The 72,089-nt window shown below is 45.8% G+C and overlaps 1 protein-coding gene across 1 annotated transcript; it reads left to right on the plus strand.

Annotated features, from left to right (window-relative positions):
* Positions 1-24,670: 24,670 nt before the first annotated feature.
* On the plus strand, positions 24,671-53,845 carry LOC146041511 (phospholipase A2 inhibitor gamma subunit B-like). The gene is made up of 7 exons (XM_083161475.1): positions 24,671-24,737; positions 28,180-28,296; positions 30,483-30,638; positions 33,911-34,054; positions 34,829-34,993; positions 38,409-38,471; positions 53,769-53,845. Exons 1-7 carry the CDS (start codon positions 24,671-24,673, stop codon positions 53,843-53,845), a joined length of 789 nt encoding a protein of 262 aa, XP_083017601.1.
* The last annotated feature ends 18,244 nt before the right edge of the window (positions 53,846-72,089 follow it).

The raw sequence follows: 72,089 nt of genomic DNA on the forward strand, positions 1-72,089 counted from the left end.
TTTCAGGTTATACATAAACGCTTCAGAGGCATATTCACAACGAGATGCAGTCAGCATCCCGGTGGTCAGGATGCCAACATTCAATATACTGACGTCAGTATCCCGACTGCCTTCTACAGGCTGGTACCAGAAAGGAATATAGGAGACAAGAAAAAGATGTCCTGTGTCGGTGCACCAAATTCGGGGTAGAAATAAAATCTAACTTTTATTAGTACATTTAAGAACTGCGAGATAAAAACAACATACAATAACAGACAGGGTGGGATATAACACTCTTAAAACTAAGGTGGCAGGCTGATGATTGTAGTGGAATATAATATATGTATTGTTTTCACTTGGAACCATGTGCTGGTGGTCCGTACAGGGGATAACCTGTGCGGGCCAATTGCTGGTATCGTTGGCACGGGAGGGTTAAATGACCTCTTTATTATGTGCTCTGTACCAGTTTTATCGCAAAATAGAAATTAATTGAAAAGCAAAATATTGGAACGTGGTGCCACGGCTGGTGGAGGTTGATAGGTCACTATAGGTATATAAGCCAAGGTTGAGCCAGTGAAACTACCTCCCGTGACCACCGTCTTTGAGTGCTGGACGCCCCCTGTGAGCACACTCTGTCAGATCGCACCTATTGCTCCCATTCGGCTATAACTTTGCCTATTACGGGAGTCTATGTGCTGTTCTGGAGTGCCTCAGGGTTGATCCACTATGCCAGTCCTATGGAGTCGCCTCCAGGGGGACCTAGCTCTAATCTGCCAGTCCTGTGGAGTCGCCTCCAGGGGGACCTAGCTGGTAGCAATGAAAGCCCTTACAAGGGCTAAAGCGATAACGCACAGGTTCAACAAAATTTTTACATTAGTATGAAAATAAACAAACAGCTACAATCATCTGCCCACGCACCGCTAGCCGGCACGAGCCAGCACGCGCTTCGCAGATTTTCAGCTTCCTCAGGGCTGAAATCTGCGAAGCGCGTGCCGGCTAGCGGTGCGCGGGCAGATGATTGTAGCTGTTTGTTTATTTTCATACTAATGTAAAAATTTTGTTGAACCTGTGCGTTATCGCTTTAGCCCTTGTAAGGGCTTTCATTGCTACCAGCTAGGTCCCCCTGGAGGCGACTCCACAGGACTGGCAGATTAGAGCTAGGTCCCCCTGGAGGCGACTCATAGGACTGGCATAGTGGATCAACCCTGAGGCACTCCAGAACAGCACATAGACTCCCGTAATAGGCAAAGTTATAGCCGAATGGGAGCAATAGGTGCGATCTGACAGAGTGTGCTCACAGGGGGCGTCCAGCACTCAAAGACGGTGGTCACGGGGAGGTAGTTTCACTGGCTCAACCTTGGCTTATATACCTATAGTGACTATCAACCTCCACCAGCCGTGGCACCACGTTCCAATATTTTGCTTTTCAATTAATTTCTATTTTGCGATAAAACTGGTACAGAGCACATAATAAAGAGGTCATTTAACCCTCCCGTGCCACGATACCAGCAATTGGGCCCGCACAGGTTATCCCCTGTACGGACCACCAGCACATGGTTCCAAGTGAAAACAATACATATATTATATTCCACTACAATCATCAGCCTGCCACCTTAGTTTTAAGAGTGTTATATCCCACCCCTGTCTGTTATTGTATGTTGTTTTTATCTCGCAGTTCTTAAATTTACTAATAAAAGTTAGATTTTATTTCTACCCCGAATTTGGTGCACCGACACAGGACATCTTTTCTTGTCTCCTATATTCGTCTCAACCTATGTCCGAGGTAGCACACCCCCATATTTAATACCAATTGGTCTTGAACATTGGAATAAAGGGGTGCTCTCTGTTTATTATTGTGTCTTGTGCGACCCACAAAAAAACCCTATTTCCCCCCTGGTACCAGAAAGGATCAGATTGTTGACACCTGAATGACGACAGCTGGCATCCTGATCGGTGAGAGTTAGGATCAGCCCAGGGATGGGGGGTTAGGTTTAGGCACTAGTGGGGGGATTTAGGATTAGGCTGTAGGGAAGGGTATTTTGGGATTATGCTACAGTTAGGATAGGTTAAGGCACTTAGAATGGAGGGGGTCAGGATACACTACGCACTGGGGGGATGAGGTTTGGGTAGTGGGGTATGGTGTTATGCACTAGCAGGGGGTAGGGACAGGTTGTGGGGGGGGGGGGGTTTGGGAGTTAAGGTTAGGCTGCAGGGTATGAGGGTTAGTTTAAGGCACTAGCAGGGTGTTAGGGTCAGGCTGTGGGGAGAGTTAGGGTTGGGCTGTAGGGTGAGGAGGTTAGGCTAATGCACTAGCAGGGGGTTAGGGTCAGGCTGAGGGGGAGTTAGAAACAGGCCCTGGGGGTGGGGGGGTGTTTGGGTTAGGCTGCAGGGTAGGAAGGTTATATTAAGGCACTAGCAGGGGGGTTAGGTTCAGGCTGCGGGGGGGAGTTCGTTAGGTAGCAGGGTATGGGGGTTAGGTTAAGGCACTAGCAGAGGGTTAGGGTCAGGCTGCGGGGGGAGTTAGAATGCAGGGAGGGGAGGTTAAGGTTGGGCTGCAGGGGAATGGGGGTTAGGGTTAGGCACTAGAAGGGGGTTAGGGTCAGGCTGCGGGGGGGAGTAAGAGTTAAAATGCAGGGGGGGTTAAGGTTGGGCTGCAGAGAATGGGGGTTAGGGTTAGGCACTAGAATGAAGAGTTATGGACAGGCTGTGGAGGGGGGTAGGCTGCTGGATGTGAGTGAAAGGCAGTAGCGGAACTACTATTGGTGCAGCAGGTGCATTGCACCAGGGCCCCTGAGGACTAAGGGTCCCACTGCTGACACCCACTGCTGTGTGGCTTATTGTGAAATTGGGTTAAAGTCAAGAAGAGGGGCCTGGATTATATTTTTGCACCTGTGCCAGCCACTCATAAATTCAGACACTGGTGAAAGGCTTAGGAGAGGCAGGAGGTGGGTAAGTATACTTATCTGACCCCTGTTAGGATTGCCTCCAGATGCAAGCATCTGTATTCAGACCACCAGCATCCTGACCACAACCTCCTGCATTAAGTAGCAAAGCAGGAGCAGGATGCATCTGTAGACAGGTAAAACCAGGGTTGCCTACTTCTGGCAGCTAGATCCGTGAGGCAGTGGGTGGGGCTAATGGCGAGACAAAAAAGGGGTGGGACTGGGACGGAGCTATGAGGGAAATATGTTGTTTGGGGGCGTTGCCAGAGCAATCTCGTCATCATTGCCACGTCCCCCGCCATGCAATTCTGGCATTACAGGCATTGCACAGCGGCTGATCCCGTGGACCCCCCTGGGGGGTGACGGGACACTGGCGGGGGACTTGCCCCTGTTTCCGGGGGAAAGTCCCATTCACATATCGCTGTATGCAGGCCGGTGCTTGTACTGCTGCAGGTGTACGTGGCAGTACTGAGATGACATTACACACATGCACTAAATGAGAATAAAACAGTGTGAGATATGTTGGCATTAGTGCTGTAACGTGGCCTCCTCAGTGTTTGCAGAGAGCAGGAATCCTGTAATTATGACTTAATAAAGATGGTGACTGGCTACATGCACATAATGACTGTAATTATATTTGCTATTTATTTTAGCACAAAACACGTCCACAGTACATTGCAATATTAACTTAAAGCATTTCTGACCTTGCCCTATAAATTTGCCGGAATGGGATTATTCGTCAGACTGCATTTAGGTCTACAGTCATTAGGTCGACCCCACTAGGTCGACTGGCAGGAAGGTCGACCTGACTTAAGGTCGACATGGGCCAAGGTCGACATGACTTAAGGTCGAATTTGCATAAAGGTCGACATGAGGAAGGTCGACTGGTCATAAGGTCGACATGGGTTTTTCACTGTTTTTTGATCCGAATGTCCGACACAGTCGACATGGACACAGTTGGCAATGAGAATCGGACGCTCGCAATGCTTCGGGCACGGGTGCCTCGCTGCGCTCGGCACACTATTTTATTCTCCCACCACGCCCTAGTGGATGGTAGGGCATGAAATACCGCCTGTCGGCACATGTCGGCTCAAAAAACAGTGAAAAACCCATGTCGACCTTATGACCAGTCGACCTTCCTCATGTCGACCTTTATGCAAAATTTGACCTTAAGTCATGTCGACCTTGGCCCATGTCGACCTTAAAGTCAGGTCGACCTTCCTGCCAGTCGACCTAGTGGGGTCGACCTAATGACTGTAGACCTAAGTTCATTCTAATAGATGACTGCATCTCAAATTTGCCTATTTAGTTTGAATCTCATGTCGACCAGGATCTCATTTCGACCGTTTCCACATAAACCTATTGCTTGTGTCGACCTTTTGACCATGTTGGCCTAAGGTATGTCGACCCTTTTTCATGTGTCGACCAATAGTGATCAACCTATTGACTATCAAAATTGGAGTGGAGTGGCATCGTGGAGAGTAGTGTGCGGTCAGGAATTGGGTCCCTCTGTGTACTGTCTCCGGGGTTCCCACTAATGCCGGTAGGATTAATGCCGCTGCTTCCTCCACCTGTGACAGTGTGGGGCAGATGATTGCTAATGTCTGAGGGCGGCGCTGGTAGCTCCAGTGGATTGAAGCACTAGGAGACGTTGATGACACTGCAGAAGGGTAAGGAAGTGACGCAACATGGATCATCTCCACGGCAACGGGAGCCTTCTTCCTCTTCTTCTGCTATTACCAATATTTATTTTTCAAGTACCCCCAACCGGACTGCAGTCTACCCCTAGGGGAACACGTATCATCCCAGGTTGGGAAACACTGGTCTTTGTGGATGGGTAAATTTTGAAAAAGTCTCCAAAATTTTGTAAAAAATCCTAATGTTGAGCTGTTCATATATCAACCATTGCCATATTGGCTTTTTGCTTGTGTTGACTGTCAACAGGGACTCTTTTGTAGCTCCCTCCCCACCAACAGTACTCACTCACTGGGGTGCCGCCAGCTTTGCCAGGCCACGACACAGTGAGGGGGTGTGGCCAATGGATGGGAAGGTGTGGCCAGGCCCCTCAAGAAATGTAAAATTTAAAAGATCCATTTGGGCGGAATTGCTTCCCCACGCAGGGAGAGATGGACTGCTGCTGCCTCTCTCCGCAGCTCAGCACACAGCAGCATGTGATGGGGAAAGAGGCTGCTACAGCAGCAGAAGTTATTCTCTCTCTCCTGTTCACGAAGTACCGGATCACCATTGTGACCATCATCATGGCGTTAGCAGCATTGGTCACCGGAGTAGGCTGAAGCCTACCACCGGAACTGCACAGCCAAGGCTAGGGAATTTGTATCAGAAGATGATGATTTTGGCCTAGGCACTCCCAGAAAACAGGGATGACATGCCCCTGTTTTTAGGAATGCTGGCCTGCTCTGCCCTTATCCCGCCCCCCTGCAGACAGTCTGTCAATTAGACTGCAGCTTTGTGGGCCATGCCCGTATTCATGCAGGATCCGTTTGGCACATGAGCAGCCCACCCACCATTGGAGATGTATGCAAATCATCAGGTTATTGCACATTTCTGTATCAGACCCTGGAGCATCAAATCATTCTCTGCCTTTGGAACGGGTGCCGGATGCGGTCCCAACAGTCGGGATCCCGACTGTCAAAACGCTGATAGACAGGTGCCCGACGGCAACCCGCTATTTTCCCTCATTGGGGTCCATGACCCCATAGAGGGAGAATAGAATAGGTGGCAAGCGTAGCGAGCTACTGTGCCCGCAAGTGAGGCACGGGCCTAGGGGCGGCACATTTTATGGGCGGCAGCAGGCAGCCAGGCTGCTTGTGTGTTACTCACAGTCAGACAGGGTGACCTGAGGTGGCAGCACTGGGATCAGATGGCTCAGCGGAGCGATCAGATGGCCGAATGGAGCGGGCAGCGGCGCCGATGTCAGCAGCAGCGCCGCTTGTCAGTCACTTGCCGCTGAGCACTAGGAGTCGCACATACTGTAAATGACTGCTACGGTCCCCCTGCGGCAGCATCCCGTACGGCTCCTGATTCTCCACTCGGCTCACTGGCTTACAGGCTGAGCTTAGCCACTGCCCAGCGCCTATTGAAATATACACAGCCTACTGGCTGCTGTGTCAATGGGACTGGGAGTGCAGGGACGCAAAGTGCGCCTCTGCTTCCAAACACAGCCCTGCTTCAGCCTCCTCCGAGTCTGTCCTCACCTCCTCCAGCCCACGGCTGCAGTATTCCTCTTCCCCACATTACTCCACGGCCCGCGGTGGCAGTCTCCCTGGCCCAGGGCAGCAGTCTCTCCCCCCCCCCCCCCACACTCCTTTCTGGTCCGCAGGCGCAGTCTCTCCCCAACCCTTGCTCACAGCTCTAATGTGGGTGAGAGCCGGCCCCAGGATCCCCCGGTGTTATATGTATGTATATTATTAAGAGTGTAAGCTCCTCTGGGGCGGGGACTGATGTGAATGTTCAAATAGTCTCTGTAAAGCGCTGCGGAATTTGTGTGCGCTATATAAATGACTGATAATACATCTTTAAATATTTTGCTTAATGAATGATAAATAAAGGATGTATGCATTGTTTGAAGCACAACATTTTCTAGACCCGATAACACACAGAGGGGACAATTTTATAAGATACCAGTTTTATTGAGATGGGATGTTGCCCATAGCAACCAATTAGATTCTTATTATTATTTAACACCTTCTAGAAGATAGTAGATAGCATCTGATTGGTTGATATGGGCATACCTCCCAACTTTGAAAGTCACCACAGTGGGACCACAGTGTAAAAGCAGTGGGACCCCAGCCAGAGGGAATTGGGCCAGAGTGCCGCATCCCCCATTCGATAATTTCAGTAGAGTGCCCAGCACTCCCTAAACAGCTGGGCATCCCCGGCTCCCTACCCTCACTGACTTCAACAGCTCCGACTCCCAAAACCTGACACCCCACCCCCAGCCACGTGACACTGCGACCAATGGGAGGGGTCTGCACAGCACTGTAATTGGGACAGTTGGGAGGTATGGCTGAATTGAGTGATTTTTCTACCTACCAGTCCTAGGGTGGGTTACAGTAACATCTGCCAACCCCACTTTGCCCCCCTCCACCGAATATAGTAGAGCTTCCCTTTGTGAAGCTGCAAGCAAAGAGTGAGCGGGTCCTCCCTGCTCTTGGAAGGGGATGTACAGTGCAGAGAGGAAGGGGTCATTGGTCTAGAAACAGGTGAGGGGGGGGGGGGTCGGCAGGGGTCCATGCGGGGCGGCGGCGGGTCGCAGTAAGAAGCCCATAGACTTCTATGGGGTATTGTCAGCTTTTGCGACGTGCGGGTTTTCCTGCATACCAAAATGTGGTAAAAACCCTGATAATGGCTAGTGCATGATATAGTACTGTAGATACTGAGGATGCTAGGAAATTATCTCTTATTTGTTGCAATTGCGACACAGGGGTAGATTTATTAAGCTCGGTGAAGTGATAAAGGGTCTGGTTTTTATCACCGGCCAATCAGCTCCTGTCATTTTTCAAACCAAGCCTGTAACTTTACAGGAGGAGCTGATTGGCCTGTGATAAAAACCAGACAGTTTATCACTTCACCGAGCTTAATAAATCTCCCCTTCAAAGAGTAACGCCTATGTGTACAAAGCCACTATACTGTAAGTAAATATGTATTGTACAAAAATAGACCATTACCAATATATGCAATCAGAATGACGTGGTAACACACCTTACTAGGTGTGACTGTACCTTTCTATTATCTGTTATAGTCAGATGTGCAGACTCACATCTGGGTCACATGTTGTGATGTCAGAGGCAGAGGCAGTATCTATAATGAGTGTACCCATTTCTTGAATACTTACACCTCAGGAATCCCACATTGGTGGAAGCAGCTCTGCACAAATCACTAGGAAAATAGCACTGTGGCCAGGGGCGTAACTAGATATTCATAGGCCCCATAGCAAAAGTTTGTAAGGACCCCCTATTTAGCAACTGATGGTGATAAATATATCTAAAACATATAACTTAAACAGCAAAGATGGGCCCCCTGCAGCTCTGGGCCCCATAGCCGCTGCACCCCTTGCACCCAGGCCCAGCAATAGGGGGAGTGTCAAGGGTACAGCTGACCCCGGCCCCGATGATCAGAGGGGCCCCAAGTTCAGCCCCTGCTTGGCCGCTGGGCCACTCATCCTCTGACTGTTTGCGTGGACATGGTGCCGCTGAGACAGAAATGAGCCTGCAATACACGGGGACTGTCTGGGGACATTCGCCGGGACACGCAGCCTGTGGATGGTCCGCTGGGACACGCAGCTTCCCTTTGCGAAGCTGCAAGCAAAGGGTGAGCGGGTCCCCAGCGGCTCCAGGCGGACCGTCCACAGCCTGCTCGCGCGGCAGCCAAGAGCTGCGTGTCCAGGCGAATGTCCCCAGGTAGCCCCAATTTACTTCTCTACAGGCTCATTTCTGTCTCAGCGGCACCACGGCCACGCAAATTTTTCTTAAGGGAGGGGGAACAATAAGTGCTGAATTCAGAGGATGAGTGGCCCGGTGGCCAAGCGGGGGCTGAACTTGGGGCCTCTCTGATCATCGGAGCCGTGGTCAGCTGTATCCTTTGACCCCCCCTGTCGCCGGGCCTGGCCCCCGTGTATTTATCTGCAGGCTCATTTCTGTCTCAGCGGCACCAAGGAGCTCCTACCATCGTAGTCGGGCAGTTGCCCATTCTACCCCTGGGCAACAAACATGTAAATTCCCCCTGGCAATGAACATTTAACATCCCATGGCAACTAGCATGTTATCCCCTGCATGGCGTTTAATATCCCATGGCAACTAACATGTCCACTGGGAACAAACATTTAACCCCCTGGCAACAAGTATGTTATCCCCCTGGCCAACGAGAATTTAACTTCCCTGGCAACAAGCATGTTATCCTTCCTGGCATTGAGCAGGTAATCCCCACTGGGCAACAAACTTGTACTCCCCCGTGGCAAGGAGCATAAAACCCTGGCATGGAGCATGTAACCCCATGGCAAGGAGCATGTAACCCCCTGGCACCAAGCATGTAACCCCTGACATTGCACAAGAAACCTATGGCAATCACCATGTAACCCCTGACAATGAGCATGTAGGTAAGTGGCATTTATGTGGCATAACATGTAATGGGCATTATGGTGTGTGGCCTAATGTGTCATGGGCATTATGGTGTGTGGCATAATATGTAATGACCATCATGGTGTGTGGCATAATATGTGATGGGGGTACTTATGTAGTAACTGGGCTGCCGATTTTGAAATCGGGTCCATCGCATCGCATCGCACCCGACCAAATCGCATGCGATGCGATGCGATGCGATGCGATGGACCCGATTTTTCCATAGGATTCAATGTTAAAATGGACTGAGTCCATTTTAACATGGAATTCAATGGGAAAAAGGGGTCCTTTTCATACCCCTACTATCCAAGTGGGCATGGAGTTGGATATAAACCTGTGGCGAGCGTAGCGAGCCACCGAGCCCGAAGCGTGGCGAGCGTAGCGAGCCCCGCGAGGGGACACAGAATACCGTCCCCTCGCGGGGCTCGCTTCGCTCGCCACGCTTCGGGCTCGGTGGCTCGCTACGCTCGCCACAGGTTTATATCCAACTCCATGCCCACTTGGATAGTAGGGGTATGAAAAGGACCCCTTTTTCCCATTGAATTCCATGTTAAAATGGACTCAGTCCATTTTAACATTGAATCCTATGGAAAAATCGGGTCATCGCATCGCATCGCATCGTATGCGATGCGATGCGATATCGCATCGCATCGCATCTGATTGTATGCCTTAACTTAAGGCATACAATCAAAAAATCGGCAGCCCAGATACTACATAAGTACCGTGATGGGCATCGCGGCGTGTGGTATATTGTCTAATGGGCATTACAGTGTGTGGCATAATGTGTAGTAGGCATCACAATTTGTGGCATAATGTGTATTAGTTGTCAGTTCAGAAGTGAGACTATCTGCACTGGGGGCAGCCATTATATGGGACTTCTTGCCACCAATATGCCTACCATTCCTCCCTGCTCCACACAACTACTAGTGCTTGAGGGGGTGGGGGCCCCCCAGAAATATCAGTGTATGGGGCCCCAAGATTTCTATTGCCGGCCCTGCTTGCACCTATGGTAGTTACGCCTTTGACTGTGGCTATTTTGCCATCACAGTAGGAAAATCACCGAAAAAATGGCCATCATGCCATTTTCCAGAAGACTATGCACACTAGACTCGCGTACAGTGCTAGAGTCTTCTGTGATAAAGAGGAGGGGCCCAGACGGAGATTGCACACAGCTCGCGGTTAGGTCTAAATTGAAGTAGACTAAAGGACCTCCTGACGTCACAGGGGAGGAGAGGGGGTGGAGAGAGGAGGAGCAAGGTCGGTAGAAGGGTCGCACACGGACACTCACGGGCTTGCTTCGGGCACGGTGGATCGCTTCGCTCGCCACCTGGTTACTAAAGGCATCCAGTGGTGGCGTGGATAGTGAAGGAGCAAGCCCCCTGGCCTCGTTCCTCCATCTGGGCGTGGAAGGTCTACAATTTAGCATCTACCCACAGCTCACTCCTCTATTAATGTGCCCGTGGTCATAGGGCATTGCACTTAAATGTACAGCTACTGTAAGTGTAAAGTGTGGTACCTGAGTAACAAGTATTGTACCCTTCATTGCATAAATTCAGGTTCTGCAATAGCTATACGCTATCTAGGAGAGGGGGAGAGTGTCTGCTAGAGGCTCCCAGATATAAGTGGGAGCCAGTATTACTAATATCCTACAACTGATTTAATATTGGTGATGTATCAAAGCTCAAAGAGTGGAGAAATGGATACGATGAGAAATGGCCCCTTCCATCCAATCAGCTTCTAGATAGAATTTGTAACTTTCATTCTATGAAATACGTAGCAGCTTATTGGTTGGTATGGACAACGTCTCCACTCTAGAAGTTTTATCTCTTCCAATGTTTCATACTGTATGTTCTGTGTAATGTCATCAGTGCAATAATTATACCCTTTGTTTTGGGATTGTGCATAATCCATGATGTCATCAGACAATTCTTTTGGGGGCAGAACCACTTAATATTGCTCTTAAATTTAACAGGTCACATTTGTAGATAGTACTTACAAATGTAACTCTTGTGACAACAGGTGCCCTATAAGTTTTGGTGATCAGGCGTGAGCTGGGAGTCACCTGACTGTTATGTAAATACCGTATTGGATGGTTCTGTTTTGAGTTTGTGGGGAAGAATGACTCTTTAATGCATATAGGGACAGTAGGGGGTATTCAATCCCTGGCGCTATTTCCAATGCGGAAATAGCGGTGAGCGCCTAGTCAATGCTCTCTTGACCGACAGCATTGAAGAGGCAGATCGACAGAACGGGCCCTACTATAAAAGCTGTCTGCCCGTTTTGCCGAACGGCTGGGAATTGTCGCAATCACTGCTGGATTTCAACAATCAATGGCCGTTTACGTGGACACGCCCTCTTATCGCCGATCGGCAGGCGGGACATTGAATCCCGCCTGGCGATTTGCGGTCGAGCAAAACAAAAATGGGCCATTTTGATGGGCTTTAACTACCATGTTTCCCCGATAATAAAACACTTTCTTATATATTTTTTTTCCAACAAAAAACACCATAAGGCTTATTTTTTGGGGCCCCCAGTCCTGCTTTTACAGCCACCATGCCCCTAGTCTTGCTTTTGCAGCCCCCATGCCCCCAGTCCTGCTCCTTACCTACAGCACTTTCCAGTTTTTCAGGCTTTCCGCCGGCGCCGCTGCTGACTAATCTGCTCCTGCCGTGTACAGAAGCTGCATGGATGTGCGCAGTGACGTCATGTGCAATGCGCAATGCATCCCTGGGACTGGGAGCTGGAGTCTTCAATGGTACAAGGGCTGATACAGTACTGTACAGCATCCCCCCAGCAGGGCGGCGGTGAGGGGGATAGCGGGGTTGGAGCTGGGGGCATTGAATTTAGTGCACAGACTCGGGTAATGGGAATTTTGATAGGGCTTATTTTCGGGGTAGGGCAAACATGGTAGTATAGTAATAAATGTTAAATAAAAACCCATAGCACAGTGGTTCCCAAACTGTGTGCCTAGGCACCTTGGGGTAGCATAGTGCATGGGTGCCTCAGGTTGGTGATAAAGAAACCACCAACCACCACCCCTCAGTGCAGGGGTGCCTCAGGTTGGTGATAAAGAAACCACCAACCACCACCCCTCAGTGCAGGGGTGCCTCGGGTTGGTGGTAAAGAAACAATTAATTATGGTCAAAATAATAGGCAAAATAATCAGTGCTGGTGGCTGCCAATCATAAATATATAAATAAATGAATCCTAAACTATGTGGTCAAACAGAAGCGAATCCTGTCCCTCACCACATAATTATTAATATATATGATATAAACACAATCAACACAATATTTTTTTTTTACACCAGGAACAATGCTACTCACCTGGCAGATAACTGCTTTAGTACTTATGTAGCTTTTTCTAGAAGAAGGTTCTGTTAGCTTAGAGAAGGACAGTTATGGTTGACTGCTGGTCCATGCTTGGTGTCTTTTTGCTGTCTTCTCTGAATTCAACAGTGAAGCACCACTCATAGCCACACAGAAATGCTATGACTACTTTACCATTGGCGACTGATAATGCTTCCGTCATACAGTAGCCACACCTCCCCCCCTCCCCCCATCAGTCTACAGTTGTCATTCCAAAACCTTAAAATTCAAGCGTTCCTCACTTCCCCTTAGATTGTAAACTCATCTGGTCAAGACTGTCTTTACTTTTGTGCTACAAGTCTTTGTAATATTTAAAAGCTTAACCCCTTCCCGACATTTGACGTACATTTACGTCATGGTCGGGATGTACTTCCCGACACATGGCATAAATGTACGTCATGCCATTAAACTGTCACCGCGTCTATAGACGCGGTGACAGAGGGATGATGTCTGCTGTCCCTGACAGCAGACATCTTCCCTCATTGCCCAGGGGGGGCAGCGATGCCCCCCCATCGGCGATCGTTGCGATTGGCTGTTCAAATGTGAACAGCCAATTGCAGCGTTTTATGAGTTATGTGTATAATTTTGACTCTGCTGCCCCCTAGTGTCCCAAAAAAATAAAAGGAGGTTGAAATAATGATTAAAACATAAAGTATACATATGGTCTATGTTAGTTATTAACTATTTTGAGTGGTATGATTATTTGTCTCACAAGCAGAAAATTTAACATTTTGCAAATTGCAAAATGTTCAATTTTTTTACGACATTTTGGTATTTTTCACAAAAAAAAAAGACTGTATCGACCAAATTTACCACTAACTTAAAGTACAATGTGTCACGAGAAAACAATCTCAAAATCACTGGGATAAGTAAAAGCAATAAAAAGTTATCCCCACATAAAGTGATACATGTCAGATTTGAAAAAAAGGGCTCTGTCAGGAAGGCAAAAACAGGCTGCGGCGGTAAGGGGTTAAAACCACCAGGAGTTATCTTCCTGGTGTAGACAAACAATATTTAAAGGATATGCATGGTTTCAGCACCCAACAGTTAGGTAATTAATTACCGTTCCAAACAAGTGTATACACAGACTAGAGATATAAAAAAGACCCCCCGATCGAAACGCGTTGGTGCGGTGTTGTAAATTGGTATCCAGACTTTGAGGGAAGACTTGGACCACCCCTACTGGTGAGCATCCCGGGCCTTTGTGATTCCATCTTCTCCCAGTTAAGGTGTCCTTGTTATACCTCTAGTCTGTGTATACACTTGTTTGGAACGGTTATATATTTTGTGCACATATCTTTACGAATAAAGGACATTGGTTTTATCTAACTTCCATGTTTGGAGACTTCTTACCCAAAGAAACCGTGATAGGAGCAGTCATACGTGTTTCCAAGTAAGCATACAAGTAAGCACACCGAGTTTTAAAAGAAACCCTGATGTGCTTGTTTCCACTTTCTGACATGTAAGCACACATGTACGCATACTCTTATTCAGGGTGACACGTGGTGAACCTATAAGAATAACTTTGACAGACACAGGAAAAAGAATAGGAGGGAAGAATATCAAGGGCAGATACCTTGGGACCCCCGATTTCACATTGTGTATTTTATTGTTTTTTTTTCCATATACACATCCACCACGGAGAAAATTGTAACCACATAAGGGATCTCAGCAAGTTCTAAAAGAAACCCTGATGTGTTTACTCCTATTTACTCGCATGTACGCATACTCTACTTTGTGTCGACACGTGGTGAACCAATAAGAATAATTTTGACAGACACCTTAAGGGAAGAAGAATAGAAGGGAAGAATATCAGGGGCAGATACCTTGGGACCCCCCATGAACTTTTAGGACTGTTAAAATTGGACTTCACAGTGTATATATATTAAACATTGTAATGGCTGATGTGTAACCTTTGCATGTGCACCTTTGATTACCACAATACTTAAAACACTCTAAATGAAATAAAGACTCGGAGACGTGGATTGGCAGAAACTGTTAGCTGAATTTATTTATAAATCTTTAAGCTAATTTTGTTGTTTGTTTATTAATTATTTAATTTTAATTGAATTAATGGTGGCCCAGAAAGAACGGCTACTTAACTAAACTCCACCCCAAACTAGCATACGTAAATTGGACTAACTCAAAGGCGGTATCCACTCCTCCTACACATTGACTACCCCACCCATCCGAGTGGGGACGCTGTCCCCGAGCGGGTAATCCAGCGAAGGCCTAAGCCAATGAGAGGCGAGCGCACCGAAACAAACCAACTACGCAGCAAACATAACTTGGTGAAAAATCTTACAATCTATCAACTAGCCGTTCTTTCCCGCCTATCAGCTAACGCGCTTAGATCGAAAACACCCCCCAAGGAACCATTGAAAGAAGGGGAAGGGAGGGCGGGAGAATTTTCTGGAAAGAGAGGCTGACTCCTCCCTTTCCAGATGTGATATTCCCAGCCAACAGGCCAATCCACAGATCCAATAGGGTCCCCGAGTCACATGACCCAAGGTGTCACACACAGCCTATCATGTTTAAACTACTCCCTGTCTATGCAGCCACTACGTTGTTCTAAACATTGTAATGGCTGATGTGTAACCTTTGCATGTGCACCTTTGATTACCACAATACTTAAAACACTCTAAATGAAATAAAGACTCGGAGACGTGGATTGGCAGAAACTGTTAGCTGAATTTATTTATAAATATTTAAGCTAATTTTGTTGTTTGTTTATTAATTATTTAATTTTAATTGAATTAATGGTGGCCCAGAAAGAACGGCTACTTAACTAAACTCCACCCCAAACTAGCATACGTAAATTGGACTAACTCAAAGGCGGTATCCACTCCTCCTACACATTGACTACCCCACCCATCCGAGTGGGGACGCTGTCCCCGAGCGGGTAATCCAGCGAAGGCCTAAGCCAATGAGAGGCGAGCGCACCAAAACAAACCAACTACGCAGCAAACATAACTTGGGGCCTTATTCTAGTTCACTCTTTCTGACAAAATCCTTCTTAGATGGACAAAACCATGTGCACTGCAGGGGGGCAGATGTAACTTGTGCAGAGAGAATTAGATTTGGGTGGGGTTTTACTTCAAAGTGAGATCTATATTGCAGTATAAAAATAAAGCAGTCAGTATTTACCCTGCACAGAAACAAAATAACTCACCCAAATCTAATTCTCTCTGCACATTTTACATCTGCCCCCCTTCAGTGCACATGGTTTTGTCCATCTAAGAAGGAATTTGCCAGAAGGAGTGAACTAGAATAACCCCCTTGGTGAAAAATCTTACAATCTATCAACTAGCCGTTCTTTCCCGCCAACGCGAGGCCTCGGTCCTGAGGCCCCGCCCGCCACCAACCTAAAGCACCGACACAATTGCCAATAACAGATCCTCCACAAATATCCAGAGACCTTCCTTGACTAAGTGAATCCCGTCAGGCCTATAGAGCTGATGATAGCGGAATCTAATCCTCTCATGCCGAACCACTGCACCACCCGACTCCAGCACCCAACGAGCCACTGCCGAATTTAACTTCTTCCTGGCCTCATCAATAGCTCGACAATCCAACGCCCCTTTCCAACTCAGGCGGGGCAGTACAAATGACCAAATCAGTTTGCATCTAGGCCATGCGTTCTTGATTGCGTCCAGATCTTCCAGGATCATGGACTGCAGCATTAACTGGGACATTTTCCCAAGGTCATTTCCTCCGAGATGAATCACCAACACCTCGGGTAAGCCAAACCTCCTCACTTTATCCAGAAGGAAAGCCCTTAGCTCGCGCCAGGACATTCCCCTCACTCCCAACCAACGCACCAGGTGACAATACTCCAACACAGGTCCTTCGCCTGAAGCCATTAGCCTAGATGCCCAGTGCACGTAAGAATGGCCTACAACCCAAACTTTAAGGTTATCGTAGCCCACACCTATATGGAGAAAAATGCGTAGATAGGAGTTAGAATTATTTGTTCGAGGGCAGGTAACGTATTTATTAGGAGGATCTGCCAAAAGAAAAATTTGGTTGTGCACAAATTTGGTGCGATAGAACTGCTTCAATGCTAAATGAAGCCACTCCAAGACACAGAAGGGAAATAACAAACGAGGGAGGCAAAGGTATTGGAAAGGTTGAGGAAAAAAGGGGGATTACTCGGCCGGAGAAAAAACGTCTGAACCTGCTGAGGGACTCTTAATTGGTGCCGAATTAGCCGAATCTATATAGCCAAATTCAGTCCGTCAGTCAGGCAAAAAAGCGTGAAAACTCCGGACGCTGGCCCAACAACAGAGCGTAGCTAATCCCCGAGTAGGAAGGCCTAAGGGAAGGGGTTACACAGGAGTTCATCCACTCAAACGGAAACCAGACATGCACAGACCATCTGGGCAGGAGGTGTGGACGTATGTACTTTCTATAGGTCGCTGAGCGCCATCTTCCTAAGCTTTTGATGTCGCTTGCGTGCCAGCCGGCCCTAGCTGCGGAAGTAGCCGCCCCTATGCGGAAGGAATGGTTGCCAAATTCTCCCGGAGCAAAACCCAGCTCGCCCAAACAGCGACGCAGCATCCAGCTGAACTGATACCTCGTTAGAGGGGACTCATCATAATGCAGCAGCCAAGACCCTGCGGCTTCCGGCCGGACCGCAGCATATTGGTTCGCTAAGGCAACTGGACAAACTAAAACCGGCAAAACCGGGTACATTGGCACCCACGCCCCCCTTGCTGCCTGATCGGTTTTAGAGCGCCTAATCCTACACCAGAGGGCTCGCTTGTCTATGCGTATGTCTGACCACAGTAGTGTGGACTCCCTATTTTTAGAAGGGGCAACTAGCTCCATAACTCTCAAAGCCCCATGAAAAGCCATAGCAAAGGCTAACCTAAACAGTAAGGTTTCAAACGCTGAATCTGCAACTATGCTTACTTTCTCAGATAATAATTTGAGCATGGTGAAGTCAATGGGACGCCTCTTGTCCGGTGCGACTGGAGCCACGCGAGACCAACCCTTCATCGCTCTCCTAACCAAAAAGCATTTAGTAAAATCTGCGAAACCCTTCAGCTGCGCGAAGAAGGATATACCCGCTAGGTGACGAGACACTGCTGCCCTGGACAAGCCTGCGTTGTACAATTTCCAGATAAAAGAAAGCAGGAGCTTTTGCCCGCGCCTACCTTGCCCCGCAGACCCTCCAGCAAAGCTCTCCCATTCCGACCAAGCCCGGCGATACGTTCTAAGAGTAGCAGGCGCCACCGACATCTCTGCTAGCCCCTCCAGTCTGGCTCGATGACCTGCCAAACATAAAGCGGGCACGAGACCCCAACAGCATCAGCACCTGGAGCCAACTGCCTAAAACGTTCCCATTGAAAGCGCGACAACGCGTCAGCCACCTCGTTACGAACGCCAGGGACATGCTTGGCCCTGAACAGGATGTTGAAGCGTAAGCATTGCAAAGACAGCTGCGCCAAGACCCTCAAAACCTGGAGTGACTTTGCCTTCTGGTTGTTGATCGCGTGGACCGCGCTAAAATTGTCACACCAGAACAGGACACTGCGATTGGCCAGCTGAGAGGCCCAAATCTCCATTGCGACCATGATGGGAAAAAGCTCAAGAAGTAACATATCCCTGACGAGCCCGCTCTCCGTCCAAGAAGCCGACCAGGCTTGCGCACACCAGCTGCCGTCTAAGAAACAGCCGAAACCGGAGGAGCCAGCAGCATCAGTATAGAGTTGAAGCATAGCATTGTCCATAACAGGGGACAGCCAAATGCGAACGCCATTAAACTCCTCCAAGAAGGAGGACCAAACCGCGAGATCACGCCTAATCTCGGCGGACAGGCGTACTAGATGATGCTGTCTGGCTACCCCGGCAGTGGCCCTCTCCATCTTGCGGCAGAAAAGCTTACCCATCGGGATCACCCGACATGGAAAATTCAGTTGGCCTAGCAGGGATTGAGCTTGCCTAAGTGTTATTTTGCGCGATGATTTGCACAGCTCGATCGTGCTCCTGAGCTTGTCTATTTTGTCCTGAGGCAGTAGGCAAAGGCCAAGATTTGTGTCAATTTGGATCCCCAAAAATGACAGACACGTCACTGGACCCTCCGTCTTCTCCTCGGCTATTGGGACGCCCAATTCACCGAAAAGAGAACGGATAGCAGACAAGAGGCGCATGCATTGGTCGGAATGCTGTGGCCCTACACATAGGAAGTTGTCCAGGTAGTGAGCGATCCCGCTCACACCTTCCGACCTCTCAACACACCAATGCAGGAAAGTACTGAACCTCTCAAAATAAGCACAAGACACTGAGTACCCCATCGGCAAGCATTTGTCGATGAAGTACTCGCACCCTATGCGGAAGCCCATGTACCTGAATGCCGTTGGATGTAGAGGAAGTAGTCGGAATGCTGACTCAATGTCGATCTTGGCCATGAGCGCCCCCTGCCCGTAGGACCTGACCATCTCAAGAGCATCCTCGAAAGACTGATAGAAAACCGAGCAACAATCCTGTGGAATGGCGTCGTTGACGGAGAAACCATCCGGATATGATAGGTGTTGTATCAGCCTGTATTTGCCAGGAACCTTTTTTGGAACCACACCCACCGGGGATAATATCAAGTTTTCCAATAGGGGATCCAAAAAAGGCCCGGCCATACGCCCCAGTTGCAGCTCCTTGTCAACTTTCTCCCTGAGGATAGCAGATAGCGATAGCGCAGATTGTAGGTTCCTAAATGATCCGCCTCGAACCTCGCCTTGTATGGGCAACTTGAAGCCAACTGAAAAACCATTAAACAAGAATTTTGCCATATCTAAGTCAGGGTACTGTCGCAGCCAAGGGGCCATGCGCTCGACCAGTACCGGCGTAGGCGCTCTAGCGAGATGGTCCTGCCGCCGAAGGCTTGGGTGCGGCCTGGGCGCCCGCCCCTCTAGAGGGGCGGCCTCCCCAAAAGCAGGTGGATGCCGGATGGTTGCCCGAGCAATTGATGCACACATGTTTATATTTGCAACGCTGCCCAAGCTGGCAAAAAGAGTTATTGAAGGCGTAGCATTTACGTTTCGCAGAACCTGGGGTGAATGTCCTACCCCCAGGCGTGAAACGCTTAACAGCGGGGGGCTCCCCCGTCTGCCGTTGCAGCCCATATGATTGCGCCTGCGCGGCTGGTTGAGGTTGAGCTTCTACGCCGACCTCTGTATGGACTCTGGCTATCTCCATCCATACCTCTACGTCCTTGCAGCCAAAGTCCATAACATGCAAGCAGTCCTGCTTGCGCCTAAAACGCTCGTCATACGTCCTCCATGCCATCCCGCCATAACGCATGTGCATATCATGGACCATATGAATGTATCTGATAACATTCATATGCTCCTCAGGGCGGTCTTCTAGGTAGCAGGCTGCGAAGACACAAAAACCGGCTAGCCAGTTATCGTACGAGCGATAGGCTTCGGCACCTATTCCTCCCTTGGATTTAGCTGCTTTGTAAGCCTTCTTTGACTCGTCAGTTAGACTGAACAAGTCAACGAAGTCCCCCTTCTCAATTTTCTTTCTGCAACTGTCCCTAAGACCGCGAAGCACTTCGGTGTAATCCCAGTGTTCCACAGGAGGCAAAGTCCTACGCTTCCTCTCTCTGCGTGAAATGCGCTCCTTTCTTTTGCGCTTGCCCTGCTTAACCTGACGGCTTGCCTCTTTCTTGGCGTATTTGGCCGCTCGCTTACACGCTTTAGCAGTCTGCCCACATCTGAGCCAGCAGGCGAGGAAGAAGAGGAAGAGGAAGAATAGTGTGTGGAATGTGATCCCCCAGATGTAGTGCTAGACCCATCCGTATCCTCGTCATCGGAACCACCCTCACCTGATGACTCGGGCTGAGCCGCCCACGTGTCATCGTCACCATCCTCTTCTGCCTGCTCCTCATTGTCAACTCCTTCATCTCCATCATCTGCAGGGAAGAAAGAAGGGGACCCAGGGGAACATCTGCACCCTTTGCGGCCACTTCTATGCCTGATATGCGATGCCCTGCCCCTAGACCGTCTGGACCGTTCCCTATCCCTGCTCACAGGATTGGAACTGAGATTTCCAAAAGCCCGCACAAATGCAGCACAGCCTGGTATGGTTTCCCTCCCGGAGGACCTGTGCCTGCTGGAGCCTGCAGGTCCAGCGCTGCTAGGTACACCATCAACTAAAGGAGCCAGTGCCCCAGCAACAGAAGACAGGGCCGCATAAAGAAAGGCCGGGTCGAAAGCAGGGTTTGCCGGTCCCCTGCGGCTGCTGTGCCCGCGTGCCTCCTCGGCCCCACGGCCACTGCGACCAGCTGACCGACCCTTGTCACTCCCACTGCCTCTCTCCCTAACTAAACCCTGTCCCTGCCTGGCTGGTGATACTGCACGGTCCCAGGAATGAGCCCTGTGAGTACTGCCAGCTCTGCAGGCATCCTGCGCCCTCACGGGGCCTGCAGCCCAAGCTCCATCCCCTCTCCCGCAGCTACCAGGTACATGGCTGACAGGACGCGGGCTGCCCCGCCCCCAGGCGGCAACGCCATTACCTCTGCGTTCGCCATTACCTGGAGAGACTCGGGCGCCGCTCGCCCCACAGCCAGAGTCCTTCCTCCCCTCCCCGCTCTCCTGGCAGGTGCCGGAGCCCCGGCAGTAGCCCCCCCAGTCAGATTATGGCGGCTGCGGCCTGACGCGGCACGGCCGCCGGTCGTCGCCAACCGCCCGCGCCCAGCCTCCTGCGTCACAGCGGGGCGCGCTGAAGCCGCGGCCCTGTCAGGACCAGCAGCAACGCCGCGTCTACCGCCGGAGCCTGCGGAGGGGACCGGAGCGTCAACTTCGGGACCAGGTGAGGCGTCCGCGGGTAGGCCCGAAACGGCACCCTGGGTGAAACGGGCAGGGGGCCGGGTGACTCGACTGGGACGGGACGCGGGGGGCTGCTTGGACCTAGGCATCCTCTCTAACCACTAAACCACCAATGAATCTAATTTAATCTGCCTGAACCCGCAATTCTAAGCAGCTACAGGGGGAACACGTCTACTCACTCAGAATTTTCTGGAAAAAGAGGCTGACTCCTCCCTTTCCAGATGTGATATTCCCAGCCAACAGGCCAACCCACAGATCCAATAGAGTCCCCGAGTCACATGACTCAAGGTGTCACACACACAGCCTATCATGTTTAAACTACTCCCTGTCTATGCAGCCACTACGTTGTTCTTCTTTCTATTTCACATATATATCCTGCACAGAGAAAATTGTATGAGAAAAGATTGTGTTTTGGACTGCTTTGAGGACACTTACATGGAAAAGTAAGGGATATTATATCCACTTTGCTTAATTACCTAACTGTTGGGCGCTGAAACCATCCATATCCTTTAAATATTGTTTGTCTACACCAGGAAGGTAACTCCTGGTGGTTTTAAGCTGCCCTTACCAGCGCCAAGAATTGTATACTTGTGTTTTGAAAGTCTTTGTAATACCCCGTTCTCACTGCAGCCAAATTCCCGGGTCTAGCATGTAGACTCCTTTTAACACTGGATTTTTGGCAGTGTGAACGGGTCGCATACCCGGATTTCAGACTTTTTACCCGTGTCTGAGATCCGGGTATGCAGACACGGGTTGACCCGTACACACTGCCGAAAAACCCATGTTAAAAGGCAAATTCCCGGGTAGAACTTCTTCACCCGGGAATGAACGGGAGTCCAGCGCGGCAGTCCCGGGCATTTCAATGCCGGGGAAAAGCCGTGTATTTCTCACTCGCAGTGAGAACACGGCATTATTGGGCAATGTTTTGCTGGTAAGATTCCACGCTAATGTGTGCTAACCGTGCGCTGCTGCGAGATCTGTAGCAGCTTATAATTAAACTAGGTGATTCATCGCGCCCTACAGGCGCTCTTCACACCGTCGTAAGGGGCTGTGCCCCCTTAATTTGTGAACATTTGTATATGAGAAAGATGGTTAGAATTAAAGATGACGTGTATTGCAACTTGAGTTATAGGTAAAATGTGTTAAATAGAGAGCATATGATGTGGAAGGGGTGTGTATTGTTTTGTTTAATTAAAAAGCGGTTACAGAGTAAGATGTACATTGATAGTGTGGATGGTACAGTGACATTTGTGGGTGTGGGGGGGGGGCTGTGTGTGCATGTTGTTTAGGTGTGTGTGTGTGCAATAGTATAGTAGGGTGTTTCTGAGTCAGCGGCTCCCCACTGGCGGAGGTCACGACACAGGAAAACAGGAGGCTGGGTAGTGATAGGGGTGTGTGGGCATAAGGGGGACTAAAGAGGAGGGTGGGAGATACTGTGCAGCTTCTGCCAGTGGGTGAGGGTCCAGCGTGGCAGTACAGGAGTACAGGATGGTGGCCCTTAGTCAGTGTCTCCTCCTACTGGGTGGGAGTTCGGGTGCATGAGAGCAGGAGGCTGGGCTATGAGGCATGATAGGGGCATGTGGGCAAAACAGCGTCAGCGACTCCCCAGTGGTGGAAGTTACGGTTCAGGAGAGCAGCAAGCTGGGTAGTGATAGGGGTGTGTGAGTATACGGGGGACTAAAGAGGGGCTTAGGGGTGCCGTGAATTGCGGGAGGGGCGCGGGGGTGCCGTGAATCAAGGGAGGGGGGGCGCAGGTGTCGGCGAATCGCGGGAGAGGGCGGGGGTCCGCAAAGCGTGGGAGGGGGCGTGAATTGCGCGAGTGGGGGTTGCGAATCGCAGGAGGGGGTGCGTGGGGGGGTCCATGAATTGCGGGAGGGGGGGGCATGGGGCGCGATGAATCACCTAGTTGGTTATATATTCTTGTAGAAGGATGGTAGGATGTTGCTGTCATTCAGAATGCATTTACATAAACAGTAATAGTAGCAGTAAAAGGTCTGACTTAAAACACCTACAGTAAAACAGAACAGATGTTATATATTATACAAAGAATTGGTTGATGATGTGTAGGTTGACGTGCACATAGTTGTCACTGGAAAAAATTGCCACAAGAAAAAATCAACATAGAAAGGTCAACACATGTAAATGTTGACATAAGTGTGACACCTCATTGGTGTCCATGTCGACACATGAGAATGAATATGAAATCATTAAAAAAAAGAAAAATAAATCTTCAAAAACTCATGTCAACCTTTTTCATTGTCGATCATAGCCGTGTCAGTGTTTTGCATGTGCCATTTAATCCTGGGGTTGCCGTGAATCGCGCGCGGGGGTGGGGGGGGAGGGAAGAGGTGAGGGGTGTCCGCGAATCACGGGAGGAGGGGTCGTGGGTGGATGCCGTGAATTGCGGGAGGGGGGGGTGTGGGTGCCGCGAATCGTTGGAGGGGGGGGCGCGGGGGGTTGCAGTGAATCGCGGGAGGGTGGGTCGCGGGGGCGGGGGGTTGCCGCAATGACAGGAGGGGGGGTCAGGGGTGGGGAATCGTGGTAGGGGGGGTCATGGGGGGCACCGTGAACCGCGGGAGGGGGGGCCAGGGGGGTTGGCGCAAATCGTTGGGGGGGTGGGGTCGCGGGGTGCCGCAAATCGCAGGAGGGGGGGGTGTCACGGGGTGGGGCCGCGAATCGCGGGAGTCACCGGGGGTGCCGCGAATTGCGGGGGGTGTGCTGCAAATCGCGGGAGGGGGGTCGCGGGGGGTGCCGCGAATCGCCACAAGAAAAAATCAACACAGAAAGGTCAACACATGTAAATGTTGACATTAAGTGTGGCACTTCATTGGTGTCCATGTCGACACATGAGAATGAATATGAAAACATTGAAAAAGTAAAAAATAAATCTTGTCAACCTTTTTCATTGTCGACCATAGCCATGTCAGTGTTTTGCATGTGCCATTTAATCGTGGGGATGCCTTGAATGGGATGGGGGGGGACACATTGCTCTGTTTCTGGACTTTCTTCTTAATTTATGGATTACCATCACCTGTGCTTAAACACCTTTCTTATCAATTACCCTGTTTAAAACAGGTGATGACAATCATAAATTAAGATGGAAGTCCACAAACAGAGCATTCTGTCCCTCCTGGAGAGGGTCATGTTGGGAGGTATGGAGGTGTGGGGCGCTCACCTGGTGTGTCTGGTGAGTAGCTGTGTCTTTGCTGTGTAACATGGAGAGGCAGAGGGTGGGCTCACTGGGCTGGTTCTCTGTCGTGTGAGTCAGTCATGTGAGTCAGAGGCTCCACCCAGCGTTACAGCTCCAGACACACTTTGAGTGACAGATGTAGCCAAATATATGAGATGATTATTAAGATTGTTAAAGTATTATCCCCACAATCAGGGTCATGCTGGGTGAGGGTGGCTTGGAGATGGCTGGGACCTTCTGTATGATGCAGATAAATAAAGGCTGTAAGATCATTATTTTAATCTGGATAGGTAAACAGGGACACAGAAAAAGTCATAACATATTTAATTTAGTCCTTGGCAGCTGGGTAACCATTAATTAACAGGCTTGGACACATTTAGGATATTATGTAAAATGTAAGGTGTTTGCTTTACAACAAGTATATAAAGATTTTAATAAGATTTTCCATGAAGAATAAATACAGTGATGTTCTCTCTTGTTTACAATCGCTATGTTATTATTATTATTATTATTATTATTAATATTATTTATAGAGCACAACATGTGGTCTGAAGTGCCATACAGAGGGGAAACAATAATACAGTAATGAACAGTAAACAGTATTATGCAGTATACAAATGAACAAAAAATACTCTTAACATGGGCGTATACTGTATGGTGAGAATTGCCATAGGAGCCCATTTTAACTTAATAACATTCGCATCTATGGAGACAATGGCCCTTATTCTGGTTCACTCGCAAAAGCAAATTCCTTCTCAAATGGACAAAACCATGTGCACTGCAGGTGGGGCAGATGTAACTTGTGCAGAGAGAGTTAGATTTGAGTGGGATATGACTTCAAAGTGAGATCTATATTGCAGGGTAAAAATAAAGCGGCCAGTATTTACCCTGCACAGAAACAAAATAACACCCAAATCTAAATCTCTCTGCACATGTTACATCTGCCCCCCCCCCCCTGCAGTGCGCATGGTTTTGTCCATTTGAGAAGGAATTTGCCTTTGCGAGTGAACCAGAATAAGTGCAAATGTGTAAACATGCTGCTTCTCAGTCTGCTGGGTCTGGGTTTTTTGTGTGTGTGTTTTTTTTTTTAAACCCTTGGATTACCTGCTTGGACTGAAGAGGGCTGATCTACACTGGAGGAGGTGAGTATCTTTTTTTTTCACAGGTCCAAACTGGATTGTTACTGGACAAGGGGATCTAACCTATGTGTGTTATATGTTTTTTAAGATACAGGTAGGTGAGCATTTGTATGTATGTATGTATGTATGTATGTATGTATGTATGTATGTATATGTTGTATTCATGTATGTAATTAAAGTTACTTTTTACAGTGTGTTTGTGTGTTTATTTGAGTATTGGTCCTGCTGTGGAACTACAAGTCCCTACAGGCCTTTTAATGCCCTGCATGCAGGGACTTCTGGTTCACCAAGTCCCTGCATGCCAGGGAGGTTTTCTGGGACTTATAGTTCCAAAACAGAACCAAATATTCTTTATTTAATTATTTCTTTACACTTCAACTATCAAATTGGCACACACTGCTATCGCCCTGAAATCACCCCAGGTGTAGGCCCCATTAGATTTAGGTGGGGTGTGTTCAAACTAATCTAAATTGCAGTGTAAAAATTAGCGGTCTAGTTTTTTTGTGGACTACATGCAAAAGCAGACAGTATTTACTCTGCACAGGAAACAAACATAAATGTATCTGCTCCCATTGCATGGTATCATGGTGTGTTCCAGACACAAAATTACTTGATTTTATAGCTTTAAAAAAAAAAAACATGAATCGGGCCCATTGTGCAAATTTACATGATTGCAAGAAAAGTACAAATACTAAGCACTCAATACATTACAATCTTGTTGGTGTGTGGTTGTGATGCACAATACTATGTGAAAAAAGATACAAAGTGCAAATTCTCGACTTCAGCTACCACTGTAAGGGGTAAAATATAAGGGGTACATTTACTAAGCGTCTAAAAATGACGTTTCCCATAGCTACCAATCAGTTTGTAAACAAAATGTCCTAAGCCTTGAAAAGTGATAATATGGAGAGTGATCATCCACCCACCAACCAATCAGCTACTCCCTGTCATTTTACAAAAACAGCCTGTGACATGGCTTGGAGAATCTGATTGTCTGGTGGTTTGTCACTGATTACAGCTGATCAGTGGCGTAACTATGAATTGGGCGACCCCCCGCCGTTAATGCCCCCCCGCCGCACTCCCCTCCCCTGTCCGCAGCCTTACCTGTCTTGCTGGTCCCAGCTTTGTATGGAGACGGATCAACACAAAATGTCCGCCCCCATACAGCAGACAGTTTCAGAGAACAGTCTGTTATATGGGGCAGACATTTTATTGTGGTCCGTCTCACTAGCAGAAGAATGGCCGTCCACCACTGAAGACAGGTAAGGCTGCGGGCGGCGGATGGGCGGGCGTTGGACGGGCGGCGGGCGGGCAAGCGGCGGATGGGAGGGGGCTAACTATAGCACCGCAGCCCCCCAGCGCCCCCACATGCAGAGCCCCCCCGACCGCGGGGGCTGCGGTGCTATAGTTACGCCACTGCAGCTGATATTTCATTTGTGTGAGTGAACATTTAGTATTTTAAGTGCTCAATAAATGGATTAATGTCCAAAGGCAGAAAGACATTACCTCGCCTCTTAAGTCCCAAACACACCAGATGAGATAATAAAAGCTATCGCTCAGAAGAGCTCTTCTTAACGATATCTTTTACTATCTCGTTTGGTGTGTTTACACGCATCGTTAAGGGCATCCTCCCTCGTCCTGCATGTACATACGATAATACGAGGACCTCGTAAACGACTCCCCCTACTGATCCCCCTGTCGCCAGTCCCCTCCTCATTGGCATCAGCAAGTGTGTATGCACTTTGCCGGCACACTGCCGGGTCACAGCCTCCAATATCGGCGTCGATGGAAATCACCTGGTGTGTATGGGGCATACAGTATGTTTGTGCTGTACACAGCCTTTATTGTTTTTTATATCTGACTGTAACTCAAGGTATTTAGGTAAGACATATTGTTAAAGGGGATGCGGTCATTTGGTCGAATGCATTATGGTCGAATGTCATTACATCGAATCCATTAGGTCGAATTGCTAAAAGGTCGACATGATTCTAGGTCGACATGGGAAAAGGTCGAAATGATTCTAGGTCGAAAGGTCATTAGTTCGACAGGTCATTAGGTCGACAAGGTCATTAGTTCGACATTGTCTAGGTCGACATTAACAAAGTCGACATGGGGTTTTTCACTGTTTTTTGAGCCGACATGTGCTGACAGGCGGTATTTCATGCCCTACCATCCACTAGGGCGTGGTGGGAGAATAAAATAGTGTGCCGAGCATAGCGAGGCACCGTGCCCGACGCATTGCGAGCGCAGCGAGCGATGCGAGGGGATGCAGTGCACTTTAAACTGTGTCCATGTCGACTGTGTTGACATTCAGGTAAAAAAACAGTGAAAAACCCCATGTCGACTTTGTGAATGTCGACCTAGACAATGTCGAACTAATGACCTTGTCGACCTAATGACCTGTCGAACTAATGACCTTTCGACCTAGAATCATTTCGACCTTTTCCCATGTCGACCTAGAATCATGTCGACCTTTTAGCAATTCGACCTAATGGATTCGATGTAATGACATTCGACCATAATGCATTCGACCAAACGATCCCAACCCTGTTAAAGCAACTGTTTTTACACTGTGCTCATTTATATTTTCCAGGTTATTCTCTATCCTGTATAACCTGCAGCAGTACAACTCAGGATCTATGTACCGGTGGTGCAACCGCATGCGACTCCACTAGCGATTCCTGCACAACTACCTACACACTAACCTACAGTATGTGGATTCGATTCAATATTTTTCATCTCTATAACAAAAAAAAAATACAACTTAATTGTCAACATTCTGCATTTGATAATAGTCTTAGGCGCAAATGCAAAATCAAATGCGTATTCAGCATCAGCTGGTTCAAATTAAGCTTTTGAGGTGCCCAGGAAACTTAAGACAGGGGGGCCCCAGTGGAAGGTGGGGGGGTTTATGCATATCTCCCAACATGACCCATTCCAGGAGAGAAAAAATTCTCTATACATTGACTTTACTCCTAATATATGATCAGGACAATAGAGAGCCGGGCCGGGCCCAGATACTTTCAGGGTATATGGTCTAATAGCAGAAGGCGTGGCCATGCACCCTTAGAATAAAATACAGAAAAAATAGCACTTTAAGCATCTCCCTGGCCACATTGCAGCAGAACACAGTAACATGTACTGGGTTAAGAAGAGTTGTTGATGATGCAGCTTCTTCTGCCCAACTCCATCAGACCTGGGTTCGGGTAATTAGGATCCCCCTTCTCTCTCGACACCCCTGTATATGATTGGCATCAGATAAAGCAATTTTTCCCTCCTAGAATGAGTCATATTGGGCTGTAGGGGATGTGTATATTAAATATAAACCAATTCTGTATATTACTTTTAAACTATAATGCCCTGACACCCAGATGGGGAGGAGGAAAAGCTTGGATCCCTGTGTCACTTACAGCTCTCCCTACCTGATTATCATGTCTAACTATTATTGCATGTCTTACTTTTGTCAGTGTCTAACTAATACATGTCTTACTTTTGTCAATGTCTAATACATGTCTAACTTTTGTCAATAGCTATCTAATGCGTGTCTAACTTTTGCCAATGTCTAATGCATGTCTAACTTTTGACAATGTCTAACGTTTGTCAATATCTTACTAATGCGTGTCTAACTTTTGCCAAAGCCTACCTAATACATATCTAACTTTTGTCAATGTCTAACTAATGCATGTCTAACTTTTGTCAATGTCTAACTAATGCATGTCTAACTTTTGCCAATGTCTAACTAATGCATGTCTAACTTTTGTCAATGTTTAACTAATGCATGTCTAACGTTAGACAATGTCTACGTTTTGTCAATGTCTAACTAATTCATGTCTAACTTTTGCCAATGTCTATCTAATGCATGTTTAACTTTTGCCAATGTCTAACTAATGCATGTCTAACTTTTGTCAATGTCTAATAAATGCATGTCTAACTTATGTTGTCCATCTACTGACTGTCTAACTAGACATTGCTTTGTACAATCGCAATGGTGACATTTATAATGAAAACACAATGTCCACAATCATGATGTCGACACTGTAAAATGTCAACAAGCTACATGTTGACATTCCCAGAACACATAAGTTTGCACTCTACAGTTTTGTGTATGCAAATTTGCATATTTTATACAAAGCAATGAATATGTAAAATACTTTATTAGTGTCAAATTATTTACATATATAAAACTTATGTTGACCTTTTCATCTGTCATACGGTTACTTGTTTCAAATTATTTTACTGTTGTCTTTGTGCATGTTGGCCTTATAGTGTCGACCTAGACATTGTTGACCAAATATACTAGCATTCTACAAATATTAACATACAGTATTCCACAAACTCTATCTGTCTATCTATCTATTTAATTATGACTATATTACTTTTTTATTTTTACATTTAGTTGCAGCATTCGGACTAACCTCTTACTCAGTATATAGGGGATGTGGGTACTCATCACAATACAGAGAACATTCGAAAATTTACATCAGTCCTTGCCCCGGTAGAGCTTACATTCCATATGCCCTACCACATGTACATGCACACACAGACATTCTAAGGTAATTTGTTAGAAGCCAATTAGCCTACCAGTATATTTTTGGATTGTGGGAGGAACCCGGAGTACCAGGAGGAAACCCACGCAAGTGTGGGGATAATATAGAAGCTCCCCACAGTTAGGGCCATGGTGGGAATCAATCCCATGACCTCAGTGCTGTGAGGCAGTAATGCTAACCATTACACCATCCGTACTAACCTAAACGTTAACTAATGCATGTCTAACTTTTGTAAATGTCTAACTAATGCATGTCCAACTTTTGCCAATGTCTAACTAATGCATGTCTAACATTTGTAAATGTCTAACTAATGCTTGTCTAACTTTTGTCAATGTCTTTTTACATTTAGTTGCATCCTACAAACTAACCTCTTACTCAGTAGAGAGAGGATGTGGGTACTCATCACAATGTAACCAGCCGAGGACTCTCAGTAACCAGTTTATGACTGTAAATACAAACATTGGCTGCTGCACAACTGATAACTGCACTGCAGCAATACCTACACGTAAGTCATGTAACTACATTCATAATAAAAACCACAGAGACCAGTGGCTGCTCCAGGGGTGGGGCTACAGTACAGTTCAAAATTCAAATACAGATGGAGCGGGAGACATCTTTGGCCAGCGCTCGCCAGATCCCTTGCACTGGCGAGCGCGTGCGTCCCAGTTTCCCGTCGATGGGGGGATGGGAACCCTGTCCGTCTCCGCTTCAGGGAGACGGACAGGATTAGGGGGGGTGCGGCATGGCGGTGAGGACCCAGGGCGACCGTCGGTGAGGCTGCGGGGACCCGGGGGGAGCCCTGTTGTAAGGGGACGCGCGCTCATCTCGTGTGCGCGCGTCCCCTTATGGCGGCTGATGGGGGATGGAGGATGGCGACTCTTCCGCCATCCCCTGCAAAGATGTCTCCCGCTCCATCTGTAGGGGAACAGGGAATTTTGAACTGTGTGGCAGCACCTCCACTTGAGCCGCCATTGATAAAGACCCTCTCCTACCTGCACAAATTTCTATTAATCGGCAGGGCCTCCTTCCCTTTTCGAACCCCCTGGCGTGCCTGGTATACTTGGTAGATTCCAGTCCTGGCTCCACTTCTTTCAGGGCCCAGGACTGATGGCAGGCCTGAATGTAACCCATGTTCTAAATTTGGAAGTGCCAATGACAGTGTAATCCGTGTTCTGAACTTGGTAGCCTGATGGCAGCATAACCCAATTGTAAAGCACAACGGAATATGCTGCGCTATATAAGAAACTGTAAATAAATAAATAATTAAATAACCCATGTTCTGAATTGGTATCTCTGATGACAGTGTAACTCATGTTCTGAATTGGTAGCTCCGATGACAGTGTAACCCATGATCTGATCTTGGTAGCCCCGGTTGCATTGTAAACCATGTTCTGAACTTGGTAGCTACATTGACAAGGTAACTCATGTTCTGAACTTGACTATCTGGAACCACTCAATCAGATTTTTATACAGTACATTCCCTCTACTTTCCATCCAAGACAGTGGCAACCTGACCAGGCCCACCATCAGGAATTTTGGGGCCCAGGACGCATTTCCAGTCCCCCCCCCCCCCCCCCTCACTTGACTTACCGTAACCCGGCTCCTGCTACCCCATCTCCTCTAAACGGAGCTGCAGCCCGGAGGTCCCGGAGCGCAGGCTTCTTCAACTCAGGTTACATACGGCCAATTAAAATGCAGCACTGGCAGGTGAGCCAATCAGAGCTTTCGTATCGGCAGCCGCTCTGATTGCCTGCTGGAATGCGATTGGCTCAACAGCAGGTGCAGCAATTTAATTGGCCGCCGGCGTCCTGGGTTGAATAAGCCCGCACTCCAGGACCTGCTTTGTTCAGCGCATTGAGCACAGCAGAGGCAGTGTGGGGGGGGGAGGTTGTGATGGGCAAAATGAGCAGCCCGGGACCTTCTGGAGTCCGGGCCCAGGACAGCTGTACCCACAGCACCCCCCTATTGGCGGCCCTGCACCTGACTACTTTTCTAATCTACTGTACAGCTCCTTTCATCAGAGCTGCTCAGCACATCATCTATTCCCCTGATCAGGATTGAAATATGACAAAAATGGTTATATGTGTGCATTGATTTTTAATTGTCTGTTGATTATATTTTACATTTTATTATGTGGAGTAATATTGATGTTTTAGAATAAATATAAATGTATTTTATACTTCCAACCGGTGTTGCATTACTCAGTGATACCGAATGCTGTGCACAATCTTCTTTTTCAAAATTTTTTAGATGCCACATGAAAGACAGATACAAGATGTTATTTGGTTCCACCTAAATTAAATACAGTATTTACAAACCCTTCCTCATTGCAGTGGCAATCAGCCACAAATTAGTTGATGTGTCTTGAAAATTCCTTCCTTTGGTTACTCACCGAGGGCGAGATGTACTAATCCTTGAAAAGTGATAAAATGGACAGTGATAAACCACCAACCAATCAGTTTCTAGATCAACCATTTAATGGCTGACCTTGCTTAGTCAAACCCATCTAGTTATACGCCTAAAGACAGTCCACAGCTTCTAGATTGACAGTAACAAAAGTTAGACGGACTCGTGATCCACAGTCACGGGGTCGACATGAATTTTTCAAGTTTTTTGGGCTGCAATGTTGACATATGGAGACCACATAGGTGTACAGTGTCCCCTCGCATGGCTCGCTACGCTCAGCATAATATTATAATCTAACTAGGGCGGCAAATCTCGAGATTGGGATCGGTGGGTTCCTGGGATTTGTCCCTAAAAACGCTGGGACTTGAGTCCTGGGATTAGACCTTCCACTCCCAGGATTCCAGGATTTGCTGCACATGCGCATACCTAATGCCATACCTAGTGTCAGAGCACTCTTTTTGAAGCTGCCCTGCTGTTCCTGACCCCGGAGTGCAGTCTGGAGAGGGTATGGGTGGTGCAGCCTGCGCAGCGTGACCTCTGACCGCCACACTGTGCAGGCCACACAGCCCATTCCTGCTCCACCTCTGAGTCCAAGCCACAATGCCCTCCGACTCTTCTGCTGCCACTTACCCACTCCCAGAGGAATCCCTACTGTCTGCCCTGCTCCTGGCCGCGCATATAAGTAGATAAGCGGGGCGGGGCACGGCCGGTGTGGGTTGGACAAGGCTTTTTATTATTAGGAATGTCAATCCCGGGATTGAGCATTTTTCAATTCTGGATCCTGGGATTGAAAAAATGACCCTGGATTGGCAACCCTTAATCTAACTCTGTGCCAGCTTGGATAGTAAAGTATGAACCAAGTCGGTCTAAAGCAAAAAAACTTGAAAAACTCCTGTCTACCTTGTGTCTGTTGATCACGTTCCCATCTTCCTAAGGCTTGTGTCTAACTTTTGCTACTGTTGATATAGACCAGTGGTTCCCAACCCTGGTCCTCAAGTACCCCCAACAGTACATGTTTTGCAGGTCTCCACAAAGAATCACAAGTGCTATAATTAGCTCCACCTGTGGATCTTTTCAAATGTGCCTGAATAATGAGTGCACCTGCCGGGTGACCTGGAAAACGTGCACTTGTTGGAGGTACTTGAGGACCAGGGTTGGGAACCACTGATATAGACGCTGCAGACTATATTAAGGCATTTAACTAGAGGCATTCAACTAAGCGTGGTGGACCATAACATGGTGACCGTCGATCTGTTGACCGGATATTCTTGAACCTACCTGCATTTCAGGAATACTTGTTTATTTTCTGTCTCTAGTCTTCCAATAAAATGTCTCGTATTTAACAATTCCCTTTTACATGTTCATTTTTAGTGTACACTAGCAATGGACAAACCAATGGATATCAGTGCCCATCTTGCTTCACCTTAACATCTGCAACTTGTGTGCCAGATTCCAATATCAGTTGCACTGGGAATGAGACCAGGTGTACTTCATACTCGATGATCTCTGCTGCTGGTAATTTGAATTATAATAATAGATATGTTTATAATAGATGCTAAAGTAGCACATAGGGTGCGGGCACTCCCGGGACTGGGATTGGCGGGATATTGGGATTTGACCCTAAAATTGCTGGGATTTCAATCCTGAGATTGGAACTCAGATGCTGCTGGCTGTTCCCATCTCCAGCTGTGTGGCCCTGTGCAATGTGAGGTGGACAGAGGTCACGCTGAGCCACCCACCGGTTTCACCCCCGTTTTGCCGCTCCCAGCTGCACACCACTCCAAGCCACACCACCTGCCCATGTGATTAAATGTACAGGGTGACCGGTTTAGTGGGGTTCTATTAGGGAGGCTAATCCTGGAATACCGGGTTTGAGCCTTTTTCCATCCTGATTACATTGTATTCTTCTTGTTTGTATTTACTGTATTAGAGAACCCAACTGATTATGTGCATGCATTAATATTCAAATCCACTTTGACGTTTTAATCATGATTTGAAAACAGAAAGAAGATAAGTAGATGAAAAGAGGTGATAGCAGCCAATCAGATTATGTCTGTTATATGCTAGGATGCAATAGAGAAATGATAGACCGAATCTGATTGGTTGATATGGGCAACATCACCTCTTTTTCATTTTTAGAAGCTTTAATAAATTTACTCCGAAGGGGAATATTTACTAAACTTGATTTCCGACTAAAAATTAATGGTCGACCCATTGACTGTCGAGTGTAGACCAACCGACCGTATCCCAACTCATTCATGTTTTGTTTTCTTCTTTTTTTTTTTGCAGTGCCCCCTCAACCATTGATGGCTATGTCTGGATGTGCCACGCCGTCCCTTTGCTCCAACTACAGCGGCACTACCTCCACCGAAACCACTGGACAGATCACCATAAGCATCAAGTGCAACAATGCCCCAGTCAGTACTGGCAGTCAAAACAATACCACTCCTAGCAGTACTGTTACTTCTAATACTGAATCAGTCAGAGTTACTCCAGCTGTGACCCATGTTAACACTCCAGCTGTGACCCAGGTTAATAACACTCCCGCTGTGACCCAGGTTAATAACACTCCAGCGGTGACCCATGTTAACACTCCAGCTGTGACCCATGTTAACACTCCAGCTGTGACCAGCAACTCTCTTGCATTTACAGAAACAGGCACTAATAGTCAACCCGGTAGTAGAACTGATTCCCAAAGCTACCACTATACCACGGACATTGCCAATTCCTACACGAGCAGCACAAACGTATCAGAAAGCAATTATACTACCCGGGTAACCTTCACACCCATAGCGCTGCATAGCACAACCTGGGAACCAGCCACTAGCACTTGTGTTTGTAATGGGTCCATCAACCTCGGCCTTAATCTTGGCTTGATTCTAATCCTAATTTTGTCCGTGATCAAATGTTCACATTAAAGTTTGAGGCCGCATGTTTTTCCTTACCTTTTTAATTTTTTTACTTTCATTCTAAAAGCTATACTGAGTTTGAATGTGGTTTAAGTAAATCTAAACAGTCCATGTAAGTAAATTACTAGTTAGGCACTTATGACCAGTGGTGGCTGCAGAGTCCAAAATCCAAATTGGAGAGCCGCAGCAACTGCCACCCCAAACACTGCCAGCCAGGACTCACTGGCAGTTGTTGGGGCTCCCCTATTTAAATGTTCGACTCTGCAGCCCCTCCTCTGCACTTGCCACTGCATTAAAAAATACACATAGTGAAAAAACATTATTAGTTATTATCTATGGGCTTCAAAACTGTAGTCCCCCCAGGTAAAATCTGAAACCCCATCCACTGGCTTCAACATGACTGGCAGTGTATTTCTAATGGACGTCCTGCCTACCAGTCACAGGTACACAATGCAGTCCCATGGGGAGTTGTTCCCTCCCTCCAGGACTTCCAGTCCTGGCTGCTCTAAGTAGAGAATTGGCTTCCTGTAAGAAACCACTTCCTGCCTTATCGCACAACCCTACCGTGCTTCTGTGGGCTGCAGTTGGTGCAGTCCATAGAAGTTGTGGTTTGCGCAGCTTGTGTTTTTGCTGGATGTGTTTCACTGCACATCACTGTGAATGGAATTGCCTCATACAATGTCACAGGTATAGATTGTCAAAGGCACAGAGAAGATGTACATAATGACCATCTCAACCAATTGGATGCTAACTATAATAAGCTGATTGCAAATTAGACAAATCAAAACTAATAATTGAGTGAAAGGTTTGGAGTACAGACATATAGAAGCTGTTTCTTTAACCCTTTGAGTGCCAACATCTCTATGAGAGAGGTGTAAAGTATCCACTAAAATGCCAGCATTGCTCACATTTGTTATATAAATTCAAATAAAAAATGTTTTGTGAAATAAGATTATATTTCCTATATAAGGTAAACGTTACAGGTCTTTATGATGGAAAAAAGTTTGCTTGCCAATTTTCACACCTGTTTTGACAAATGCACTCAAAGGGTTAAATACAGCTTTGACTGAACTAATTTGTGAATGAGGCTTTATGTTATGTCCAGTTATGTAACCTATGGCTTGTGTGCAGTAATCCAACAATGACTTTCTTCTTGAAGATTACTTAAATGCTGAAAATACTGATCAATTAAATGTATATGTAATTGTGTAATACAGTATATGTGCTTTCATATGTGGCCCATACAGAAACAGTCCTATGTCTCATTTGGGCTAAGTTGTATGTAGCAAGATTAAAATAAATAAAAAATATTGTGATTCCAAGGTTTTATATTTTTATTGTATTTCCACAAGCTACTGATAGATAGATAGATAGATAGATAGATAGATAGATAGATAGATAGATAGATAAATCATACTTGCCTATTCTCCCGGAAGCTGCGGGATGCTCCCAATTTTTGGGGTAGTCCCCCATAGCCCTGGAGAATAGGTGGCTCTCCCACATCTTATGTGATACCAGCTAGATTAGTTTCTAAACTTCTGGACTTGGGGATTGATAGTTCTATAGGGGACTTTTTAAGTGATAGGCCACAAGTGGTTAGAGCAGGCCCAGTTACAGTACGTTAAATAGAGGGATAGCGCAAGGCTGTGTATTAAGTCCGTTCCTTTACTCTATTTTTATGTCCGATTGTAAGTCGGTTCACAATTCCAATATCGTTATTAAATTTGCCGACGATACAATGTTAATACGGATTCGATATGAAATCCCGAAAGGTCAAAATCCCGACAGGGTCAAAATCCCGAATGGGTCATAATACCGACAAGGACAAAATCCTGACAAGGACAAAATCCCGACATTCATTTAAAATACCGACAAGGACAGAATCCTGACATTTAAAATTCCGACATGGTCAAAATACCGACATATAGAATGTACAGGTGAAACTGTCTACATGACTTTGGGTCGACAGGTCGCGAGGTCGACATGGGTTTTTCACCACAGAGCCACAATTTGTGGGTATGTTCCTATGTTGGGGTGGGGCCTAATGACAAGTCCATTTGTCCCAGTGTCTTGATGTGCCCTGCATCTGGGCATCTCCCAGAGAGAACACTAATTACAAAGTAGGTAGATAGATAGATAGATAGATAGATAGATAGATAGATAGATAGATAGATAGATAGATAGATAGATAGATAGATAGATAGATGATAGATAGATAGATAGATAGATAGATAGATAGATAGATAGCTCACGATTTATATAAAGATACACATGTGCTCAGAAATTTCCTAAGGAACAAATCTGGTGATGCTTCTACACCTACATGGGTATATCCTCTCTGACCCTGCCTGCACTGACCCACTTCTTCAGGCATAAGGGAATATAGTGCTTTCATAAGAGCATTTTTTGGTGACCACAAGTACTTGTGCAAATGTATGCACTACACCAACAAAAGTGGCAATGTCTAACTCTAAGGGCAGATGTATTAAAGCTTGGAGAGGGATAAAGTGGAGATTGGTACTAACTCCTCCACTCTGAGGTAAAGTACCACCAGTGACCACTAGCGGCCGCTCTTTGGACCAAATTACCCCTTAACAGGAAGTAAAAGAAAAATGATCTGTTAACTTGCTGGATATGGAGAGAGGTAGCGGTGAAGACAGATATTAGAGTTAGGAGCAGATAGGCAGACAGGATCTGATTGGTTGCCCATAGCAACATCACATGTGAAGTGAAATACAAATCTTAGTAAATTTCCCCCAGTGTGACAGCAGAACAGCTGCATAGATATAACTGTATTCAATGTCTTTGGTCATCTGTTGTCAAAATCAAATGAATATATACAGCTGATAATACTGACGCAGGGCCAATGCTTACATCAAGGAATGTTGAATATCTGGTCACTAGAGAGTTTGATCTTTAATTAGCCATATTATTAAAGTATCTTCCATTATTTCTTACAGAGAATCCAGGACAAAAACTGAAGACTCTTGAAGAAGATTTAATAAAGATTTTCTCACAGATCTGTAATCCTGATAAATTGGAAATAATGATTTGGGCTGGTTTTTATTTCTTGCATCATTTATTATAATACAGTGCTAGTGGTTCCCAAACAGGCCATGCACTATCTAATGGTTTGTAAAACCTCTGTGGTGGCAGGCCACACCCCCTCTGGATACTGGCCACACACCCTGGAGACTGATCACACCCACAGTCTGGGGCTCCTATGCCTGCATTGTCCTGGTGGCTCTTTCTTACCCCAGTCTGACATTGCCTATGGCACCCTAGGGTGTCACAGGTCACCTGCAGAGTTGCCACGTGTTTGTGATCCAGTGCCAAATCATTTCTGGTCAATGGGATATGAAAATCCAGGGCTGGTGGTTGCAAATCATAAAATATATGGGAAATAAAAAACACAGTCCTATCCACATCTAGGTAACGGAACCTAAAGTCCATTAAGCACAATTTACTGAATTTCTCAATATGAACGTTTGGCCTAGGGGTGATGTTCTAGGTCATCATTTCCAAGACAGTTTGGGAACCCCTGTATTATACTAATATATGTGATTTCAACTCATCTATCTATTTGAATGCTTAATGAATGAACACGATGGAAAGAAGAAGCAACTGATCAACTTGATTATGTTTAAAAAATGGCTGTTGTGGAAGTAAGAAACTGCTATAGCATTTGATTGTTCTAATTTCATTTTTTAAATGATAATTACTAGGATAGTGTCCCACATACTGTTAATTAAAATTATATTATACATCACTAAAGGGTTTGTGATCATATTAGATGCTCTAATGTTAGCTACTGATGACTGTGGTGACTAATATCCAGTGGCATCACTGCACTCTGAATAAGTGAAGGCAGATGCAGTCTGTGAGACTGCACTGGCTTCACTGTGACTTACGATTGGAAGTCTGACCTGCCAGTCACTCAAAACAGTCCCATTGGTCTGTGTTTCTTCCCTCTGGGATGCCTCTATGGGCTGCTTCGGCTGCAGCCCATAGAATTGGGGGTATGCGCATGAGCAGTAGTTTGTACGATACAATAAAATAACCTTTTTAAGCAATAGGGTCAAAAGGCAAAGAAGGGGTTTGGTCTCACAAGGAAGGAATATGGCCAAACAATAGTACAGGATAATAGTGGGTGACTGGGGAATCAGAGGTAACAGAGAGATAAAGGGTGACTGGCAGGCAGGGGGGACAGGGAGATAGTGGTGATGCAGGGATGACAGGGAAATAGTGGGTGACTGGGGAGGCAGAGGTAACAGAGAGATAAAGGGTGAATGGCAGGCAGGGGTGACAGGGAGATAGTGGGTGATGGGGGATGCAGGGATGACAGGGAAATAGTGGGTGACTGGGGAGGCAGAGGTGACAAGGACATAGAGGGTGACTGAGGAGGCAGGGGAGAGAGGGAGATAGTGGCAGGGGTAAGAGGGAGGTTATGGGTGATTGGGGAGGCAGGGGAAATAGCGGGTGACTGTGGATACAGGGGTGGCAAGGAAATGGAGGGTAACTGAGGAGGCAGGGTGAGAGGGAGATAGTGGGTGATTGGGCAGACAGGAGAGACAGGGAGATAGTGGGTGACTAGGGGATGACAAGAAGATAGAGGGTGACTGAAGATGCAGGGGTGAGAGGGAGATAGTGGGCCATTAGGGGGGCAGGGGTGACAAGGAGATAGTAAGTTACTGAGGCAGCAGGGGTGACAAGGAGATAGTGGGTGACTGGGGACGCAGGGCTGACAGGGAGAAAAAGGTGACTAGGGCAGCATGGGTGACAATGGTAGTCATTGTCCTGTAATCATTATACTCACTCTGAGGCTTTCCTGTGTTTAAGAAGGGTTACATATCAAGTGTTACTGTACATGTTTAAGTACAGTATGCAACACATATTGAGTGCCAGAAGCAGGTCAAGTACATGCAAAAATGAAAAGTATGTTGTAAGATTATGTAAAGATAATTGTGTAGTCATAAAAAAAAATCAACTATCTATTAACAATAAGCAAAGGTTACCAGAGGAGCAGGTAACATGGTTTAAAGATTTTACAGCAATAGGTCAATCAACAGATAATAAAATACTCCCCACCAAGGTACAGTGATGTTAAAGTGAACAGATACCTACTAGAGAAAACTTCTAAAGTAGTCCAACAAGGTCCAGTCTGAGGGTGGTTCTGCATTATGGAAACAGTAGGGGGCAATGTGGTGTGGTGCAATGCGCATGCACGCTGCGTATAGAGAAGTGAACAGAGAGGAAAGAGCGGGAACAGGTGAAATGGGGAAAAAGAGGCAGAAAGGGGAAGAGAGTAGCGAAGGACAGAAAGAAGAAAAAAGAGGCAATGACAGAAAAGAGGGAAAAAAGGATATGTACTAAGGGGCCAGTTCAGATCGCACAGTGGTAAATGTACGGTAATCAGGTAGACACTGCCCCACTAAAGTGAAATCCCACCTTGCAAACTAATGTGTACACTGTGCGAATTAATGTGTACGGTTAGCAAAAGACTTTGCGTCCATGCAAAAATGTCTAAATACATTCATCATTGCAGGCTCAGTGCAGTACTGGTTCTGCTACGTGTGCGTGTATTTAGTTATTATGATATGTTTATCCTTTCCCTGACTCACTTATTTTATTTAAATGTTTAAAAACAGCCTATACTATAGACCATCTGTAATGATACATATTAATACTATATTCCATACAGGATCCAGTGTATAAAAAGACCAATTTTCAGGGCTGTTACCGCTCCACCAGACTCCCGTACTTACTCCAATGCCCTGCAGAGTGGATTACATTCCCCCCCCCCGTCTTTATAGCAGTTTGCCGCATCTGTCCATAGTCACCCTGCCGGCTGACTGTAGTCGCATACCCCGTCTTTATATCAGCCAGCAGGGTGACTAGGGACAGATACGGCGACCTGCTATAAAGATGGGTGCATGTATATTATGATTTTTTATTTAAATATACATGGGGAGAGGCGAACGCTTCTTGTGCTGTAGGAGAGATCATGCAGCTATGGAACGCTCACATGGGCGTTCCAGCTTTGGCAGTATAGTCGCAAGAACGGCCAGCATATCGATCGAACGTGCGTACACACCGCACTTTTGTTTCGATATGGGCCCGTCCTGTCGGATGACAATTAAACAGCAATGAACCTTCGACCGACCGAGTATGGACGGACAAAACCGTTTTTGGCCATTTATCTCTCGTACAGAGTGAGTTGGGACAGCGTACACAGCTATACAATTGAACGGCCGTTCGACCCAGAACGGAAGAACGGCCCGACGATTGTATATTTATTTATTTATTATTTATTTATTAACAGTTTCTTATATAGCGCACACAGATTCCGCAGCGCTTTACAGAGCATAGTTATAATCAAAAACACACAACAAATTACAGTACAAGACAGTTTAGGACAAGTACATGGTTAATATGGATAGGTGCACCAGGGGACAGGACACTGAAGCAATTATCAGGGTGGCAAAGGTTTATATATTCTAAGAAAGGCACATGAGGAGAGAGGGCCCTGCCCGTAAGAGCTTACATTCTAAAGGGGAGGGTTAGACAGACTGGGGTGACACAGAAGGCGAAGAAGTGAGCTTAGACAGGTTAGGTTGAGAGATTGTCAGGTTTTATGCAGGAGGGTGGGAAAAGGTCAGCTTAGTCTTTAATATTTTAAGTCTAAAAAAGTGCTGGGTCATCCAAGAGTAGACAGCAGAGAGACAGTTGGAGATATGAGTGAGGATAGAGGGTGTAGAGAGTATAGATGTGTACCCAGCTTTAGACTTCATGCACAGAAGGGGTTAATCTCATCTAGTACCTTTCCACACCTGGTCCAGAGTCCTGAGCTTGTCTGAACTCCTCTGCAGCCACAGTCTAGTCCAGGGCTAGCCAACTCCAGTCCTCAAGAGCTACCAACAGTTAATGTTTTCCAGGTCTCCTCACAGAATCACAAGTGAAGTAATTAGCTCCACCTGTGGATCTTTTAAAAGGTGTTATGCTGTGTACACACTAGTACAATCTGCATAAGATCCAGATGCGATTACAATTTAGACTATCTGCATACAATTTACACTATCTGCATTCAATTTAGACTATATAGTGCAGATCTGCACTATATAGACAGGGCAGCCAAGACTTTCTGGTTAAGATATGGGAGCGCGCATCTTGAACGCATCTGGATCGCTTGGTATAAAACCCATACAATCTGCATGAGATCCAGATAAGATTTTGACTATATAGTCAAAATCTTATCTGGATTATGCAGATTGTATCAGTGTGTACATTAGACAGCAATGAGTACAGCTGTGTACCTGCAAGGTGAGCTAGAAAACATGACCTGTTGGTAGCTCTCGAGGACTGGAGTTGCTTTACTCCAGATAGTGACGTATGGTATCCAGTCTGCCATAGTCTAACAGTAATATTTACCTGTTTGTGCTCTGGGTGATCTGTAGTCTATGAAATTCAGGACAGCAGCTACAGATAACATCCTGGATTTTTACCTCGTGACTCACAATACTAGTGTCTAGTCAAAATATTGCCAACTACCCTATGATTAGCGGAATCAGAGGTGTAACTATAAATTTAGCTCCCCCCTGCCAAAAAAAGTTTGGACACTTTATCCCAGTGCTGTTCTGCTGTGGACACAGCCTGATACTCTTGCAGGACCGGGGGAAGAGACACTCTCCCAGTGCAGACACATTTCCACAGGAGCTCCTGCACCCTCAAACCATTGTGGGGTCTGCGGGGGCTATTGCTATGCCACTGAGGGAGTATCTATAACAGTGGCGTAACTGCAAAATGTGCACCCTCGTCAGAAAATTTTACCAGCACCCCCCAAGTAAAGTTACGACCTCCTAGAAAAGTTAAGACACCCCCCCCCCAACCCTGCACCACCATCGGAACAGTGGCGTAATTAAGTTTTGGGCGCCCCCCCCCCGCCGTTAGCGGGGGGGTGCCCCCCTGCCGCCCCGCCAAGCACCCCCAATCCCCCGCCGCCCCGCCGCCCATGCAAAACACCCACCCCCCCAATCCCCTGCAGCCTTACCTATCGCGCTGGTCCTGACGGCTCCGTTCTTCTTCTGCTGAGGACCACCACAAAATGGCCGCCCCCATACAGCAGACAGTTTCAGAGAACTGTGTGCTATATGGGGGCGGCCATTTTGTGGTGGTCCTCAGCAGAAGAACGGAGCCGCCGGGACCAGCGACATAGGTAAGTCTGCGGAGGATTGGGGGGGTGTAACTATAGCACTGCAGCCCCTGGCACCCCCACATGCACAGCGCCCCCACCCCCCCCGCGCGGTGGCGGGGGCTGCGGTGCTATAGTTACGGGACCTACAGATCTTCTTGTCTGCGGTCCCAGCACTCCTCCTGCTGCTAATGAGAAATGCCCCACACAAAATTGCTGCCCCTAACAGCAGACCATTTTTAAGGATGGTAGACGAAGCCACACCTCCTCTAGCTTCCTCAAAAACTGTCTGCTGTAAAGGGGCGGACATTTTGTGAGGGCCATTTTTCATTAGCACCAGGAGGAGCCAAGTAGATCTGCAGATCCCAGCAGCGGTGTAGCAACAGCCCCCACAGACTCCATTGCTATTGTTACTGATATACAATGTGTGCAAGATGTGTGGCACACACAGGGACCCCGCCGGTGACTTCCCATTCCCCTAATGCACCCTGCCGCACACTGCCCATTCACCTTAGGGGGGGGCTGTGCTGCTTAGTACCAGGGGAGGGGGGATCGGGAGTACCCACTGCCAGGTACAAGGGAATGGCTGGTATATTACTGGTGAATTAGCATTTTTGTACCTTTCACAACAGGTTCAATGTGAAAGGTAAACAGTAATTAACCAGTAATATACTGTTTACAACATGCAGTGTGAAAGGGGTAAAGCTCTGACCAGGTTAAAGAAACGTTTAGAAAACCGGGTCAAATCAGGTTTTGCAGTGTGAAAGCAGTATAAGTTATTTATATAGGCTATAGATATGTGACGGTGCTTGATAACTGCTAATTGTGTTTTTTATATCTTTCATTTCCCTGATGGGTGTTACTTATGATACAACTTTTGGTGAATCACTGTTACTTTGTATATTCTTTTGTGACTCCTTCAGACGTATAGACAAACATACACCATATATAACAACAAAAAATAGTTTACTCAGCATGTTAAGGCAACTGTATCACACACATTTCCATCTGTCTATTTAATTGTTTCATTTACATAACAAGAAGGAAATCAAGTTCAAATTACTTCCTCACTTTTCAGTTCCTTGTGCCAGAATTCACCTTCCAGCGCTCCGGAATATATTATAAAACCTATAAACGAGGGAAGCTTGTCACCAAAACGTAGTACAGGCTTTCGCTAGCATGAAGCAGACGCTGTGGGTAGTCTTCGTTCTAGCTACTATGCTATCGGCAGGTAAGATGATCTGTGTTCTATTTCTACAATCAATATCAGAAATGTCCCAGTTATAAGATTCAGCTTCCAAATTAATTATTTCCTATAAGTATTAACCTATCGTATGTATAACATGAATTACCCTCCAGATTCTGGGCACCAGTAAAATAGAGTTTCGTAGTCAACACCTTATACGTCAGTTCTGGGTGCCATGTGAAGCCTATGGCATTTATTTTTGACATACAGTAGATTTATTCGGAATATTTTTGTCTTCATCTATTTAATGTAGGTGTGTGGTATCTAGAGGTATATGTTTTAAGGTTGATTTTGGTCGATTTATGATATGTATCCCTTTTAGACTGGTTAAAATTGCTTTTAATCAATGCTGGGCTTCCAAGGCTAGAACACACATTTACTAATATTTCAATATTAATTAAAAATGTATTTGTTAGTAAATGTGTGTTTTAGCCCTGGAAGCTCAACATCAAATAAGATAGATTTGAATCGGTCTGAAATCCGATAAAAATCAACAAAACAATCAAATTGAATCTTTAGTAAATATAGCCAATATAGAGGGGGGGGGGCAAGCAGGGTCAGTCTCATATTAACATATCATATGATTACATCCTGAGAGAATAAACATGTGCATTACCCTTTGAGTGCCAACATTTCTGTCAGAGATGCCCAAAATATTCGCTAAAAATGCCAGCGTCACTCTCACATTTGTTATATGAATTCAAATAAAAAATATGTAAAAATGTCCATCTAGTAAAAAATGACATAAGATTTCCCCCACTCAAACCTTCCACCTTTTTGGGGACACCCAAACCGGGATGTTATCGCTGCAGTGGTTGCACGACATGCAGCTATATGGTACAGGGCGATGTGTTTTTTCATCCTTACTCTGGGAAGAAATTTAAAAACAAGCATAGAGTGAGTTGCAGTACCCAGTTCGTTTTCTATATGATCAGTTGCCCCTGTGGGCGCCATTATATTGGCAAAACGGACCGTGCTTTTAAAGAACGGGCAGCGGCGCATCGGTCCAATATAAAGATTGGCCTTGCTGCTGGCCACAGTGAATTTCCAGTGGCCAGGCACTTTATTGAGGCCAGACACCCACTCACCTCATTACGTTACAGGATCATCGATCATGTGCCCCCCCCTGTTTAGGGGTGGTGATCACTCAGGGATCCTGATGAGAGCTGGGTGCAGATGGATTTTCTGCCTCGACACATTAGCCCCTCGAGGCTTAAATGAGAATCTTGGTTTGTCACATTTTTTATAATGTTTTATAATTTACTGTAAAGCACAGGAGGGCCACACTGTGGAGAGCAGTTTTGCCCACGTCGTTGAAATAACATTGATTGCACTGCAGCAGGCTTTCCCATGCAAAACAGTTTTTGCAAGCCACTTCTTTAGGCTATTGTTGTTAGCGCAGTTGGAAATCTTGTTCTCTCTATTTGTTTCACTGTGCTTAGCTTTATTAAGCTGTCATGCATTATTGCGATGTATGTCTATGGTTTATAACATCCCACGACTTATCCCATGCATTTAGGCATTTATTTACGGCATATACGGCATAATACTTCTGAATATAAACAATTTAGGGCAGCTCTTCCAATACCAATGGAGTACTCTTGGTAGCGACCATGAAAAATGTATATAACACATATAACTATGACAGGGAAGGTGGGCCTAGTGGTGTAATTATGATGCAGCAGTTACATGTAGGAGCGTGGATGGCAGTGTCTTGGACAGGGAGGCCCCCACCCCCATGGCCCTTCCCGCAATCCCAGTGAACGATCGTCAGGAAGGTGAGCGGAGGAGGGGGGCGACAGATTGCTGATATGGCAGCAGGCAGGGAAGGAGGACCGGGGCCGCCAAGAGGAACTGGACGAAAGAGAGGAGCGGTGCGAGGCTTCAGTGGCATAGCTACTGTAAGGCAGCCACTGCTGCCGCTTGGGGGAGCGAGCACCAGCAGGGTCTGGGTCGGCGCCGGCACCCGCCACTGACATTAAGCTGCGCTGCCGCTGCCTGCTGGCTGAGCTGACACAGGAGGACGAGTCAGCCTATTGGCTACTGTGTACAGGATGGGCGGGGGCAGGCTGGGGCGGAGGAGAGGCAGCAGTCTGCTGGTCTCTCTGCCTCCCTCCGTTATGCGTGTGACGTCATCATCCTTTCAAAAGTGTCTATTACATCTTTTGGAGACTTCTTATTGGACATGACTGTTGCTGAGTATATAATTGTTGAGTGGCACATGTTTAGGGAATTACTGCTAATGGGATTATTGCTACTGATGAGCATTAGCCATACCAGCTGTACATATCACATTACTAATCCTAGAGGAAGCAGTTGCTATTAGTCACTATGACCTATGACAGAAGCTGCATACTTAAAACACAACTTGAAGATGAGTTATATGTCGCAGGGGTATAAAATAGTGCATTGTTACCCACCTGCTATTTTCCTTATTTTGTCACATTATGGGGTAAATTTACAAGAATGGCAGAATCTATTGTAGGTGGGATGTTTCCCATAGCAACCAATCTGATGTTATCTATTCTCTTTGAGAAGTTGCTAAATAAGTAAAAAGTAAAATCATAAACGCTGGGGGTTCCCCTTGGAATGTAGACGGGCCGATAGCTGCCGGGGGCGGGTGGATGACATCATAAGACATCAGCGACCCGCCCCCTCTAAAAATAAAAGTTAATTTTGACTGACATTTAATTTTCAGAAGGGGAGAGAAATCATTTGATGGTCATGAACCATTGAATGATTTCTCTCCCCTTCGGCCGCATGTTCGCGTAATACTCTTGCATGGTACCGAGGGGGATTCGGCGGTGGCACGGGACGCAGGTGTTCGGCTGGGTCGCGTTAAGCTAAGCAGCAAACGACCGCTGCTTACTGAGTGGCCTTGAATTAGGGCCTTAATTTACAACATCTACCCCCAAGTAAGCTTTTTTTACAGATGTAGCGCCTCTCCTCTTCTTTGCAGGGGCTGACGATTCCATCGCCAGCCCCCGCCAGAAGCTGGCTACCACCAGGGGTGCGCGCACGAGGCACTTGCACGCCCTGTGGCAATGGAGTCTGCCGGGGTTACCCCATCGCTGCCAGTCCCCCTCGCCACCCCGACCCCCCCAAACTGGGAAGTGTCTCCCTGAAGCAGAGACCATCAGGGAGACTCTGCCCAGCCGCCATGATACTGGGACGCGTGTGAGAAGCACGCGCGTCCCAGTCCCTATCGCCGGCGTTCGCCAGTGAAAGGGATCTGGTTAGCGCCCGGCAAAGAAGACAGTCGCTACATCTGTAGCTTATAAATATAAGGCCTTGGGGCAAATTTACTAAGAAAACTAATACGACTCAGTCATATTTGTATTCCTAATACGAATTAATACAATAGCCTACGGCCGTATTATTGGCATAATGCGATTCGTAAATACGGCAGATTTACTAATCTAACGTATTTACGGATTCGTATTTGGCCGATAGCGTATGCATTTGTATTCTGCTGGTTTTATATTCGTATTTAGCGGCCATATTTACGGCCGCTAAATACAAATACGAGTCGGAAGCCTGCAAGGATCGATCCGAAAAACTAAAAAATAAATAATTAAGAAAAACAGCCTGGGGTCCCCTTCCATGGGCATAACCAGCCCCAGGCTCAAAGAGCCAGTCCTGGTTTGAAAAATCAGGGAGCTAATAAAGATTTTTTTAAACCAGCACCAGACTCAAAGGACGGTCCTGCTTCCCAAAATACGGGGGACAATCGAGTAGGGGTCCCCGTATTTTGAAAACCAGCACCAGGCCCAACCAGCCAGAAGTGTAATGCCACAACCAGAGGGAGGCATTTTAAACAAGTCCCCATGGCCAAAGCATTTACTCCTTGACTGGTCAACCTGGACAGGGATCCTGGGAAGTGGAGACTCCCCCAATGAAGGGCCTCCCCCTCCAGAATTTACCTGCACAGGCTGAAGCCTGGGGCTGTCCCCGGTGCCCCTGGGCGAAGGGCACCAGGCTGATAAATAGAATAAACTATTGTGTATTGTTGTGGAACTATGAGTCTCAACAAACCTGCACCACATGCAGGGACTTGGAGAACCACAAGTCCCAGCATGCGGGGCATTAAAGGGACCGCTGGAACTTGTAGTTCCACAACAGTACAAATAGTGAAATAAACACACACTGACACAATGAAAGTAAAATAGCGCTATTGGCCACCTAGTGGCACCTAGCGGCCAATCAGGAGTCGCTCAGGTGAACATGAAACTCCCCGAAGGCGTTTCCTCGGCGGGGTTGCACATGTGCATACCCCAACAATCGGCAGGGGTAGCGATTTCAGTCCTCAATGAGTCAGTCTAAATCACCCCCATTAGTTTCTAGCAAATAAAAATGATACAGAAATAGAACAACTGCTGGGCACTGTGGTGAGAATGCACCAGATAGTATCGGGTCACATCCCATTCAGCTTGGCCCCCGGGTAACATTGATCTCTCTAGCACAAGCATCTCCTGACATTTACTAGCTGGCTTTGGGCAGCCAACATAAATCACTTCTGTCCCTCATTTGCATGTGTGCATGCAAAGGAGGGTGTCACAATTTATTCACAGCTTCGGTCAATTAGCATGTGAATCAGAGAGTCATAAAACATTTAGAATATCTCTACACGTGTACATCATATAATATTGTCAACAGATACATTCCAAACATGCACATTAGTATTAGGTTTTTAGTGCTGCTGTCTGCCCGAATGTTACGTTGTGTGTGATCTGGTATTAATGATACAATAATTAAATGCAAAACACACTTTACTTGTGGATATGAAAAACATAAAAATACATGAAAAATTATAAAAACATATAGGTATAAGTCTCCGACGCGTTTCGGCTAATTTAGCCTTCTTCTAGGGAGATAAGTGTATGCACTTATCTCCCTAGAAGAAGGCTAAATTAGCCGAAACGTGTTGGGGCAGACATCTAAGAACAATTCCGCGCCAGAGAAAAGAACTCAATTCCATCCCGTGCTACTTGCGGTGAAGCAAGCTGCAGCTGAACAGGAGCGCTAACTGGGAAGCGGACAGCAGGACGGAGGAAGACGGAGTGTGAGGCAGGACAGCCAGAAGGAACAACCGAGAGGACGGGTAAGTAGGAGGCAGTGAGTGAGAAGCGAGGCAGGAGGGTTCCCAGGCAGGGGGGCCAGAACTCGGCGCACGAGTCACCGAAGGTGACCAAGGCGGCATGTCTGACATCCCTATAACACGCAATCACCACACAGAGCCAAGGTGCTGCACGCTGTGTCTCTACACACGTACAGCAGGCAATCGGCGGGTGAGTTAGCGTTATCTGGCAGACCTTACATGCACCATCCACCCCTCTTCCGAAAACCACTTACCACCAACGTCTATACCAGTAAAGGGGTACCTGAAGACAGCATGTGTACATCTGAGTTAGCGGGACGCCACGCTCATTTATGAAATCTGAGACTGCAGAGTATATCACTCGAAAACTCATCCTCCTCAATAAAACATATTGGAAAGACTCCTTTTTTTCCTTTATCCTTTTTTTTTCCCTTCTTCTTTTTTTCTCTGACGCGTCAATTGGATACAATCAGCAGAATCAATAAGAGCATACACACAGCCCGATTAGATCAGGCCACGAGTCTGACATATTGGGAATTTGTATGCACATTGGAGACTTTAAAACATTTGGGATACAATCACTGGTAGCCAGGAGTTATCCACTTTGGTGCAAGACTTATGCAGACTTATACCTATATGTTTATGTTTTTATGATTTTTCATGTATTTTTATGTTTTTCATATCCACAAGTAAAGTGTGTTTTGCAATTAATTATTGTATCATTAATACCAGATCGCACACAACATAACATTCGGGCAGAGCGCAGCACTAAAAACCTAATACTATTGAGCAACTTAAAGGAACAGTCATCCTTCAGTGCAGCTGCTAGCCGTCAAGATTCGGTGCGCTGATAACAAACCAATTTACCAAACATGCACACGTTCAACCCCATCTTATGATTTCTTTATTGTGTCTCTAAGGGGGTCTTCTTAGCAAACAAAACAATGGCTTATCTAGTGAATTTTTGCTGGAGAATGGGTTTCATTTCATTTCTCACTATTTATAATAATGAAAAGTATGGATAAATGAGTCATGTATCTGTCTTTTCTCTAATAATGGCACTGTAACCCACATAGCTTTCAATGGGGGCTGAGCACAAGCTCTATGTAATAAAATGAGCAAAGCTTCTCTCTAACAAATAATGTCATCTTAGGATGGCGTTATGTGTGCTCTCTAAGGAGATAAGCAGGAAGAGACTCTTCATGTTTTTCCCACAATGCACTGCAGCTACCTGAACTCTTACATAGGCATTTTAAGGGAGGGTCTGTGACTTCAGCTCTGGCCTCGATCAGCCTGTCTCACCTGCAGAGCCGTGGAAGGTTCAGACTTACTTACATTTGCACAGACTGGAAAAAAATCACTGATGGTTCATGAATTGCGGATGGATTTGCAAGTGACTAGCAAATAGTGATCCATTTGTAACTCTCTCGGTCAGGTTTTCTTTCAGTCTGGATGGTGACTATCTACTCACAACTTTGCACAATAGCGATCAGATCTGAATCAGGCCCAAGGTTGTAACATCCTACTTATAATTTATTAAGGTTGAGTTTCCCATATCTGAAAATCACATTTCTAAAATATTCGACAATCCCAATTTTTTTGAGCCACGCTGAGACAGTGAGGATTCAATGGACAAACATATTAAAAATATAGTATAAAATTACTTTCAAGCTGTGTGTATAATGTGCGAACTCGCCCCCGTTCTGACGTTTTTGGGAATGTGCCTTTGCTTGCACCATTATGTGCTTGTGCAGCTCCCCTGTGCGCGTCTTTGAGTATCACACTCGCAGAAGAGATAGCAAGGGGAGGGTAGGGGAGGGAGGGGGCGTGCAGGGAGAAGCATCAGGCGAAAACCCAGCATTTTATGTTTTATGGGCGTCCCCGGGAAACCGCTGGTGGGCCGATGCCTGCACGGGACGGGCAGCTTAGGTCACATGATGTCAGCCGCCTGCCCCGTCTTCAGCCAGGTCTTCGTTAGTAACAGTCAGCCTACACTGACTTTTATTTGCGAACGGGGGAGAATTAATTAGATGTTCGCCAAACATCAAACTAGTTTTCCCACGTAAACTCGCAAAGCATTTCATGTTTAGACTTGGGTTCAAGCACTAAGATACGGTATCTCATTATCATATGCAAATATTCCAAAATTTGGAAAAATAGGAACCCCAAAATTCTGTGGGTATAAACATTTTGGATATGGGGGACGCCACTGGTAAATAAAACAGTATGCAGACTTATCCAGGCAGTTGCAGAACACTATCTTCTATTTCTAGTTGTTAATTAGAGTTGAATACATGATGATAGATATAAGTTTATTTAATTATGGACCTTCACTTCCCAATACAGCCCATCGAAACACCTAGCTATTAACAAGTCTGTATTTTAATTTCTATTGAACACCCAACAAGAGATCTCATAATGGAACAGACCACTCCCAGTGTAGCATTCCAAGTTTTCCTAACCCATGTCCTATTTATGTCGGTCTTCCTCCCATCTCCTGTGTGTATCTGAAAATAATGGTGGCCCTCAATTTACATTCCCAGGACTTAGAATTTTATGTAATCAATCTGGTAGAAAAATGGGTACTCTTTACTTAGAAGGGCGCCCACGATTTTGATCGTGGGCATCGTTAGTAAAAAATCTCGGGCATCTCGGGCATTGAATGCACTAAAAAATCGGGTGCGATCAACCGACGAGATGCCCGAGATTTCCCATAGGGAACAATGTTAAATGTCTCAATTGACCCAATTTTCCTGTTCAATGCCTCAATTGACCCGATTTTTCCATAGGAAACAATGTTAAATGGGCCACAGAGGCCAAATAGGCACCCTGAAGTGTATAATGGCCACCCGAATTGTTAACGCCACCCCACGATCAACGTCAACCCGATGCGTGGCGAGTGCAGCGAGCCCGCGAGGGGCGGCGGTACGCGTCCTACGACCTTTTCATACCCCCACTATCCACGTCGGCGTGGAGTTGAGAATAGAAAGTGTGGCAAGCGCAGCGAGCCACCGAGCCCGAAGCGTGGCGAGCGTAGCGAGCCCCGCGAGGGTGCGCGGACAGCTGTGAAGCCCGGGAGGGGACGCGGATACCTGTGAAGGTATCCGCGTCCGCTCGCCACGCTTCGGGCTCGGTGGCTCGCTGCGCTCGCCACACTTTCTATTCTCAACTCCACGCCGACGTGGATAGTGGGGGTATGAAAAGGTCGTATGACGCGTACCGCCGCCCCTCGCGGGCTCGCTGCGCTCACCACGCTTCGGGTTGACGTTGATCGTGGGGTGGCGTTAACAATTTGGGTGGCCATTATTCACTTCAGGGTGCCTATTTGGCCTCTGTGGCCCATTTAACATTGTTTCCTATGGAAAAATTGGGTCAATTGAGGCATTGAACAGGAAAATCGGGTCAATTGAGACATTTAACATTGTTCCCTATGGGAAATCTCGGGCATCTCGTCTGTCGCATCGCACCTGATTTTTTAGTGCATTCAATGCCCGAGATGGCCGAGATGGGCGCCCTTCTAAGTAAAGAGTACCGAAAAATGTATTTTAGAACAACAATTACCCACCCAGAAAAACAAAATCATGACGGGACGAGCCAAGAAGATTAGTCATAATTGTATAAATAAATAATATTAATTGCAGTTCCCAATATACATAAAAATAATTTTATTATTATCAATAATAACTTCCTAAATAATTAGCAATCCCAAACTTGCAAGTAAATATACAGTACCACCATGATAAGGAAATGCTCTCACTTGCCGAGCCTACCTGAATTTTCTCCAACAGGTCCTAATAACAGTGTACAAGTACAAGAGATCCACTCTTACAACACAAAAATCATCAAGAAGAGTGTCCTAGTTTAAGAGCATATAGATATTTCTTTTCCAGTGGCAGATCCAGAGGTGGGGGTGTAGCGCAGTCCAAAATTAAAATAGGGGAGCCACACCAATTGCCCTACCCAACACTGCCAAACATTACTGGCCCATGACTCACTGGCAGTTGGTGTGGGTCCCCTTTTTGAATTTTGGACTGAGCTCTGAAAAAATTGTGGGCCACATAGAGAACATGATCGTGCAGGGTTGAATTGGCCTTCAGTGGCACAGTGAATCCCCCGGTGGGCCCTACTTTCTAGGGGCCCCAATTCTTCCTCTAAGGATCAGGTTACAGGCTTTTTATTTGAATTATACATTATACATATGTTACATTTTACTACATAGGACTATGGTGTATTTCCATCAGTACATTGCTAGTATTAATCTGATACATTATCATGCATGCAATTTACTATGTATATTTATCAAGGGGGCAGACATAGCCCTTTCTAAAGACCCCCATACTGTACATTACGCCGACTTGTCCTAAGTCCCCTGAGCTCCCCTGGCAGTTCCCTAGGAGAGCTCAAGGATTTGTCACTTTGTGCTATTTTTTAGCATGTGATCAATCGGATGTGACTCATCACATGTAATTTGGGGAGCTGCAGTTAAGAAACGGAGAGCTGGGTCTGGGGTAGTGGCAGGAGTGCAGGGTCTGGGGTAGCGGCAGACGGCTAGAGAATAGAAAAAATCCTATTCAAAAGACTGAGCGGCCACTGATTGGCTGAGAGCTCAGCCAATCAGCGGCCGCCCAGTCTTTTGAATATGATTTTTTCTATTCTCCCACCGCTCGCCCCCTGATGCTATGCACTACCCGGACCCTCCTCCGCGGTTCCCGCTACCCCGGACCCTGCTCTCCAGTCCCTGCCTGCAGCACCAGGGCCCTGTTCCCCAGGTCTCGCTCTACCTGCCGCATTGTGTGTCTTATGTGCAAACCTTCTGGTTCAGGACCGCAAATTGGATCAGATCCAATGTCATACACAACGTAATTTGGGCCTATTTCACCCTCCAGAATCGGGTGAAATCGGGTCCAAATCACGTAATGTATGGGGGCCTTAATGATTAGCAAAATGTCTGTGGTGGCTGGCCACAACCCTACAAATGGGCCCCTACTATTCTCATGTTGGACACTTTAGGGGCCAGTCTGGCACTGTGATAGTGGATAGGTTGGGTGTAGGGGTAGCACTGCGGGTGCAGCCGCGTAGATGCACGGTGAGTACACTTGCGGATGACTTGCATGGAGCTCTGAATTCCAACATTAAGTTCAATTAACAACATCAATACTATTTTCTGTACTGTGTGTTGTGTTACCCTGAGTGTACACATGAAGGTGCTGTCGCTATCGATTTTGGCCTGTGCCCTCTTCCCTGTTTGCTGTGTGCTGGGCTGGGGAGAGAGGCAGCTGCAGCAGCAATCAGTTCTCTCTTTCGATGCATGGGACGGGAGAGCAATGGTAACTTCCGATTCCACCACACGCCGGATCATATCAAACATATAATTTTTAGTATTCTTTAGGAGGGGTTTGGCCACGTCTTCCCCATAATGGCTCCGCCCCCTCTTTTACCCAGGCCCAGCAAAGCTGTTGGCGATCCTGCTCACACAGGCTGTGCAACTGATCTGTTTGTTCACCTGCTCTACTATGTTGATAAAATGCATATGAATTGTGTGCACAGTATAACAGTGTCATATGTGACAATTATTTAAAATAATTATATTGTTTTATTTTCACAGCTTATTCAATTTCCTGTGTCCTGTGTAAGAATATAAATGGGCTGCAATGCTCAGAACCGCCAACACTTTGTCCCAACAACTCTGTCTGCTTTACTTTAGCCTTGCAAAATGAAGGTATTTACTGGCAAATGTTTGCACATATTATTTTACAGGGTATATTGGACCTTATTCCGGTCCATTCGCTTCCCTGCATGTTCATGCACGGGAGCAATGGTGTGCAACTGCACATGCGCATAAACCTTTATGTGCAGCCGCTTGGTGTGAGCGGCCATGGCGAATTGTTTATGGGCGTTCCCATGAGAACACCGGACATTCCCATGGTAATTCGGCGATGATGTGGATGGGGGGGGCGGGCGGGTACCCGCAGACCTAAGACACCAAAGAGGTGTCTTAGGTCAGCGAACGCAAAACATCCATTAGCATGCCTGCAGGGGATAGCGGCATGCGAGGGGGGCATGCGGGGGGGGGGGCGTTTGATGGACTCGTAAGGCTGTGGAATTTGCAGCTTTGCGTGTCAACCAGAATAAGGTCCATTGTCATACACATGAAACAAGCATCAACTGATATATATATAGATATATATATACATAAGGAAAGAGTTCCCGGCACTCTTGCAGTACGGCTGCGAAGACTCAGGTGACCTTCAATCCCAAAGGAAGGTATATTGGTGAAAGCTGAGAATGCACTCTGAGGTTTTTCAAAAACTGCACGGCGGCAGTTTCACAATAAATAACTGAGATGACACTGGATAGTGTAAATCAACGTTTTGGGTGGGTAGCCCTTTATCAAGAGTGACTTCTCAGCTTTCACCAATATATGTATATATATATATATATATATATATATATATTTATATATATATATATATATATATCAACAATCCAATATCACCAGATATTTGCGCTAGATATGGGGTGGTCGCTACTAACACTAGATCCCCTACTAGAGGGACCCACATTGGGCGCTTAATAACACTATTGGGTTGTATATATATATATATATATATATATATATATATATATATAAAAGAAAAAATGACCCCCAGTGCACCACCAAAGAGCAGCTGCTCTATAGATCTCCCCTGTTAGCGGGAGATGAAAGAGAAATGTAGGTACCAGAATATAGAGAGCGCTAATAGAATCCTCCACCTTTTGGAAGTGCAGTGTTTCAAAGTGTGATCATACACAATGCAATGGTCTGTTAAAAAACAAATACTTTTTATTAAAAGATTTTTCTTAAAAATTTATTTTTGTTGTGTTCAAGTATTTCTTTCAAGTAGCCAACTCAACGCGTTTCGCCTTTTTGCAAAGGCTTCCTCAGGGGTTATTTTTGGTATACACTGCAGATAGTAGAAATGCCAAACATAAATTTCCCGAACATGGATGATTTAACATATAAAAATATATAGAATGATGTGGGTACATACCCGAAAGAATGCCGGACAGATACTTGTGCACAATAGCTGTCTCAATCAAAGATCCCACAATCTAGAATTCATTATGGACATAATTTTCTTAACATAATTGTATACACAAGACTGTTAAATAGACAAGAATATTGGGTGGAGCATGTAAATCTAGTTTAGGATATTATCTAGAATTGGTAGACATCCTATTCCCATGGTGTAGGGTATGGGTCTCACTTGAATTTCGACTTAAAATAATTAAAATAGATGGAAAAGCCTATCAGGAGAAAGATAGCATATATTTATTACCACCTAAATCTAGTCGGATAGGAAGAAATTTTAGGGGGTGTGTTACATACTGTGTGCGGAACAAAGACCACCTCACGACGTTCCACCCTCAAACTCGAAAGAAAGGGGGGGTTTCAAATTTCCCAACAATAAAAGGCCAATTCCTATAAAATAAATTTGCATGGGTAATGGTAGTCTCAATATTTGTTACTAATGTTATCACACGTGGATTCCCTCTGGAAAGCCTAGGTTTTAATGGGGCTTTACCCTAAATCCTTCCCTTTAATTGGGGTTATGGGCTAGATGTTTAACAACCTAGTCCTACCAGGACTGGTGTTTTCCAATTAATTTGTTCTACTGGTAAAAAAGAAGAACTGTGGATCTTTTAGGAACTAAGCTGAAGTCCCATGCAAGTTTTTGTAATCCAATAGAAGAATGTGGAGATGATGGACGTCTGTGGGAGAAAGGGCATCACTTGGGCAGATGGATATGAAGAAATAATGCAGCTCAACGCGTTTCCCCGGATGTTTGCTGTCCGGCTTCCTCACTTGCTCCTGAGGAAGCCGGACAGCAAACATCCGGGGAAACGCGTTGAGCTGCATGGGACTTCAGCTTAGTTCCTAAAAGATCCACATTAAAAGGAGAAGACGCCAAATAGGGAGTAATACCCCCATCCCCTCACAGGGAACTATCTCAACCGGGACTGCAACATCACTTATATTGCTGCTGTCATCCACACCAGCCAACTACAGATGGTAATATCAACTCTCAATTTTCATTCCACATTAGTGGAGCTCCGCATATATCAGTCAAGCATCTTGTGCTCTCTCTTTTTAACTATTATACATTGTTTTTATTATAATTTTTGTTATTTCATGTTTTTATATGTATAATTAAATTTGTAATAATATTGAGATACCGTCTGGTCTTCATAATTATTCAGCCAGCGCTGGCACATTTCTTCTTTTTTACCACATTGTTTTTGGGTCTGACAACCCAGTGCCAGCAGCTGTTGATAGCGCACCACTCACCCCCCATACACTATTTTTAATTTGTTCTACTGTTTGTATTGGTTATATATGGTTGCCTGGTTCCACTTTTGTGGCTACATACTATATTTTCACATCCTTTATTAAAGGATGGATAATATTCTTGTCTATTTAACAGTCTTGTGTATACAATTATGTTAAGAAAATTATGTCCATGATGAATTCTAGATTGTGGGATCTTTGATTGAGACAGCTATTGTGCACAAGTATCTGTCCGGCATTCTTTCGGGTATGTACCCACATCATTCTATATATTTTTATATGTTAAATCATCCATGTTCGGGAAATTTATGTCTGGCATTTCTACTATCTGCAGTGCATACCAAAAATAACCCCTGAGGAAGCCTTTGCAAAAAGGCGAAACGCGTTGGGTTGGCTACTTGAAAAAAATTCTGGAACACAACTAAATCTGTGACCTAATAAAAATCTATTAAGGAAAAAAAAAAAAAAAATTTTAAGAAAAATCTTTTAATAAAAAGTATTTGTTTTTTTAACAGACCATTGCATTGTGTATGATCACACTTTGAAACACTGCACTTCCAAAAGGTGGAGGATTCTATTAGCGCTCTCTATATTCTGGTATATATATATATAGTCCAATGCTATATCTGGCCTCACTATATGACGGGTATGGGTCATAGAGTCATCAGCAATTAGTCATTGGGTCGACCACTATTGGTCGACAGGCCAAAGGTCAACACATTCAAAAAGTTGACCTGCATTAGGTCGACAGGGTCTAAAGGTCAACACAAACAATCGGTTGACATAAAAAAGGCCGGCAGGAGTTTTTAGCATTTTTTTGTGTATTTGTCGACATAGGTCGTCATGGACGCCGTATAAGTGTACCGCTTCGTTCACCATGCTTGGATTGTAAAGTATGAAAAACCACTTTGTTCGGAAAAAAAAAAGTGAAAAACTCATGTCGACCTTTATCATATTAACCTTATCCATGTCGACCCTAATGCATGTCGATCTTTTCACGTGTCGACCAATCAGATATGCAGGACCCAGACTCAAAATGGTGCTGTGCATTTTGTGACAAATTACATTATTAATGTTGTTGTTATTATTATTATTATTATCATTATTATTATTAGTTGCCGACTTTTGTTATCTCCTCTCCGGGAGAAGCCCGGAGAGGAGACTTTCAGCAAGAGTTCGGGGGTGCGATTATGACACTTTAGCCCCGCCCCCTCTAGGAGATCAGCAAATCAGGTTATCTAAACGCCGCGGTCAGGGGGGAGGAAGCCGCAAACAGGGGGGGGGGGAAGAGGGGACCCCCAGAATCTGCGAGGGTTGCCCACTTTTCCGGGGGGGGGGGGGGGGGCGGGAGGCAATATTATTATTAATATTATTATTATTATTATTATTATTATTATTATTATTATTATGTTTGTAGCAGGCAACGCTGTGTTAAGGACCTGTGGACACCAGAAATACTGCAACCAAACTTTCAGCTTTACGGATAAAGGCTCCAAAATAACATTATCCTCCACGTGTTGTGATGTTGATGGGTGCAAGCCTACTGTGACATGTATGTCTTAATTTTATATTTTATCTTATATGTTTTTATGGTTTTTTTTATATATATTTTTTATTATTTTTACATGTAAGTCTTACTTACAGGACTATGCATTTATTTATTTTTTATTATATTAGTGGGTATTTTTAAGTTAGTCTTATTGCTTTACGTTACTACAACTTGCATCTAAAGACTCCTTTATACTGTATTATTGACCATAAACTCAGTGTTTGATAAATTTAGCATTGAAATCAGGGTTTAACTAGAACTTTGTGGGCCCCGTTGCAATACGTTGAATGGGCCCCCAATACCTCTATAGAGATAAGTCTCCCTTCGACATTTGTTTATTTTATGCTTCATGTTTGTGTCCCAGTTCCAAAATGTCACACAATGTCCATACAGTAGTTCACATTATGTCATATTTTAGTGCCCTTAGTTCATATTATGCCACTGATTGTAGTGCCCCAATAGACATTAGGCCGCAAGGAAGGGCCCTAGTTAACTTTATGCCAAACAATGCCCCCAATTATATAGTTCCCTATTGTAGTACCTCCACTTCACATTATGGTGTACATATTTCACATTGGCAGCCTATTGCTTACTGCTCTCCTGAACCTTTGGCCACTCTCGTCTTTTCCTTGTGCTCAGCATGACAAATCTGTTGTACACTATCCACTACATGGTGGCTGCATTTTAGTGGTATAAATGAACAGTCTACCCACTATTTGCTACAATCTAGTGTGTATGGCCCTTATTCTGGGTGGTTCGGTCGGACCGCCGTGCGTACGGTCCGTCCGAGCAAATCCCACATACTTTCTTGGGTACTTGTTTCCTAGCACGGCCACAATGATCATGATCATGGGCATCGTGAGGAAAAATCGGGGGCATCGCGGCCATCGTGGCCATCGCAAGCACTAAAAAAATCGGGTGCGATGCCCGCGATTTCCCCATAGGAAACAATGTTAAATGCCTAAATTTAGCCGCGATGCCCCCGATTTCCTATAGGAAACAATGTTAAATGGGTCAATTTACCCAAATCATCATAGGGAACAATGTTAAATAGGCCATAAACCCCCCAAAACACCCCTGAACAGTGAAATGTCCCCCCAAAAGTATTTTATGCCACCCCACGTTCAACGCGAACCCGAAGCGTGGCGAGCGCAGCGAGCCCGCGAGGGGCGGCGGTACGCGTCCTCCGACCTTTTCATACCCCCACTATCCACTAGGGCGTGGAGTTGAGAATAGAATAGTGTGGCGAGCGCAGCGAGCCACCGAGCCCGAAGCGTGGCGAGCGCAGCGAGCACCGCGAGGGGACGCGGATACCTGTGAAGCCCGCGAAGGGACGCGTTTACCTGTGAAGGTATCCGCGTCCCCTCGCGGGGCGCGCTGCGCTCGCCACGCTTCAGGCTCGGTGGCTCGCTACGCTCGCCACACTATTATATTCTCAACTCCACGCCGACGTGGATAGTGGGGGTATGAAAAGGTCGGAGGACGCTTACCGCCTATTTTCAATGCATTTCAATGGGCATCCCGTCGGTCGCGTCATATACCACTAAAAATGACACACGATGCCCGCGATTGTGGCCGTGCTAGGAAACAAGTACCCTTTCTTGCGAGCGTAATTCCACCCACAGCACATCCACGCACGGAGTCAGCACTCGACAATGGGGAGTGGCGTGCATATGAGCGTACGCGACCGTGCACGGACTGTCCACAGCCTCAATGATCGGAGACAGAACGCAGCTCCGATCAGAGACGACGGCGTACGCCCGAGCACGGGAGAATACGCGTCACTTGTATGGAGCAGCAATTGTTCTGCTAATGAGAAAATTACTAGAAGCCAACTTCAATGGAAAATCGCTTTGAAGTTGGCATCTATCACTTTTCCAATTATCCTGTGCCATGTTTGATTTGCTTATGATTACCTCATTTGTGTCCCTTAATTTTACTACAATTTAACCCTCATTACATGTCTATTTAATGTGTAGTAAGGTAGACATTTTTTCACCATCAATGTTTACCCCTATGTGTCTTATTGAAATTTTTTTTTTTTTTTTTTTGCATTGTATAAATAATGAGCATACTTAGGGGGGTATTCAATCCCACCAGTGACAGTCCGAATTGTCGAGCATTTGTTTTTCTCGTTTTGCTCGACATGAATATTTAGCTCGACAAGTCGAGTTCTCGCCTATTCAAACTGTAATTTCAATCCCACCAGTAGCAGTCCGAATTGTCGAGCATTTGCATTTGTTTTTCTCATTTTGCTAACTGAAAATTTAGCTCGACAAGTCGAGTTCTCCCCTGCTCGACAAGTCGAGTTCTCCCCTAGAGGAAAGTGGCAATTGTCAGAGATAGGCTTCATTTTTATAGTCAATTATATAAAAGTAGATATCTTGTTAAAAAGGAATATTCTCCTATAAAAACCATTTCCAAATCAGCAGACTGCACAATGCTGGTATCTCCCTGAAGTCTCAGTACAGGAATGAGAGCTCTGAGGTAAATTGCAATGCATTGCATTGTAGAAGTAAACAAAAGAATGGCAACAAACAAACATTGTATCCTGAGTAATTCTGCCCCAGCATGTATACAAGGGACCTAAACATAGGTGTTTGATCAAACCAGAAGTAGACATAAATAGACATGTATACAGAAGACTTTCAATGGGCAAAATGCAGCACAGTGAACATGAAAGGTGAGCAGAAAAAAAGATAATACTTCTTATATGTCAAATGGAATAATTTAAACAAATGCGTAATAATACAAGCTGAAAACTGATGCTGACAATGGAATAATGGGTTAAAGCATACCATATAAACATGCAGCAAATGTAAAGTTAATCAAAAGAGGAATACAGGTATTTAGCAAAATATCACAAAGACAGAAGTCAAGATAAGCATTACAAACATTAGTACAATCCTGCATATACATTTAACACAATTTATGAACATGCAACAAGAGAAACTCCCTTGTCGCGACAGAAATAATTGTCGAGTTAAATTTGAGGGAAGAGTGATTTCAAACAGTCGAGGTCAGGTGAATTCTTTGACATTGAATAGGCTGCAGGAATTATCTCGACAGATTTTACCCAAAATAACTCGACAAGTCGAGTTATGTTCAACTCGACAGTCGAGCAAACCGAAAACCAAATCAGGCGAGCTCTGCTCGACAAGTCGAGAAAACTAGACAATGAATAGGCGACCTCATAAATAACCAACCTCTCGTCGAGAAAACAACAAAGCTCGACAAAAATAAGGAGCTCGACAGACATTGAATAGCCCCCTTAATATGTTGCTATTTATTTACATGTCTTGCTACACTGATGATATGTGTGATGTTTTACTGGACCCACAAATAACATTCATGTGTAATTTACACCTACAACCCACACATGCCCACAACATTCATTCCTTAACCTTCACTTCAAATGACATATATATCTAACGTACCTATGTCCACCTGCACTATGAAACACTCTAACATGTAACTATAGAAACCACATACAACTTTTAACTATTAACAAACTTTTATTTTCATTCAAAAATAGTAAAAAAAAAGTAATGTTTAAATTTGTCCATGAGCAGAAGACATTTAACAAACATTGCAAGTAGAAAAGGTGTGTAAATAAAAATTGTGAAGTGTATGTTTGTGTTGCAGTGAAACAGTTGACACATGTCGACTCCAATGAATTGTCTATCCTGTTTTCCTAACATGAAAAGCACACTTGCATCAAGGGTGAAGATGGTTATCACATAACTAATTCCACATATTCAAACATGTGTATTTTGAATAATACAACATAAATATAAACCTACCTTGAAATGGTGACAAGTGTAGAAAGAGAACATTCCAATGTACTTCAGGGCTGTGTATGGGTTGCAGGTAATGAAATTAATTATTTCACTAAATAGCCTGCAGCATTGGTTAATATTGCAGTCAGGTGTATGTAATTTACTTGTATTTCGCGTTAATTAGCAGACCCAGGGCATCCGAACTCAGGCGGAAAGTCTAAAACTGGTTTCACATTGCAAACCTGCTTTCAACTCGTTTTTGTAAACGTGTCTTAAAACGGGTCAAAAGCCAGTTAAACCCCTTTCATATTGCATGTTGTAAAGGTATATTGCAGTTTTAATACCATTTTTGTACCTTCAGATTCAACCTGTTTCACCCATAGAAAGCCATACAATGTAATTTTAAATGTTTTTTTCCTGCTTGTGGGCGGGGATCGTGTGTGGTTATCATTTGTATCAAATACCGTTTCTGAGCTGTTCAGACTGCAGGGAAAACTGCTCAGAAACGTGTAGGATCCTGCTTTTAACACGTTTCAAAATGCCGGTATTCTGTAACCGGTAAATTGACAATGGAGCTTTCACACTGCAGCTGCTCCCATTTTAAAATGGTAAAAAAATCGGCAATATACCGTGTCAAAGCTGCAATGTGAAGCTGGTTTAAGAGTGGTATGGAGCACTCTTTGGCGTCTGACTGTTTTGGGCCAAAAATGTACTGTGCGCTCGCCAAGCGAGGTGGTTGCCCCTCCGTGCAGTTTCAGTACACACCCCCGTGTACGCCCAGGTATACACCCAGTTTTGCCTACTTTTCTGGCCTCTCCCCTAAAAACACCCACATTACGACCACTGTGACCGTGTGCTTGTGAACATGATTTTTTTGCTCGGAAAGGTCCGTTCGTGAGCGGAGTACTGTCGCTGCACATGTGCATAGCAAATGGTACGCATGCGCAGAAGAAAAAAATCTCTGTTCCGTCCAAAAGCGGTCCGCCCGCACCAGGCAGAATAAGGGCCTATGTGAGACACTAGAATTGCAGCCAAAAGTTTTCAGATTGTATTGATTGCAGTCAGGGCTGGCAACAGAAATCTTGGGGCCCTGTACAATGATATTTCTGGGGCTCCCCGTCCCAGCTAATCCCAAACCCACACAAGCCTCTTCTGCATGTACGTGGTACACTAATTAGTATAATATGACAATAATGACATCATCACTCCCGGTCTTCACCGAAACTTTTGCAGCTGCCTTTCGCTGTCCATCCTGTTGGCTGCAGCTGAGCACGGAACAGACAACCCAGGGTGCCGCACATGCGCAGTAAGTGTGTAGAAGCCAGAGAGGCGGCAGCGGGTATGGCCGCAGATAGTAGACAGTGTGCCTGTGCATACAGATGGCACACAGGATGAGACTCAGCCACGGCGGGTGGCACACAGTAGACAGCCTGATAGCTGGGCCGCAGGGGTCACTGACTCACAGCTAGTAAGGTACAGACGCAGAGCTTTATTAAGGCTTTGGGGGGGCTACCGAGAAGTGGAGCGGGGAGCCAGCAAATGTCAGTCAGAGGTGGCTGTAGCTCCTGCTGCTAATATCAATACATTGCGGATCTGGAAGCTGCGGGAGTCAGCGGCATGCTGAAATACATACGCATCGCAGCAGCGCTTCTGAAAAATATGTGCAAAACTACATCTCATCTGAATCAGGACCATAGGAAAATATATATAATATATACATTTATCATCGGCACTCACCTTTCCTAGTTTTGGGGTGCCCTATGGCTTGTGACCACATTGTTTAAACAGACATTGGATGGGCTCTGCACACACTAAATTAACTGATAATAAATAGTGGAGATTTGGTTCATGAATTGATCAATGCATTTAAGCCTGCAGCCCCCTTCACGGGACCCCACTTTCCTGCAGGTCCTAACACTATCGCTGAAAATGGCTACAATACACATAGCTATCACATCAATGTTTGATACAAGGCATGCTATCTGGTCTGAAGCTCACAGCACACTTTGCTTTTATAGGTGAGCAGCTACCAACACACCTGTCACTAATCATCTAGGGAAATGGTTAACATAAGCTATGGAATCTTAGTTAAAGCAGGTTGCATGAGAGAATGTGACCACAATAAGACTAATTTAAAAAATTAATCTAATAAACAATATATACACTTAACATCGGCACTCACCTTTCCTAGTTTTGGGGTGCCCTATGGCTTGTGACCACATTGTTTAAACAGACATTGTAGGGGCTCTGCACACACTAAATTAACTGATAATAAATAGTGGAGATTTGGTTCATGAATTGATCAATGCATTTAAGCCTGCAGCCCCCTTCACGGGACCCCACTTTTCTGCAGGTCCTAACCAGTGTTCCCTCTAAGCTGTGCGCGTGTGCGCGCGCACACAACTCGCCGAGCCCGCGCACAGACATAACAACTGAGCGCACAAAGGTTAAAATCTTGTTTTAGTGTGCCACGAGTTTAATAAGGTTGAAAATCACTGCTATAGTCTATATGTGTGGTGTGTGAAGTCTGTAAACATTCAAATTGCTTTATTAACTCAACAGAACTCGAAACCTAGGCCTGTATACGTTATGTGACGCACAAAAATGTACATTTCCTTCCAAAGTTGCACAGCCAATATCTTTTTCTGCACAAAGCCTTCGTAAAATTAGAGGGAACATTGGTCCTAACACTATCGCTGAAAATGGCTACAATACACATAGCTATCACATCAATGTTTGATTCCAGGCATGCTATCTGGTCTGGAGCTCACAGCACACTTTGCTTTTATAGGTGAGCAGCTACCAACACACCTGTCACTAATCAACTAGGGAAATGGTTAACATAAGCTATGGAATCTTAGTTAAAGCAGGGTGCATGAGAGAATGTGACCACAATAAGACTCATTAAAAAAATGAATCTAATAAACAATATATACACTTAACATCGGCACTCACCTTTCCTAGTTTTTGGGTGCCCTATGGCTTGTGACCACATTGTTTAAACAGACATTGTAGGGGCTCTGCACACACTAAATTAACTGATAATAAATAGTGGAGATTTGGTTCATGAATTGATCAATGCATTTAAGCCTACAGCCCCCTTCACGGGACCCCACTTTTCTGCAGGTACTAACACTATCGCTGAAAATGGCTACAATACACATAGCTATCACATCAATGTTTGATTCCAGGCATGCTTTCTGGTCTGAATCTCACAGCACACTTTGCTTTTATAGGTGAGCAGCTACCAACACACCTGTCACTAATCATCTAGGGAAATGGTTAACATAAGCTATGGAATCTTAGTTAAAGCAGGGTGCATGAGAGAATGTGACCACAATAAGACTAATTAAAAAAATGAATCTAATAAACAATATATACACTTAACATCGGCACTCACCTTTCCTAGTTTTTGGGTGCCCTATGGCTTGTGACCACATTGTTTAAACAGACATTGTAGGGGCTCTGCACACACTAAATTAACTGATAATAAATAGTGGAGATTTGGTTCATGAATTGATCAATGTATTTAAGTCTGCAGCCCCCTTCACGGGACCCCACTTTTCTGCAGGTCCTAACACTATCGCTGAAAATGGCTACAATACACATAGCTATCACATCAATGTTTGATTCCAGGCATGCTATCTGGTCTGAAGCTCACAGCAGACTTTGCTTTTATAGGTGAGCAGCTACCAACACACCTGTCACTAATCATCTAGGGAAATGGCTAACATAAGCTATGGAATCTTAGTTAAAGCAGGGTGCATGAGAGAATGTGACCACAATAAGACTAATTTAAAAAAATTAATCTAATCTCTTATATATTTGGCTACATCTGTCACTCAAAGTGTGTCTGAAGCTGTAACGCTGGGTGGAGCCTCTGACTCACACGACAGAGAACCAGCCCAGTGAGCCCACAGTGCCTCTCCATGTTACACAGCAAAGACACAGCTACTCACCAGACACACCAGGTGAGCGCCCCACACCTCCATACCTCCCAACATGACCCTCTCCAGGAGGGACAGAATGCTCTGTTTGTGGACTTCCATCTTAATTTATGATTGTCATCACCTGTTTTAAACAGGGTAATTGATAAGAAAGGTGTTTAAGCACAGGTGATGGTAATCCATAAATTAAGAAGAAAGTCCAGAAACAGAGCAATGTGTCCCTCCCCCGCCCCCCCCCCCCATTCACGGCAACTCCACGATTAAATGGCACATGCAAAACACTGACATGGCTATGGTCGACAATGAAAAAGGTTGACATAAGTTTTTGAAGATTTATTTTTCACTTTTTCAATGTTTTCATATTCATTCTCATGTGTCGACATGGACACCAATGAAGTGCCACACTTATGTCAACATTTACATGTGTTGATCTTTCTGTGTTGATTTTTTCTTGTGGCGATTCGCGGCACCCCCCGGCGACCCCCCTCCCGCGATTTACAGCACACCCCCCCCTAATTCGCGGCGACTCCCGCGATTTGCGGCCCCACCCTGTGACACACCCCCACATGCAATTCGAGGCACCCCGCGACCCCCCCTCCCACGATTTGTGCCAACCTCCCAGGCCCCCCCTTCCTCGCGGTACACCCCACCCCCGCGACCCCCCCTACCGCGATTCCCCCCTGTCATTGCGGCAACCCCCCGCCCCTGCGACCCAGACTCCCACGATTCACTGCAACCCCCCGCGTCCCCCCCTCCCACGATTCGCGGCACCCACACCCCCCCGCGACCCCCCCTCCCGCAATTCACGGCATCCACCCACGACCCCTCAACCCGTGATTCGCGGACACACCTCACCTCCTCCTTCCCCCCCCCCACCCCCGCTCGCGATTCACGGCAACCCCAGGATTAAATGGCACATGCAAAACACTGACACGGCTATGGTCGACAATGAAAAAGGTTGACATGAGTTTTTGAATGATTATTTTTCTTTTTTGAATGTTTTCATATTCATTCTCATGTGTCGACATTAAGACCAATGAAGTGCCGCACTTATGTCAACATTTACATGTGTTGACCTTTCTGAGTTGATTTTTTCTTGTAGCAATTTTTTTACAGTGACAACTATGTGCACGTCAACCTACACATCATCAACCAATTATTTGTATAATATATAACAGTTTGTATCCCTATTGCACACTGAATGAGAAATATACATATAATAATCAGACAATACAGAGATCTTGGTTGCATATATCTGCAGATATAGGGTTAAGCCCCCAGGCCGTACGTCAAGGCGTCTCTGTCACTGGGGGTCCCTAACACTGGGTATGGGTCTGGGGTGTGGGCCCCCAACATGCCGACACAGGCTGACTACTCCAGGGCAGCACACAAATGAAAGTTAGTAGGTGTTAAATAAGAAGCACATAAGCGCTATGTAGGGAGGTGAAGGTGTGATTAAAATAATACATACAATAGGGAAAAAACATAAATGTTAATAAAGTGTTAGGGTGTGCTACCCTGGAGCAGACCAGCCATACCAACAAAGGGGGAATCACACTCCCAAACCCATCCCATGCACAATAACAAATTTATGGGCCTAATAGCCCAGTGTAAGGCCACATGATAATGGCTTACAACATCTGAGAGCCAGCTTACCTGGAGATACCCCTGGCTTCTCCAATGGCACTCAGGTGTCAGCAATCCCTCCTATTGCTGACCCATCTATGCCTCTCAACTGCACAACACTTTTATTGGTAAGCTGCTCAATCAGAGGTCTGTCATTCAGGTGCCAACAGGGAGGGGTAAATCTGGTTAGGAAAGAAAAACAGTTTGTATCCCTATTGCACACTGAATGAGAAATATACATATAATAATCAGACAATACAGAGATCTTGGTTGCATATATCTGCAGATATAGGGTTAAGCCCCCAGGCCGTACGTCAAGGCGTCTCTGTCACTGGGGGTCTCTGTATTGTAAGATCTCTGTATTGTCTGATTATTATATGTATATTTCTCATTCAGTGTGCAATAGGGATACAAACTGTTTTTCTTTCCTAACCAGATTTACCCCTCCCTGTTGGCACCTGAATGACAGACCTCTGATTGAGCAGCTTACCAATAAAAGTGTTGTATAATATATAACACCTGTTCTGTTTTACTGTAGGTGTTTTAAGTCAGATCTTTTACTGCTACTATTACTGTTTATGTAAATGCATTCTGAATGACAGCAACATCCTACCATCCTTCTACAAGAATATATAACCAACTAGGTCATTTATCGCGCCCCGTGCCCCCCCTCCCGCAATTCACGGACCCCCGCTCACCCCCCCCCCCCACGATTCACGCCCCCTCCCACGATTCACATCACCCCCCGCACACCCCCCTCCCGCAATTCGCAACCCCCCCCTCCCACAATTCACGCCCCCTTCCACGCTTTGCGGACCCCCGCCCTCTCCTACGATTCGCGGACACCTGCGCCCCCTCCCTCCCTTGATTCACGGCACCCCCCACGCCCCTCCCACAATTCACGGCACCCCTAAGCCCCTCTTTAGTCCCCCGTATACTCACACACCCCTATCACTACCCAGCTTCCTGCTCTCCTTAACCATAACTTCCACCACTGGGGAGTCACTGACGCTGTTTTGGCCACATGCCCCTATCATGCCTCATAGCCCAGCCTCCTGCTCTCATGTACCCTAACCACCCAGTAGGAGAAGACACTGACTCAGGGCCACCATCCTGTACTCCTGTACTGCCACACTGGACCCTCGCCCACTAGCAGAAGCTGCACAGTATCTCCTACCCTCCTCTTTAGTCCCCCTTATGTCCACACACCCCTATCACTACCCAGCCTCCTGTTTTCCTGTGTCGTGACCTCCGCCAGTGGGGAGCCGCTGACTCAAAAACACCCTACTATACTATTGCACACACACACCTAAACAACATGCACACACAGCCCCCCCCCCCCACACCCACAAATGTCACTGTACCATCCACACTATCAATGTACATCTTACTCTGTAACCGCTTTTTAATTAAACAAAACAATACACACCCCCTTCCAAATCATATGCTCTCTATTTAACACATTTCACCTATAACTCAAGTTGCAATACAGGCCATCTTTCATACAATTCTAACCATCTTTCTCATATACAAATGTTCACAAATTAAGGGGGCGTAGCCCCTTACGACGGTGTGAAGAGCACCCGTAGGGCGCGATGAATCACCTAGTAAACAATATATACACTTAACATCGGCACTCACCTTTCCTAGTTTCCTAGTGCTGTGAGCTTCAGACCAGATAGATCAGATAAAGAAGCCGCAACGGCTTAGAAACGTCGTGATTTATCCAGTCTCCTGGTGTCATTTTGTTTCATCGAGTGCCGCCGTCTCCTACATCCTACATTCATAGCCTGCGGCTGCAGGTTATTATTGGCGGGCACCGTGTCATTTGATTATCCCGATAGACCTGGGAGTGCCGCTCCATCCAGTATATATATATATATATATATATATATATTACAGTTTTTCATAGGTGAAGTACTCCAAGCGATGATGTAAGTATAGCCAGTGCCAGGCACATAGAAAATGAACAAAAGCACTTACCCCTTCAAGGAAAGGAATTGGAGCCAGCACTCAGCAGTTGGTGAAAGAAAAATAGTGTTTTAATGCAAAGACATAGTTGCAATGGTGACAGCTGTTATCCTGACAGCTGTTTCAACTGCTCCTTGGCCTCTGATGAAAATTGCCAAGGAGCAGTTGAAACAGCTGTCAGGATAACAGCTGTCACCATTGCAACTATGTCTTTGCATTAAAACACTATTTCTCTTTCACCAACTGCTGAGTGCTGGCTCCAATTCCTTTCCCTGTATATATATATATATATATATATATATATATATATATATATATATATATATATATATATATATATATATACACACACACAGGGAAAGGATATATATATATGTGTGTATGTATATATATATATATATATATATATATATACACACACACACACACACACACACACACACACACAGGGAAAGGAATTGGAGCCAGCACTCAGCAGTTGGTGAAAGAGAAATAGTGTTTTAATGCAAAGACATAGTTGCAATGGTGACAGCTGTTATCCTGACACAGAATTTATGGTCAATTTGTACGGGGCTGCCCTACTAACTGAATCCCCTGTTGTATGGGGGAAAGGGGGAAAAATATGGAGAGCAATAGTGGGTTGGCACCCCTAATGTTGATCACTCCAATTAGATCAACCAAGCCTTAGTCAATATAAATCTAGCACATAGGAAAAAAGTCCATTCAATCTTTAAATATTTATTAAAAAGTATTTTCTTTCCACACAGTGGTAATAGTTATTCCAGATCTTTGTACATTTCATTGATACATCTCTGGTACATGGAAACAGCAGAAGAAAGTAAGTGTCAAAAAATCTGGAATTTTATTCTGAGGAGGGGCATGCTATTTTTATTCATGTGCTGTAAGCA

The sequence above is a fragment of the Crinia signifera genome, chromosome 19 (assembly GCF_055691185.1).
Source record: "Crinia signifera chromosome 19, ASM5569118v1, whole genome shotgun sequence".
NCBI lineage: Eukaryota > Metazoa > Chordata > Amphibia > Anura > Myobatrachidae > Crinia > Crinia signifera.

Bases quoted from the DNA above. Each gene is read 5' to 3' on its own strand.
- LOC146041511 (XM_083161475.1), top strand. From the start codon at position 24,671: ATGGCTGGGACCTTCTGTATGATGCAGATAAATAAAGGCTGTAAGATC. The intron at 24,738-28,179 runs GTAAACAGGGAC...TATATTTTCCAG, and splicing joins CATTATTTTAATCTGGATAG to GTTATTCTCTATCCTGTATA. The intron at 28,297-30,482 runs GTATGTGGATTC...TTTTACATTTAG, and splicing joins TACCTACACACTAACCTACA to TTGCATCCTACAAACTAACC.